General features: G+C 44.3%; 4 protein-coding genes across 9 annotated transcripts in view; 3 read left to right on the top strand and 1 right to left on the bottom strand.

Annotated features, from left to right (window-relative positions):
- Positions 1-784, top strand: part of LOC136551007 (auxin-responsive protein IAA24-like) — a 1,186-nt gene extending 402 nt beyond the window's left edge. The window contains exons 2-3 of the mRNA XM_066542608.1: positions 35-358; positions 452-784. Coding sequence (XP_066398705.1) covers positions 35-358; positions 452-509 — 382 coding nt within the window. The 3' untranslated portion in view covers positions 510-784. The remainder of the gene's footprint in view (positions 1-34; positions 359-451) is intronic.
- A 12,591-nt stretch (positions 785-13,375) lies between these two features.
- Positions 13,376-16,757, top strand: LOC136551006 (uncharacterized). Of its 6 annotated transcripts, none has more exons than XM_066542607.1 (8): positions 13,376-13,687; positions 14,136-14,232; positions 14,670-14,838; positions 14,978-15,307; positions 15,382-15,455; positions 15,545-15,928; positions 16,008-16,123; positions 16,202-16,757. In XM_066542607.1, the coding sequence occupies exons 1-8, from the start codon at positions 13,441-13,443 to the stop codon at positions 16,369-16,371; spliced, it is 1,587 nt and encodes a 528-aa protein (XP_066398704.1). In that variant the 5' UTR covers positions 13,376-13,440; the 3' UTR covers positions 16,372-16,757. The 6 variants fall into 6 exon arrangements, with proteins under 6 accessions (XP_066398704.1, XP_066398703.1, XP_066398701.1 ...); XM_066542606.1 differs by having other exon boundaries at positions 14,643-14,826; XM_066542604.1 differs by having other exon boundaries at positions 14,643-14,838.
- A 14,651-nt stretch (positions 16,758-31,408) lies between these two features.
- Positions 31,409-33,311, top strand: LOC136548103 (myosin type-2 heavy chain 1-like). The gene is made up of 6 exons (XM_066539740.1): positions 31,409-31,483; positions 31,577-31,659; positions 32,092-32,281; positions 32,356-32,396; positions 32,474-32,736; positions 32,821-33,311. Exons 1-6 carry the CDS (start codon positions 31,409-31,411, stop codon positions 33,309-33,311), a joined length of 1,143 nt encoding a protein of 380 aa, XP_066395837.1.
- Positions 33,312-33,970: 659 nt separating this feature from the next.
- LOC136548102 (xylanase inhibitor protein 1-like) lies at positions 33,971-34,294 on the bottom strand. Its single transcript, XM_066539739.1, has one exon. The coding sequence runs from the start codon at positions 34,292-34,294 to the stop codon at positions 33,971-33,973; it is 324 nt and encodes a 107-aa protein (XP_066395836.1).
- Positions 34,295-71,711: the final 37,417 nt, after the last annotated feature.

Genomic DNA, 71,711 nt, shown 5'->3' with positions numbered 1-71,711 from the left:
CATGGGCTGACCTCTGGCTTTTCGCTTCTATCAGGGCACAAGTGGTCGGGTGGCCGCCGGTGAGGGCGTACAGGAAGAACACGTTCCAGGCGGCGGCGACGGCCAAGAAGGCCGTGCAGCAGCAGCAGCAGCAGCAGGGAGGAGGCCTGTATGTGAAGGTGAGCATGGACGGGGCGCCGTACCTCAGGAAGGTGGACCTCCGGATGTACAAGGGGTACAGGGAGCTCAGGGACGCGCTGGATGCCCTCTTCACCAAGTCCATCTCTGCCGCCGCCGCGGAGGGCGGCGACCACCAGCACGCCATCGCCTACGAGGACAAGGACGGCGACCTCATGCTCGTCGGAGACGTGCCCTGGGAGTAAGTACCATCGGATCAGCATGTCACTTCTGTGGATCCGAAGATATTTGTGGTGAACAGAAGCCTAATTGTGATTATTTCACCTGTTTGCAGTATGTTCGTCTCTTCATGCAAGAAGCTCAGGATAATGAAGGGCTCTGAGGCCAGGTGATCGTCGATGCATAAGCAGAGGCTACAGACACATCACACATGGGAACGGATCGAAGAGCACAGGGCGTGCCTGAGGAAGGAGCCGTGTGGCTTGAGCTCTCCAGTGTTGTACAAAGAGTGTTTCTGAATCCAAGAGGGAGAAAGATCTATGAAGCGTGTATATAAATCTTAGCTAGCTGTTCTTTTTCAAGTTGTGTTTTGTATGAGCGACGAAGGCTGTAAACAAATGAAAAAGCAAATGAGAAATTTGACTAAAGCTGGTCATTTTCCTCTCCACAGACTCCCCTCTGTATGAGATAAATTACTTTCCTGTCAGTGCGATTTTGCATAATCCCTTTGGGTATACGCTTATAGATCAAATGAACATTTTTCCAATGCAGCAATTTTCTTTTCAGGACAAGCTTCTGCCTTATGTAATCCCATCTAGTTTTGGAATCCAAGAGCTCTCATCCTATCCTACTCTGGCTTGGTTATTTAGAACTCAGATCTGGAGGACTGAAAGGCATATGACGGCAATAGATCTGAATGGGCTAAAAACATGATTATTTTTGCAGATCTGTTTCTCGGAGACAAATTATGATAAGAAAATTATCTCCACAAGGTTCTTGACATTAAAAAAAATAGCAACAGAAAAAAAAACTAAGTAGGACCCCCTCCGTTCGGAAACAATACAATTCTCGTTTTCAATGAGTCAAGCCATAGGCCCCGTTCGCTGGTCTGAAATTTGACTGAAACTGGCTGAAAACACTGTTCCTGCTAAATTGTTGTGAGAGAAAAATACTGTTCCGGCTGAAAAAAGAAGCCGAACAAGCGGAATATGGGGTAAGCTGAACAATGAATCTATACAAACGTCGCTAACATTTTTATGCCAAATAAACATCATTAGATTAATTATAAAATTTATACTTGCATTCTTTTCTGGGACCGAGGGAGCAGGAGTAATAGACAACAACCTCTCGGCCATTGTTGAAGCTGTAAACAGCATGTTCGCTGGTTGGTTTCTGAGCTGATAAACTCGACTGGTGCTGGTTTGCTGTGAGAAAAAAATACTGTGGCTAAAACCAAAGCGAACGGGGGAAGATAAAGCACCATCCCTGCCTGCCGGCTGCCATGGATCAAGCAGAACCCCAGAGAAGAATCCAAACGCACAGAAAGCCACGCACGCTGTCTACGAGGAGCTGAGCATTTCGTGACAGGATACTCTAGGGAGTATGCAGCGCGGCAGGAGGAGAAACGGGCACGAATCTGTCAGCAAATACTGGCAGATGGTTCAGAGAACATGATGATATACGGTTGGTGCGCTGCACACCTTCCGGGAATCCCCCCTGCGGCCGGCCGAGCCATCGCGTGCAGCGGGAGACAGGGAGGAAGTATCCAGAGGGATAACGACAGCTGACCATCTGCGATCGTATGATATCATCAAATGCTGCGGTCAGGAACATGTGATGGCTGTCATATGCAGAGGGGGTACTGTGACTGCATCGACATCTCAAACAAGAAACATATGGTGGTAACGTGCATAGTCTTGAGCACAATGGAATTGTGTGGAGGCGGTGATCATGTTCCTATGGAAGTGAATAGTGCTGTGCCCGCCGTGTAGTGGCGACAAGATCACAGATCACAGCTTAGAATGTTGCAGCATAACAAAAGTGCCTTGAAGCAGTTCCAAGAAATGATTCCAGAGGGTAAAGCAGAATGCAATGCTTGTGGCCGCAACAGCTCAGTGGGAAATGATTCCAGATGGTAAAGCAGTATACTCCCTCCGTCCCAATTTTAACCGGAAGAGGAGCAGTGCTAGTACTCCGTACTCGGAACTGACGCAGCGTGGGGCCAACGAAATAAAAAATCAACTTGTCAAGATAAAACCTGTCACATCGAATATTTACGGTCCATGCATAAAGCATTAAATATAGAAAAAAAAAACTAATTGCACAGTTTGGTAGGAAATTACGAGACAAACGTTTTGAGTCTAATTAATCCATATTTAAATACTATTTGCCAAATAAAAACGAACATGCTACAATAACCCCAAATTCCAAACTTCCTGGAAAAACACAGCCTAAATGAAAAACAAACGGAGGCCTTATCCCTTCCGTCCAGACTCCAGAAGCTCCTCGTTCCGCACCGCCGCCGAGCACCTATGCAAGACCACTCCTTCCCCCTTCCCTTCCCCATCCTCTGGCAATGGCATACTACCGCACATCTGCAAGCCCGCTCCTTCCCCTTCCTTCTTTCTAAAGCAGTTCCTCTGCATGCATGGCTGGAGGCAGCAGGAGGGGATGCTCCAGGCGACAAGATGGCCGTGGCGGCGGCGCTCTTCTCAAACCCGCAACGGGATCAGAAGCCTCGTGAAGCCGGGCACAGGCGGCGTTGTCAACTCCCTCGGCCGCGGGATCTGAAGGCGCGGCTCTAATGGCTATGTCGTCGAGCCGCCTCGTCGTCACCTCACCCGACGTCGATGGTGGCAGGCCGGACTCGACACCCCGCGGTGGCCAAGGGGCCGGAGCCGACGCGCCGGCGGCGGCCAGGGAAAGATGGAGCCACACCCGGTGGTGGCGCCCGAGGGGACCTTGTGCTCAGCCTCCCGGCCCGCTCTGCCGTCCTCACCCTGTCCCGTACCGTGCGCGGGAGCAGCGTGGCTAGCCCAGCGGCGTCGTCGGAGGGCGGCGTAGTCAACATGGGGAGAAACAGAGCTGTGCGAGAGCGTGAGGGAGTGCTGTCTCTAGCACGGGGACCCATTGCGTGGAATCCAAATCTAAAATAAGTTTATAACACAGTAAACTATAGCTTCCAATAAAGTATCTACGTAGAAGACATAAGAAGAGACCTAACATAAATCTAAGTATCCTCTCTTCTATAGATTTATTTGTATAAATGGTTGTTTTTTTAGTCTGGTTGTTGGAGAAGACTAGAAATATGTATCGAATCTTTTGTCGGTAACGCTAATTTAGGTCGCGATTGCATGAGAGGAAGTATCTGGGCTGATATTTACGAGGGCATTTTCGTAATTTTGCTTACACCTTGGTTTGCGCGCTGGAGTATGTATGCAGTGTCAATCTGAAACCAAGTACAGTAATGTGCAGAAACTAGGTTACGAAGTGATGACCTGAAATGAAGTAAATCCATCGACAGGTACGGTTTCCTTCAGGCTCAGGGTCAGGGAACATTTGTGCCAGGCTTGAATTGCGACCCTGGAGGACAGCCTCAGTTTTTGGTCCCCAATAGCACTGGACATTTGTGCTTGTAAGACAGAGAAGTGGTACAGTGAGACTTCACATGTTGATCAATAACACATAAATGTCAGAAGACAAACGTACACCTAGCCTGACTCACATACTGCTAGAATTAATTTTCTTTATCGAGTAATACCGACAACTTGTGTAAGGCTTTGCTGTAAATTTGAGGATGGGTCGATGCATCGTCACCCTCATTGTTTATAAGCTAATAATTAGTACTCCATCATCTAGAATGGCTTGATTCTTCAAAACAAACACGCTATTGATTACTTAAACCAGCTTCTTCAAGACAAACAAAAAACATATCAATAGTTCTTTTTTAAAAAATCATCTTGATAAAAGCTGGAAAAAATGGAGCGATACCACAAGCTGAGAAACTAAGAAAGCTTACCATCCCACCAGCAAGATCACTGAATTCACACCAGACGCAGCTGAGATAAAATCACACCAAAACTTAAACATGGTTTACTGAGTGCACGCCCTAATGCATCCTGCAAAATAATTGCACAAACACAGTTGCACTTTGCACTCGAAAGTCGAAACCTTGTACCCAACCATCATCTCAAAATACCATGTCTCGTACAAAAAGACCAGGGGACAAAAACAGGCAATGTACACCGCAGAAAAAACAATGCATATTTCTTAAGATATTCAGTTGAAATGTAAATCAGGTAAACATTTTTTTCCTTTTCTCTCAACCACACTGCTTGTTGAATAGCCTCTTGGCTCTGACGGGTAACCCTGATATCATAATGAAGGTCCTACGGGCTATGGTAAGATAGATAAGCCTATTGCCTAAAATTCAATACAAGTGGCTAGAAGAATGAAAGGGCTTATACTTGCATATGATGAGTTACCTAAACACGCATGGGGAAAATATCAGATATTCTGTGATAATCTGAACAATCACACAGGAATTACTAAGAATTCACAAAGCCCATCCTTATGGATGAGCCCTTCGATTTTACTTCTCGTACGCTTAATTAGTCTCAAAGAGAAGGATAAAATTTTGCAAGTATACCAAATGCTAGCCTACATATTCAACAACATCATTACAGACACTAGGCCCTGCATAAGTGCTATATGAACTGATGATTTTGTCAGACAAAGACAACTCTAGCTGTAAAATATCCATGAGAGTCTGATCCCAGTTCCCAGCTGTTCATCGCAAGTCAGAAAGGATGCCTAATGGCCTTACAAAACTATGTCGCCACTGGTAGCACAGATGCTGATCTAGTTCACAAATTAGTCCTGTTGCATACTTTTATCACCGACAGTTCTAACTTTTCTTGATAAAGTCTCTATTTCTTCTTTGAATGAATCGAGGCACACACTGCCGTTACTGAGCATTCCAACTTCCATTTATAAATTCTAATGGACAGAAAGAACACAATCCATATTACTTACTTCCCACGCACTTAGTCTCAAAGAGAGGAATAAATTTTTGCACAAGTATATGAAATGCTACGGTGCTACATACATATTCAACAACAGCATAAAAAACACTGGGCCCTGCGTAAGCGTATCATGCATTATGTGCACTGATAACTTTGTCAGCCACAGACAGCTGTGGCAAATACCCGTGAGAGTTTTGGTCTGTTCGCTGGTTGGTTTCTATGCTGATAAGTTCGACTGGTGCTAGTTTATTATGAGAAAAAATACTATTAACTGACTAATAAGTCTGGACTGAAATCAACAAACGAACGTACTGTTTGATCCCACCTGTTCCTGGCATGTGAAAAAAGGACGCCTAATGGACTTACACAATTGCATCAGCACTGGTAGCGCGAAGCGCCAGATACGCTGACCTACTAGTACACAAATTAGTCTACTGTTGCGTACTATCAGCACTGACAGATCTGATGTCATTTGACAAACTCTCTGCTTCTTCAAATATCGAGCCACACGTTGCCTCTACCGATGAACAGTCTGACTTCCACTTCGAATGAACAGAAAAAACATTACAACATGCTACTTTCCACACACTTAGTATCAAGAGAGGATTTTTTTTGAAAAAGTATATGAAATGCTCGCCTACATGTTGAACAACAGCATCACAAACACTGGGCCCTGCATAAGCGCATGATACATGCGTGCACTGATGGCTTTTTCAGAGGCAGACAGCTCTGTCGAATACCCATGAGGCTCCGAGCCCAGCTGTTCCTCATCACAGGTCAGAAAAGGACGCCTGATGGCCTTCCGATCCAATTTTTTATAATTTGATTTTTTTAAGAAAATTTACGTTTGACTCCATGAAAGATGTAAACTTATCTTTGCATCCTAAGGGTCGACGTCAGGATTCATGGCTCTAAGATAACACGTTTCGGCGCCATATATTTTGGCTTCGAGGTGTCTGGCCGTGCACAGCAGGGCATCCTAGGTGACATTGACGTGGCTGGTACCTCGGAGACACAGATCTTGGCTCCGAGCTCGGAGCCACAGATCTTGGCTCCGAGCTCGGAGCCCAGATTTGTGGCTCCGAGCTCGAAATCGTGGATCTCGGCTCTGAGCTCGGAGCCATGGATCCTGGCGCTGGGCATGGATTCAAACCCACGGCCAAGTTTCCCTTGCCGAGGCTGCTTTCATTTCTTCCTCCCACCTCTTGGGTTCTTCCTCTCCCTAACCCGCCCAATCTCTTGAATCGACGAATTTGACCTTGGATACTTGGATTTGATCCATACATCTTCGCGAGCAAGGTATCCTCTCTCCCCTAATCATTTTTACGCATTGATTTGGTGTATATTACGTCTATTTTGCAACCCTAGATACGTTATTACCTAATATTTGAAGTGTTTTTTTATATTTTATATTATGTAACGGTAGGATGCCAAAACATGGTAAAGCTAGTAAGCCAAGGTAATATCTTATCATCGTTGAAAGGTCATAATATAGCTAGAGGAGGGGTGAATAGTCTATTTAAAAAATCTATAAACCAACTAGAGGAATTTGATTAGTATAACAAATAGCGAAATACAAACTTGCTCTAGCTCTACAAGGGTTGCAAGCCGCCTATCCAACAATTCTAGTTGCTATGATTACTAAACACACAATTTGCTATGTTACTACTCACTAAGAGCTCTCACACTTGCTATACTAAAGAGCTCCACTAGATGAACTTAAACTATAAAGCAAGCTCTCAATTCTAGGTACACTAAAGAGCTTGCTACAACTAGTTTGCAAGAATATAAATGAGTGAGTAGGGTGATTATACCGTCGTGTAGAGGAGTGAACCGATGATAAGATGAATACTAAATCAATCACCGGGAGAATACCAAAGGGCAAGAGACAACCAATTTTTCTCCCGAGGTTCACGTGCTTGTCGGCATGCTAGTCCCCGTTGTGTCGACCAACACTTGGTGGCTCGGCGGTTAAGAGGTGTTGCACGAACCTCGTCCACATAATTGGACACCGCAAGAACATACCCACAAGTGAGGTAACTCAATGACACGAGCAATCCACTAGAGTTACCTTTCGGCGCTCCGCCGAGGAAGGCACAAGACCCCTCACAATCACCACGATCGGAGCCGGAGACAATCACCAACCCCCGCTCGACGATCCTCGCTGCTTCAAGTCGTCTAGGTGGCGGCAACCACCAAGAGAAATAAGTGAATGCTGCAGTGAAACACGAATACCAAGTGCCTCTAGATGCAATCACTCAAGCAATGCACTTGGATTCTCTCCCAATCTCACAAAGATGATGAATCAATGATGGAGATGAGTGGGAGGACTTTGGCTAAGCTCACAAGGTTGTTATGTCAATGCAAATGGCCAAGAGAGTGAGCTTGAGCCGGCCATGGGGCTTAAATAGAGAGCCCCCCGAATAGAGCCGTTGGCTCTTTGTTCTCTGAAAAGTCGGGGCGACCGAACGCGCCGGTCAGATCGACCAGACGCAGGACCCCAATGTCCTGTCACGCGATACACGTCACGTGTCCCCTCCTTCAAACGCGGATCGCCCGATCTCAACGGTCATCAGTACATCTAAGTTATGACCAGATGCGCTGCTTGAAAGTGACCGGACACAGGACCCTAGCATCCGGTCGTTTCCAGTAAGGTACTAGTCGCTACCGGACGCGTCCGGTCACGCCCGATCTGACTCACTGAGCGTCCGGTCGTTCTCCCTCATCTCTGTGTGCCGCCACATCAGCATGACCGGATGCTGAACAGTGTTCAGCCAGAGTCCGGTCACTTTTGAACTCAGCGTCTGGTCAGGAGACCGAGGATGGACTTCACTGTGCGCCACTAACCGAACGTAGGACCCCAGCGTTCGGCGCACTCTGTAAAATCCTGTCTTTTCTGTACAGGGCGCTGGTGGCACCGTCGGACTGTCTGCACTCTATGGACAGACACTCCGCTGGTGGAGTTTCAAACCCTTGCTCCCAAGTGCTAAACACAATGTGTATCACCTTCGTGTATGTGTGTTAGCATATTTTCACAAATATTTTCAAGGGTGTTAGCACTCCACTAGATCCTAAATGCATATGCAATGAGTTAGAGCATCTAGTGGCACTTTAATAAATACGAGTTTTATCTCTCTTAATAGTACGGCTATCGAACATAAATATGATCACACTCGCTAAGTGTCTTGATCACCGAAACGAAAAAGGCTCCTACCACTTATACCTTTGCCTTGAGCCTTTTGTTTTCCTTTCTCCTTTTTCAAGTCCAAACACTTGATCATCACCATGGAATCACCATCATCATGTCATGATCTTTATTTGCTTCACCACTTAAAATAGTGCTACCTATCTCATAGTCACTTTGATAAACTAGGTTAGGACTTAGCGTTTTATCAATTAACCAAAACTAAACTAGGGCTTTCAATCGTGTTATTTTATGTTTTCATTTATGTGCAACAAATAGAAAAACCCTAGGCTTAGGGTTTAATATTCATTGCTTTCGGTTCTTATAACAAATTTGGTTCAATTGTGGTTATGGTCGGATGACCGAAAATGCCTTCGACCCATTGCCTTTGCCTAGTGGTGTTCCAGTGCCCATGTGCTGGTGCGGTGATCCTTGCAAGGTAGCCAAGTCTGATGAAGAGGACACGTATAGACAGAGGTATTGGATGCGTACCAATTTTGTGTTTGAGCCTATACTTCGTCAGCGCCGCATTAACAAGATGGTGAGAAATTGACGCTGTATAATAATTATTTTGTGTCAAATGAAGTCTTGCATGATTTATTTGTTTTGTAACAATTGCATTTGTTGCAGACCCCTCCATCGCTCTGTGATTTTGAGCAGTGGATCGACACTAAGATCAAGCCGAAAGACAAGGAGTGGATGTAGAACTATTACGGTGGGAGGCAGAGGACAAGGAGATGATGGAGAAGAGATGCAGAGAGGAGACTCTAGAAAAGGAGCACAAGGAAGAGAAGGAAAGGAGGTGTGTTGCAAGGACGATGAATAGGACAACAACAATAATTTTGCTGGTTCACAGGAGGCACTCTGCAATGATCCATATTGCACCTGCCCTAATCATAGAAACAAGAGGCCTCCGCCGCCACCCCGCTGCCACCACCACCAACAATGGGAGGATACTGTAGAGAAGGTGCAACATAATTTTCTATGTGGCCACACTATTAGGACAAACCAATCTTTTTAACGGGCCACATCCATATGTTTGTTTTTTTGGTTTAATCACCTAAGGCATGTTAGGGTTAGTCGAAGGAACTATGTACCCTTGTTTGGTACATGTTCTCACATGCTATTTCATGTGCTTATTGTTTTCTTCAATTACCTAAGGCATGTTAGGTTTAGTCGAGAACCTTTGTACCCTAGTTTGATACATTTTATCACATGCCATTTCATATGTTATGAGTGTTGAATTAGGTAATGCACTACTTCGTTACATTTTATTTGCATTACGTGAGCTCGTTTCACTACCTATGTAATATTAAATTCAATATTATGACAACAAATAATGAAACCAACAACACTATGAAAGGTCTAATAATAGAGCATATTAATCAACATAACAATATTTGAAGTACATGATGACAAACTAAATAACGCAGAACATGCCCTAGGTACGTCCATACTTAAAGTGCATTACATGACAACACAATGCAAAGTCCAAGATTAGACAACATTGTTCATGAATAAATCATACAACTAGCAAGTCATAAAGACTACTGAGTGTAACAAGACCACTTTCCCTTCCTCTGGGCATTGGGATTCTCCTCCATCGCTGTCTTCGCTCGGAGCGCACGCTCAAGCTTCCTCTCCCTCTTCTCCCTGTACGCAGCAACACGTCTCCTTTCCTCCTCTTCCTAGCGCTCCTTTTCTAGAGCCTCCTCTCTGCGTCCCTTCTCTATCATCTCCTTGTCCTCTGCCTCCCACCATAACAGTTCTGTATCCATTTCTTGTCTTCCGGCTTGATCTCAGTGTCGATCCACTGCTCAAAATCACAGAGCGGTGAAGGGGTCTGCAACAAATGCAATTGTTACAAAACAAATAAATCATGTAAGACTTCATTTGACATAAAATAATTATTACACAACATCAATTTCTCACCATCTTGTTTATGCGGCGCTGATGAAGTGTAGGCTCAAACGCAAAATTGGCACACATCCAATACGTCTATCTATACGTGTCCTCTTCATCGGACTTGGCTACCTTGCAAGGATCACCGCACCAGCACATGGGCATTGTAACACCACTAGGCAAAGGAAATGGGTCGAAGGCATTTCCGGTCATCCGACCATAACTACAATTGAACCAAATTTGTTCTAAGAACCGAAAGCAATGAACATTAAACCCTAAACCTAGGGTTTTTCCATTTGTTGCACATAAATAAAAACATAATATAACACGATGATAAGAGATTACCTTGGCTTACTAGCTTTACCACACTTTGGCATCCTACCGTTACATAATACAAAAAATAAAAAATAACTTCAAACATTAGGTAATAACGTATCTAAGGTTTCAAAATAGACGTAATATATATCAAATCAATGCGTAAAAAATGATAAGGGGAGAGAGGATACCTTGCTCGCGAAGATGTATGGATCAAATCCAAGTATCCAAGGTCAAATTCACCTATTCAAGAGATTGGGCGGGTTAGGAAGAGGAAGAACCCTAGAGGGAGGAGAAAGAAATGAAAGCAGCCTCGGCAAGAGAAACTTGGCCGTGGGTTTTGAATCCATGCTCGGCACTAGGATCCATGGCTCCGAGCTCGGAGTCGAGATCCACGGCTCCGAGGTCGGAGCCACAGATCTTGACGCCGAGCTCGGAGCCAAGATCTGTGCTCCGAGGTACCGGCTACGTTAACGCCACATAGGATGCCCTGCTGTGCACGGTCAGACACCTCGGAGCCAAGATCTGTAACGCCGAGACGTGTTACCTCGGAGCTTTGAGTCCTGACGTCGACCCCCAGTGTCTAAAGATTTGTTTACGTCCCTCAGAGGGTCAAACATATTTTTTTTAAAAAAAATCAAATTGTAAAAAATTGGGGCCTTACAACAACTACGTCACCACAGTAGCACAAAGCACAAGTTACGTTGACCTAGCGCTAGTAGTGCACAAATTCTTGTCGCGTACCAATATCACCGACAGATCTGGGTCACGCGGTAAATTATCCATGTCTTCTTCGAAGCAGTCGAGGCCGCACACTGTCATGACTGAATGAACATCTCGCGCTCAGCTGCTAGTGTACTGGGAGTCGGGGACAACGCAGGCCTGATTCTATTAGACTGACACTGGGTTCAGTCAGGACTACAATTTCGATCGATCTCAAATCTTCGGGGTGTTTGGCTGCTCATCCTTAAATTTTAGTCGTTGTCTCATCGAATGTTCGACACATGTATGAAGTATTAAATATAGACTAATTATAAAATTAATTACATAGTTTGCGACTAATTTACGAGACGAATTTTTTAAGCCTAATTAATCCATAATTTGACAACGTGGTGCTCCAATAAACATGTGCTAACGACGAATTAATTAGACTTAATAAATTTATTTTTATAGAATACTAACGAATTCTATAATTTATTTTTTTATTAGTATCTAAATACTTTGTACGACACCTCACGCGACACGTCCAAACAACGACAAGCGACTGACGCCCACCCCGAAAATTGAACGAAGAATCCCAACCCTACCCAACAACAAGCGACTGACGCCCAGAGACAAACGACCGAGGTGAGATTGGTGTGAGTGCGCAAGTTACCGTGCTCCGGAGCTGTGGGGGAGGTTTGGAGGCTTCCACTCCCGCCCTGCCCCCGCGCGTGAGGAGGCGGCGCCGGTGGCGGGCTGGCGGCCACGGGCCACTGTCGTGAAAAACAGAGTCGGCTGTGGAGGTGTTTCCCGCGCTCGCTACGGCTGCCGCCCCTGCCCGTTTGGGCGGAGGAGCCTAAGAGGCCCGCGGGCCCGCGGGCGGCTTTGTTGCCCTCGGAATTGAAACAGAAAGCAATTTGTTTGGGCCGATTGGTGCGACAGACTGCAGGCCCAAGCTTGGCTGTTGGTTGGGCCAAATGACGGAGGCCAACTGGGTCGGGACTCGGGGACAAGGCTCGATGAAACTAGGCCAACAAAAATCTATACCCGAGTTCAAAAAACAAAATAGCGACATAACTTTGCAATATCAAAACGCATTCTTTTTCCTTTAAAAAAACGTATTCTATTTGTCAGGTCCAAGCGCCACTATTTAACCAGACAAAGAAAAATGTACCGGTATTTAAATCCATCGTTTGAATTTTCGTAGAATGCATGATAAATCCATATACCACTTCATCATTTTCCTTTTTAAAAAAACCGCAACTATTTACATGGCGTTTGAATTGGTGCTAATTTGTAAATATCTTGATACTACGTCACTTCGGCCATTGATGCTTACTGAAGACAAGGGCAGGGCCAGTTGGGGAGGAGCGAGGCAAGTTACCCAGTACGTAGATGAAAGGGGAGCTTCAATGACCTTGGACTACGATATCGGATTTTGTAGTCATCTTCCCATTCTATTCCTGAAAAAATGGCTCCACGTCTCTATTTCCAAGCTGGCCTTTCAACGTAAAGGATTAAGCTCCTTTGGAACGAAGGAATTTCAAAAGAACCATATAGGAATTTCACATAAATCAATTCATCTTTCACATGAAAAATGTGGAAGCATAAGAAAAAAAATCTTATGTTCCAAAGAGCCTTGAACTACAAGGATAACGACATGCTCTAGCATATCGATATGATACACGCTACATGGTATGAACAGGAGAAGCATACCATATTGATATATAATGGGTGGTGCGAGTTCCACTAGAGAATTTATTCCACATGAGCAGCCGGAGTCGGAGCCCTTTTGAGAACCAAATCCAGTGCCTTTTTATAAGGAACCGAAGCCCTAAAAACGTCTCATATTCTTGCTCCCTGCACACATATATCAAGATTTAAATTTTATAGTCTTTATTAGTCAATAATTTAGCTACTAATTTTAAACAAATACGAATTTAATTTGGTTAGATTTATAATTAAATATACTATCTAAGAATCAAATAAATAATATATACCTAAAATAAATGAACAATTAGAGTATACTTGAGAGACCATGTCACGTTAAATTTTTTTTGGGAACCGTGTCACCTTAAATTAAGAGGGAGATTCTACTTGTGTGGCTACGATGGGGCGTTGCCACCTAGGCCTTCAGTCAGCGACTCCGCAAAACCCCCTTTCTACCCCCCCGGGCCCTGAATCCACCCATCCGCCATGTTACAGGGAGCTCGGCAAGCCTCGGTGCCGTCGACCGCAGGCCCGCGCCCCAACACCGCCAACAGCGCTGCCATCCTGCAGTCTGATCAGCCACCTCGCGACGCCGCCGCGCGGGAGGGGAGCCACGGCGGCACGGGTGCGGAGTCGCTTGTGCGCGGCTCGGTGGTCGCGCCGCGCGTCAGCTGCGGGATCTGCGGCGGACTCCTCCACGACGCCACCGCCTTCACCGAGTGCCTCCACGCCTGTAAGCTCCAAATGCGACTCCTTTCGATGTGGGCGTCCTGGCCGCCGGGGATGGGCATGGCCCTCCCTTTCCCTGTCGCAGCTTGCCTATCCCGATTGGGTTCCGTTCGATTTTGATATTGCAATCGGTGTTCTGCTCAATGGTAGTGCTTAGTGCTGTCAAAAAAGAAAGAAAGAAAGAAAGAAAGAAGCTTGCATTGTTGCTCTCCATGCGCGCATGTTTTGTCGCCTAAATCAACCTGCTCAATGGCAGTGCTTTGTGCTGTAAAAAAAAAAAAAATCATTGTTGCTCTCCATGCGCGCATATTTTGTCGCCAGGATCAAGCTGCTCAATGGCAGTGCTTAGTGCCTTAAAAAAAAAAAAACAAAATCGCATTGCTGCTAGCAATTCGTAAACATCCTGAACTTGCATTGCTTCAGCCATTGATATGACGACGTGGTTTGATCAGTTTGCAGGAAATGCATATATGACAAGGTTGCGAAAGACAACATAAAGTGCTGCCCAAAGTGTGGCATTTTTCTGGGAAATCCATTGGAGAAGCTCAGGTCTTGTCTGCTTCTTTTTTTTGGGAAAAGGTCTTGTCTGCTTCTATCCCTATTTGTTGTTTGTCTGCAGTTTTGCTTAACCAGCTGGTTGATAAGTGGTAGCTACTTATTAGCGTTTAATGGGTTTCTGTATCAGTCAAAATAACTTGGCTTAATTACATTTTCTCTACCAATATTAACTTTATCAGAAATCCTCTGTAAAATAGGTAACTATTGTTTGTGATGCACATCATGAAAAATCATGATATACTGATGTCAATATTTTGTTGCCATCAGTCTGTGGTAATAGCCAAGGCTCTACTTGTCCGCTTCGAACTATGATTAACATATAGCACTTAGCTTGAAATTCCCTTATTTTAACTTTTCCTGGTAAGAGCACAGACTTACATGTTGCTCTTAATAATTTATAGACCTGATCATAGCCTGCAACACATCAGGTCACTGATATTTCCCCCTAAGAGGCGCAAGGTTGTCACCATGAAGAAGAGGAAGGAAAGGGTGTCCCCTGAATCGACCCTTTCTTCAGTGGTGGGTATCACTGCAGAAGGAAGCACTGCACTGACACTTGCTGCTTCAGAAAGTAAGGCACAGAAGGTAGTGATTGAGGTGATCGATGAAGCCGATGAGGGTTTGGGAGATTAGGAATTAGTTTACTATCTTTTACCATTTATCCATAATTGTCCGAGGTAGGATAGTTTTTCTTTTTTTTTTGTAGTCCTTGAAAAACTGCAACTTCTCTTTTCAGGATCTTGCTCTTGTCAAAAGAGATGCTTTATCAGGAATTAAGGGTCGAGACTTTGACTCAGCATGTGGTCTTACTGAGGAGACCGGAGCCTTGATTGTGTGGCAAGCATCACCTATCCTAGAGGAGATGGTTGCCCACAATCAGTTAGACTCCAAGCAGGACCCAGAGAGTTTCAGGCTTCCGGCGACCTCTGATATTGAGAACCAGCGACAAGGACCAACTGCACAAATGAACAATATTTCGTTTATGGTTGAGAGCTCATCCAGTGCAAGGCCGACTGTCCAGGATGATGAAAACTTGAGGGGAGATTTTCTCACATTGATCAATGAGGTAAACACATTTCTTACAGAAGTTATAATTGAAGCAGCAAGTATGGCTTTCTTATTTTCTAACATGAATACCAGAGTAATGCAAGAATCATGGGAAGGTATGATGCCCACATAAGCAAATTGAAGGCAGAGAACACAAAATTAATAGAGTGAGCTTCCTTAAGATTTTCTTTAACAAGTTTTTCCCCTTTGAACAATATGTGTAATTGTCTATGCTTGTTACTTGACCACAACTTAGGGAGTTGGAAAATGAAGGGGAGATGACAAGAATTCTTGAAGAGAGGCTCCAACGAGAATTGGAAAATGAAAGGACAGCAGCTGCTGAGAGAACTAGACTTCTTGAAAAGAAGCTCCGAGAATTTGAACATGAACGAGAAGCTGCTATTGAGAGAACAAGAATTCTTGAAGAGAGGCTCCAACGAGAATTGGAAAATGAAAGGGCAGCAGCTGCTGAGAGAACTAGACTTCTTGAAAAGAAGCTCCAAAGAGTGGAACATGAACGAGAAGATGCTATTGAGAGAACAAGAGTTCTTGACGAGAGACTCCAAAGAGAATCTGAAATTGTACATACTACTGCAAGCCAGAATGATGCCTTAAAAGAGGAGATTTTCAAACTTCATGAGTTTGTTCTCTAAAAAATTCTCAGCTAGTTTGGCCCCCCTAAGAACAATAATTTACTTATTACTTGATCTCAATTTCAGGGAACGGGAACATGGAAGAGCAGACAACCAGGCTCTGATGTCAGATATTTTGGAGAAAAGTGAGGAGCTTGCTACACTCAAATATTATTCCAATATGCTTGAGTCAGAGAAGACATGTAAAAGTTCTAACTCTCTTTAAACCCTTCATATTTCTGTCATGAGTTAAATCTTACACCACCTATCAATTTTTCTAGGTCTAGAAAATCAAGTTGACCATCTTGACAAGGAATTGAAGTATACTAGGAAAGAGCACAGAAGATATGTCAGTAAGGTCTTGGATGCAGCAAGAGCCATTCCTAACGACATAGAGCCGATCAACTCTGATGCTCTGCCTGGATCCAGGCGCCCGGAGGGGATCTGTTAGCCACAGGCTGGTCATGGCTAACGACCAGCCCCCACAGGCAGCTGATCCTTAGAGTTTGGACCTAATCTTTTTTCTGATGGCCCATTTGGACTTCTTTGACTGAAGCAGTGGGTGGTGTTGGGCGACTTCCCAACCCAGTGGTCCGGCGGTGGTAATTGGCGTGTCCATCAGACCTTGGTTTTATTTTGTCTAGCTTCAGGTGATGGTTTAGACTGTTTCTTCCCCAGGTTGCCTGTTATTAGCTTTGTATAGTGTCGTTTCCTTCTGTTCAGTTGTAGCTTGCTTCTTAGAAGGTGTTTGGTTGGTTCGTTCTGTTCTGTAATATGATATTCTGATTACTGCGTTGGGCGTATCAGGATAATGTAAATTCCATTATGCTTGAAACTGATGCAATGCAAAGCAAGGTCCGATGTGGAATCAGGATCTGTATATGGGACAAGTGGCATCCAACAGTAGCAATGCTGCACTGAAGTGGATTTGCAGCACCGCTGCATATAACATTTTCTATAAAATCTCTATTTCCGATCTATTATTATTATTATTAGGAAACTCAGGCTGCAAGAGGCTTGACAGCCAAGCCAGAGCTTTGCTGGAGTTGTTGCCATGGGGATTGAGATATGTACAAATTGGTCACTACTATACTAATGTTTACTTTATTAATGATACACAAGGAAACATCAGTAATTATTTCAACAATCGTGCAGACGATCAGACTTGTTATGGCCCCACTGTTAGGATTTTATTAAAATAAAAGCACAACAACTGTACAAAGACACACAAGAAGGGGAAACTGTACAAGCAAGAAAAAGGAGGCCAGAAAGCTAAAAAAAAAACAACAGCAGACAGTGGGGAAGATCCACCAACATCATCCCGGGGATGATAAAATGGACAAAACAAAGTTTCAACATGCTTGAGAAAGAGTAGATAGGTAGCATATTTAATTTCTCATTACACCCTTCAAACATTTTTTTTGACGGTCAACCGGGGGGTGGGGGGGGGGGAGGCGTTTCCCACCTGATTTATTTGATTAGAATTGCTCTGAACGTCCTCATAATGTACAAATATAGTTTATAGAAGCACCTCGGCTGTTACAATTTGTCTAAGCGATTAAAGCAGCGTAAGGTCCAACGTTTCATCCCTGGCCTGTTCTAGCCATTTCTAAGCTATGACACCATACGTCGGCGACTTGCTTTTTCTTTCTCGGAAGTCTGAACCTCCATTGTTCTGCAGCAATCTTGCATTTCGTTATCAGCTGATCAATCGAAGTTGATTCTTGTCTGAAGACCTTTGCGTTCCTGGCCTTCCACAGGTGCTAGCAACCCAGCGCTATGAAGGCCGAGAACTCTTCAGTAGGTATTCCTCTAGTCGTTGAGATGGTATGTAAGGATTGAGTTGTGAGTTGCATCATCTGTGGTAGATGAAGCCTCTGCCAGAACACAGTCGCAATGGGGCAGCCGTTGATGATGTGCTCCGGTGTTTCGTCGGCCTCGTTACATACCTCACAGGTTTTATCATCCAGTATTCTCTTTTTTTGTAGCACCGATCTTGCATGGATTCTTCCTTGAAGTAGAAGCCACATGAAAAGCTGCACTCTAGGTGGTGCATGGTTGTCCCAGACGAAACTGGCCCTTGGGTCATCCGGTTGTCCCTTGGCCTTCAGTAGTTTGTAAATAGCAGCACTGTCTAGCCCTGAATCTCCCTTGCTAAATAATAATGTCCGTTGGTCCGGTGTTTGCGAAAGTGTGGTTGCCCGGATGATCTGTAGTAGGTGATGCAGTTCCAAGCATGTCCTTTGAGACAGGCGCGGCACCAGAGTCCGCTGCAGGCCGGTGTGCAACATCTGGGATACCGTAGCCTCCTTGAACGTACAATGACTGAAGAGTGCCGGGTAAGTGTCAGCAAGTGCCTCATCTCCATTCCAAACGTCAGACCAAAAGGAGCAGCTGTTTCCATCTCCGAGGGCAACCGATGTGATAGCTTGATAGAGAGGTAGAATTTGTCGAAGCACCCTCCAGTGGTCACCATGGATATCACCACTGAGCGTTGCAATTGAGGCCCGTCCCTGTACCCATTGTGCCCATGCTGAAACTTCGGGGTGATGAAGCTTATGTATGAGTTTGAGCAGCAGGCATATGTTCTGTGTGCCCATGTCCTTGATCCCCAGACCACCCAGGTCTCTTGGCTTGCACACATTGATCCATGCAACGAGGCAGTTTGCTGGGTTTGATTTTCCTATTTTTTCTGCACTCCACAGAAAGGCACGTCTTCTTCTATCCAGTTGATCGATCACTGATGGAGGCAGCTACAGTGAGCTCATGAAGTAGACCAGTTGAGAGTCCAGAACCGAGTTAACCATCACAGCTCTACCCATAGTGTTCAATAAGCTTGCTTGCCATGTACTAAGATATCTATCAGTCTTCTAGATATAAGGCGTGTATGCTGACAGTGGTAGCTTGTACACCGACAGTGGCAGCCCCAGGTAAGGCTGTGGGAAGGATTCTTGCCTGCAACCCAGAAGCTGAACACATTCCTGGGTTATATTGTCATTCATGTGAATTGGCACCAACGTGCTCTTGCAATAATTTATATGCAATCCAGAGAAAGATGCAAAATCATCAAGAATGGTCTTCAGAGCAGCAACCCCAGTGGTGTTGCCTTGAAGGACGATTAACGTGTCATCCGCATATTGGAGTACTGCACATGGTAAGCCGTCTTCCAATGGGTGTTTTATCTCAGAGCATCTAGCAATCATACCCTGAAGAGTCTCAACAACCAGCAAGAACAGGTAAGGCGAAATCGGGTCACCCTGACGAAGGCCTCTCTTGCAATTGATCCAAGGTCCCGGGCATCCATTGACTAGTACTGCTGATTTCGAGGAGGTTAGGAGAGAGCTGATCCACTGAATCCATTTGTCAGTGAAACCCCTCGCGGATAGAATACTGAATAAACCATCCCAGTTCACTGTGTCAAAGGCCTTGGCAAAGTCCAGTTTCAGAATTATTGCAGGTTTCTTTCTCTTGTGACACACTTGCACCAGTTCCAAAGCATATACGAAGGTATCTGAGATTGATCTCCCCTTGATGAAACTTGTCTGGTTGATGTTTATTAGCTTCGGAATCTCACCCTGCAGTCTCATGGTTAGCACTTTTGAGAGTATTTTGAGGCTGCAGTTCTGTAAGCATATTGGCCTAAATGAGTCAACATCCACCGCTGCCGGCTTCTTGGGTATCAACACCATATGTGATCTGTTAATCGGATCCAGGCTGATCTGTCCCCCATGAAAAGCAGACATGAAGTTCATAACCTGCACCTTTACTGTCTGCCATGCTGCTCTGTAAAAGGCCGGTCCAAAACCATCAGGTCCCGGAGCACTATTCACGTTCATTGATAACATAGCTGACTTTGTTTCTTGCTCAGTGAAGGGTGCTGTTATTGATCTGCTTGGTGTGCTCGTGTCTCCGTAGATGTGCAGCAGATTCGAGGGCACCGAGACACCGGGTACCCCGATAATTAACTTGAAGAAATCTGTCAGAGCCGTTGTCTTGCCCTCATGACTGACAACCTCCTGACCATCAACCCTCACCATTTTGATGTAGTTGCTCCGCAGTCGTTGGGTTGCCTGTGCATGATGAAAGGCAGTGTTGGAGTCACATTCTTTGATTGCCCTTCAAACATTTTAGCATGGATTACTTCTTACACCACGCTTCAACTTTCTAGTGACAGAGAATCAATTCGATAATCTGAAAAGAGATCCTAGCTGAAGAGAAGCGTAATGCAAGAGCTATATATGAACTAATTAAGGGCAAGGCTGTTGAAGAGAACGATCAACTTAACAATAAGCTCTGTGCATCCAGCAGTTCCGGGTCCGTTGGAGAGATTTGGAGCATCCGCTCCTTAGAGCATCTCCAAAAACTTTCTAAATCATTATTTGTAGAACTATTTTTTCATAAAAGAATCATCTTCTATATCTTTCTACCCTCTAACAACTTTTCTAGAGAGTTAATCCCGCCATCAACCATGTTTGGCCTCCTTGATTAGCTGTAGCAAATGAACAGGAATGATAGCCGACCTATCAAAGACCCATCCAATTGCATTCCTTCCAGATCATCTAGGAGTTCACATACATAATGATATATAGTTTCTTAGCATTTAGTTGTGCTTTCTCCAGAGATCCTACTTTTGTAAACTTATTTTGTTTTTAATTTGAAGTACTAGAATTTGTGCCATCAAGCTTTATGAAGTTCGACGATCTTTATGTTTGAGTATCAAAATTCACTATATGAAAGTTATATTACTAGAGTTGTCTCTAAAATTCTTTCAACAAAATATAACCTTGTACAATTGATATAAAGTTCTACAAAGTAGTGGCCAAAGTGTTAAATTATTTCTGATCGGTAAACACATAATCTACAGTTGTATAAGTGTCTTCAGTCATTTATATTATTTTCTCGAACACCAGTTATTTACATTATTGTATGCCTGGAATAGTTTGCAGGGAATGCATATTTGAGCATTTCACGCACGTGAATATTAACAGCTGTCCTAAGTGCAACATTGATTTGGGCTTTAATCCAATGAAGAAGCTCAGGTATTGTCTGTTTCCCTCATTGTTTAGCTGTTACTCTGCAATCCTGCTTAACCAGTTGGTTGGGCACAGTTGTTGATGCATTAATGTGGCCTCCTTTCATGTTTGTGTTGAAGTTTCAACTTTCCGTATATAGCAGTGCCACTGTGCCAGGTGAAAAATATTTGGACAAATATTGGAACGTGCTTCTTTACATGGGAAAAGCATGATTGACGATCTTGCCTGCATAAGAAATATATCTACCTTGTCTGCTGACTGTGCTAGTGAATGAGCATTTTTTTTTCAGGTTGCAGTAGTAGCTAAAGTATCTTGACTTAATCATTATTTTGGTACTGATATGTCCTTTCTGTGCCTAATCTTCTTTTTGTCAGGCTTTATTATTACATGCTCATTTTGACTGCTTTATGAATCATGGTGTAGTGGAGTCAACACTAGCTAGTTTATATCATCATTTGTAGCAATCGCCAATATTTTTGCGGGTTCCTTTGTCAACTAGTTGATCAACACGAACTACAATACTGCAATTCACTATACGCCCATAGTAGTTTCCTTGACAGGATCATTTTACGTGTTGCTTTGAATCATTGACAGAGCTGATCATAGCCTTCAACACATAATCTCACCCAAGCATCCAGCATTTGTTCCACTGCCATCACCTTCTCCCCAAGGTCATGCGGTTGATCATTCAGCCAAGAAAACAGATGCATATTTGATGGGTGAGCCCAGGAACGTGGAAACTGAAACTAAGTCTGGTGACTGGCTTGAGAGGGAACCCTTTATGCCTTTAGCAAAACCTATGGCTTCAATCCTATGTACTGCAGGGGCAGCAGGAGCTGCACCTTCATGGCCAGCGCCAGCTGCCGACAGTGGAAACCAACAAGGAGATGCACAGGGGGAACACACACCAATGTCCCTGAGCAAGGGAGAGCAGTGTGTAAAGGAGCTACAAGGAATGGAGGGCTATAGGATTGAGGCAAGTGAATGAGAAAATAACATTCCCGCTAGTCTTCGGTCACACTACTAAGTTTCGCCTCACCTTTTCTTTCTCTTTCTTAAATAGCTCTGTGTTCTCATTTCCAAACTTGCTGTTCAGTTTGAGGAATCAAAATGTGAGCACCATGGCCTAATCGATAAGGAAGTTACTACACAAGAAATGTGGACAAAAATGGTTCCCTTCATTTTTCCCTACCTCCAAACTTGCAGGAATGAACATGCTGATGGGGCAGTAGCTGTCGTTGAGGAGAGGAAGGCAAGGGTTTGCGCTGAATCTACCCTTTCTTTAGCGGCAGAATTTTCTGTGGGTGGAAGTGCTGCACTGCCTCCTGTCACTTCACAGATCAAGGCACATAAGGTAGTTGTTGAGATGACTGATGATTGATAAGCTGATGTGAGGCTTTGGTACTTAGCATTTTGCAATTTATGGTTCAAAGCAAGAACTATCAATTACTAAATATCTATCATGTGCTTTAGAATACTGCAAAGCATCTACTGAAGAATAAGTGTGGCCCAAAGACTGGAATTTCCTATATGGCCATAGCTGTTTCCTTTTTTTTTTCTGATTCTTTTTTTGTTTCAGGTTCCTTATCATTGGTCAGTGATGAATACCGAAGGTCAGCTATTGAAGTCTCCAACTGATGCTCTAAATGAGCTTAATGTGATTCGATCATCGCCTCTTCTTCAATACTCGCGTAGGAAACATAAGCGCCCTAGGGGTGTTGATGATGCAGAAGCTGATGCTGGTTCTAGAAATTCAAGTTCTAAACAAACCGAAGCAGAATGTCCTCCAAAGAAGTTATGTGCTTCCAAAGCACAAGTTGAGGTAAATATAAAATTGTTGTTTGTAATTCACTATATATATACTTCAGATTGTGTTTTTGTTTTTGGTATGTTTCATAATTTCATATACTTTAGTTGTTATTATGGTGGAGTTGCTGGTGTGGTCATTTTTCAGCTGTAGTTGTTTATGTGCATGATAAATTTTGCAATGGCGCCTTACTGGATTTCCAGTAGTGTTTCTATTAGATTTGCAATTTTGCACGATTAATTCCATAAATGATGTTTTTAGTTCAGTTGTAGTAGTTTCTAACATGTGTATCAGAATACTGCAAGATTAGTAGAGAGGGTTGAGACCTGCATTGGCCGAACCCATGCCTTAGAGCCAGAGACTTCTAGATCAAAGGAGTGAGTTCTCTAAAAGTTTCCTTGAGTAAGCTTTTCCTAAGAACAACAATTTACTTGTTACACGATAACAATTGCAGAAAATTTGATATTGAAAGAGAAGAAAGGGCTATTGTTTTCGAGAGAACAAGAATTATTGAAGAGAGAAGTGCAAGAATATTGGAAATGATTGACGCTTACATAGGTCGAAGCCAAGCCTTAGAGGTAGAGATTGCCATACTAAGAGGGTGAGTTTTCTCAAAGATTCTGCAGCAAAGTCTCCCTACCCCCATAAATCAGCACTGCACCTGTTTTACTCGTCCTCAATTTTAGAGAACTTGAAAATGAAAGAGCAGAAAAGGCTGCTGCTCTTGAGAGGGCAAGAGTTCTCTAAGGGAGGCTGCAGACAAAGTCCGAGAGAGCCCACAGAGAGTCTGAATTAGTCCATCAGGCAGATGCTGCTTGGAGGCAACTATTCCAGAACTACCAGGCGAAAAGTGAAGAGCATGTTACACTGCAATATAATTTCGACATGGTTAAAGAAGAGAAGATATATAGGTAAACATCTAATCTATGATTACCTCCAATTTTTTTTGGCAATAATTAAACTCACACCACTTTCAATTTTCTAGCACTGGAAAATCAAGTTGATCATCTCATGAGATCCTTAGCTGAAGAAAAGCAACATAATGCGGAAGTCATAGATGAATTAAGGTCAAAGAGTGCTGAAGAAAAGATCAGCTTGAAAAAAATTTGGAACATGCTATGGAAAAACTTACGGAGGCCCAATGATCTATCCATGACGCATTGTTTGCATTATCTGCACAGAAGGGAGATGGTCACTTTGCAGCTGCAACCTCCACTGTGGACGCAACATTGTTTGCAATATTTACACAAGAGATATAGGGATCAGCTTCGGAGCAGGTGTGATCGAGATTGGAGTAGCCGATCCTCCAATTGATATGCTCATCGCATCAACTGACTGTCAGATTAGAAAGTTACTTGAAGAACTGAACCAAGGAGGTGCAGGTCGAGTACTGCGATCCAGGGGTAGGGAGAGCATGCAAGTACGTGACAAGGATCGAAGGTTGGAAATAGCTGCAGTTAGCAGCAAAGGTTCTGCTTATTGTTTTCTTTTGCCGCGCCGTGTATCAAGCTAACGGGCATGTAATCAGCCACTCTCACAACTCAATCGTTTTCTGGGATCACGATGTATATTGGCTGAAATGAATTCAGCAAACTAACTGAAGTGGTTTCTATGGTGGATCGTCTAAGATCCCCAGTTTAAGCTATGGGCGTTGACCCTAATTGTTTTGAAAAGTGAGGAGCTATTTCTTCCCTTGTCCCGATGTTGGATTGGAAATCCCTCGATGGTTTTCAACAGCATCTGGATATGATTTTTTTGGTCGTCTTTCATTTTGCTCCAAATGACCTTTGCTTTTGTCCATCGCATGCAACCCGCAACCAACCTTAAGTATTTTCCTTTCAGACTTGCCTTGATTTTTTTTCTTGGACAAAAAATTGTGTTCTTTCTTTGGCAAAATCTAGTCTCAACACAACCTGTTTTGCAGATGCTGGATCTAGCTAATGTTTCCTGCAGGTGTACTGTATTTTTCGCTTCACCGTAGTGCCTTCGCTGTTCTGTAGGACCTTTACCAAGGACACGGAAGACATCTGGCAATCCACATTCATCAAACGACGCAGATGGCCACATGCCTATATAAACATTGTTGGGCTCATTTCGTTTTCGACAAGGCGTCTGTTCCGTGACTCCCGTCCGGACGTGCCTCATCCACTCATTCATAGACCCATCCTCGTCCACTCATCCGCATTACGCGATGCCACGTCTCCTCGCCTGCCTCTCTCATCGCGTACCCCGCCCACTCTACGCTGCACGCCCCCCGCTCGGACTCCGCTCGCCCCGCGCCGCCCTCACTCGGACGCACCCCACCTGCTCCGCTTGCTGGCGCCGCCCGCCGTTCAGACTCGCGGGCCTCCCGTTGTAGCCGCGCTCCATCCGCCTACCGCGGCCACTGGAGTCTGTGCCGCCGACGAGCTCCACACCGATGACCTCCGCGCACTCCGTGGCATCGAGCTCCCTTCGACATCAAGCTCCACAAGGATGAGCTCCATTCGTCCAAGCAGAAGGTGACATTGCTCTGAAAGCACATGTTGCGAGCATATGTTTCGAGTGTTTCAGTTGTTTTAGAGGTATGTTGCAAGAGTTTCGTATGGATGTTGCAAAAGTAGATCGGGATGTTGCATATGTTGCAATGGTTGTACATTTATGTTGCAAACGTCTGTTCCCAATGTTTCACCTGTTTTTTCAGACCTATGTTGCAAGTGTGTTTATCTAGATGTTGCATATGTTTCACATATATGTTGCAAGTGTTTTATCTGGATGTTGCATACATGTTGCAATGGTTTTTAAGTGTTTCATGTGTTTTTTGCAAGTGTTTCAGACGCATGTTTTAAATATTTCATCTATCATCAGACGTATGTTGTAAATGTTTTATTTGGATATTTCAAAAGTAGATCGGGTGTTGCACATGTTGCAATGGCGCCGGTGGCTAGGGGACAGCGGCCTACCGCAGGGCTTTGGCTCCTACCTCGCGCCTTCCTTGTGCGGTGCACCTCGCTTCCTCCTTTCCCTCATCTCCCTTCTCTTCCCCCCATCTCACCACGCAGTTTGAGCTCGATCGGTGGGAAAACCTACCCGACGAGCACGCAGACACCCCCTAGAGGTGGTGGCCCTGGGTGGGCCGATGGCAGCGTGATGCTCGTGTGGTGGCTGGAGAGCAAGCTAAGGTCCACACCATAAACAAGTAGCCACGAGTGTCCGTCTGGACCGGGGGCTAGCAAGGCCCGTTGGTTTTTGACGTGCTGAGCCAAATTTTGGTATTGCCCTGGTAATTTGGCCGGCGCTTGTATCGCCACCAAAATTTGGCACAGCCAAGGAAATTTTGGCTGGCCCATCTACAGCTTTTTTTTGAGCAATGGCCTATCTACAGCAAAGTGACTAAGTCCATGCTCGGGCGGCAAATTTGGCTTCCAAATTACAAAACGTTTTGTCTTTATAGATACATATTTTTTATTGTGCACTTAGATATACGCTACGTCAAGATGTATAGTAAAAATAATGAATCTAACAAAATCAAAACGTCTTATAATTTGAAATAAAATAGTATAATATTACTAATATTTGCTATAAAGTATGCATCTCATTATAAATAATACTTTTGTACTTTTATATGTTCCTCACGGTTACATCTACAAATTATGGTTCATATTAACTATATTTTGATTCTTTTGAATAATAATACATGGGTCTTAGCTGTTATACTCACAATAACTATAATATATATATTTTTAGCGTATTTTAGAATTTTTATTAGCTTTTGGTCATGCTCTAGTTTGGCCATGGCTAAAGTTTAGCTTGGCTAGGTAGCGTCAAAATCCAAACACGTAGAGTTACAATAAAAAAACAAGTGGAACACACGTACGGCTAGTGATGGCATACATGCACAAATTACTCGCATGCCCACGATTAGAAACCCTCAAGGATATATGGACCTAACTTTGTGTCCACAGGTGTGGATATGGGTTTGTACGTAGATAATGATCCAACGTGAAAAATATCACGGGTATAGAAAATTGGTACCCTTGCTCGCTTCACCCATAAACCCGCTCCAGCCCCACAATGTGGCCCTTGAATACCATTGTACCAATATATAAAACAAAAGCAATCCTACTCATATGGTTTTATGCTCTCAGTCATCTTCTATCGCATCATAATGTGCGATTTGTGGATAATATCATGTGTAATATGAAGTTCCAGTGTTTCAAACCTATATTAGAAAAAGTTTTTTTTAACTATTTATACACATGTTTAATGTCTTGATGGGTTTGTGGGTATACCCGTGGTTAACGGGTGTGGCTAGTTTTCTACCCATGGCGGATTGTAGGTGTGGGTGTGGGTTTGAGATTTAGCTCACTAGTGCAGGCCTATATATATATATGGCAGCGTATGCTACGGAAATCAAGGAGCTGTGCAAACTATGCAAACTCTAATCTAGACCACTGGACTCTAATCCGATGGTTAGAAGTAAAGGTGGGTTATTTTAGCACTTAAACCCCCCTCCCACTCATCCCATCTAATCCAAGATTTTGCAAATCACCCCAGCCTCAGCCCCAGCGCCTGTACGGTTCCCTTCCGTCTCCTCGCGATCCCCGTACGGCGCGATACAGCGCCGCGACGACGCCCGCGACGAGGCCTGGCCGCGCCGTTTCGTTTACGGCGATTGTTTACGGCGCCGCCGTCCCTCGCGTTAGTATACAGCGCGGTTGACTCGAGGAGGCGGGCCTCCGGCTAGCCGGCGGGCCTCCCCAGCGATCCTCCTCCTGACCGGGACGACGACCTCCCCAGCGGGCGCGCAGGATGTGCTGGCTGCGGCCGGGCCTCGACGCGGGCGTCGTCGCGGCGTTGTATCGCGCCGTACGGGGATCGCGAGGAGACGGAAGGGAACCGTACAGGCGCTGGGGCTGAGGCTGGGGTGATTTGCAAAATCTTGGATTAGATGGGATGAGTGGGAGGGGGGTTTAAGTGCTAAAATAACCCACCTTTACTTCTAACCATCGGATTAGAGTCCAGTGGTCTAGATTAGAGTTTGCATAGTTTGCACAGCTCCTTGGTTTCCATAGCATACGCTGCCTATATATATACACCCTCTACCCGTGAGTAACGTGCCAATTGCTATCTCTAGATATGATATGCTCGCATCGATCGTCAACACAAATGACCATCTAGTTGTAAGTTTTTAGGAGTAGGAGGTAGCTAGTATATGCTTCACGTGCGGGGAAGAGACGATGCTGGCGAAGGTATCAATTTTAGATGTCATTTTATCTTGTAAGGGCACCTGGAATAATAAGTGTGAAGGTATAAATTTTAGATGTCATTTTATCTTGTATGTGAGTATATCCCATATAATTTTTATATATTCTCTCTTGTGTCAAGAGATAGATGTGTTATGTCTCTTGTGAAGAGTTTAACTCTTCTCTTCTTGCTAGTTGTTAAATTTATCACAACCGAATAGAGATTTAAAGAGTATTCAAATCGCTATTGTGTTTGGAAATGGAGAGAGTATAACAAATTTTGATTAGTTGTATGCCTAAGTTTATCCATGAATATATTTAATATTGATATAACATATGATTCTAGCCTATTTTGTGAGCAAAACAACTAGCTCGTTATAATGGCCCCAGACGAATCTAAAGTGACCACATAACAATGTACGTCCCACTGTAATAACATACTCTCTCGTGTGCAATACAGTGCATTCAATTATTAAAAAAATGTACCCAAATATAAGATACTTTAGGGGACATAATTTTTTTGTAGTAAATAGTAACATAAATTTAGTATGCATTATATTGTTATTTGCCATTTATCAACAATCTCCATTAACCAAAGTTGACGATAGCATTTGATTGAGAAATAAAGTAAAGGGTATGCGTTTTTTAATTCTAATTTCTCCAAAAATCTTGAGAATACACTATAAGTATTCACTGGTCAGCAAAAAATAAAGAAAATAAAAACCCTTGAATACTAGCGAAGTATCTTAAGTTAAAGTAACTAGGTGAATTCCCTGCACATTGCTGAGGAGATTTGAGAAATGATTTAAGAAAGATGTTGGATGAATTAATGAAGCAAAAATGTTAAAGTAATTATAGAATTGAACACAGCTAATGCTTAGATATATGAAATTGTTAACGATACATATAACATGTATAAGAAAATCGGTGCATGATAGCTGGTCAAATAAAGTGTTTCGATCCAATTGTCACGTTGGGCGAACTATTGTGAAACAAAACAATTGTGAAAGAATGAAACCTAAAATTCTTAAATAGTGGATATTTTGTTGTGGTTCTAAAAAGGAACAGGAACTTTTACACTGCCAGAGCAAAATTTAATTTGCCCATTCCACAATGTGCAATACGATGAAACATCTTCACGAGACAGTACGAAATAAAAATTGTACCAACTTGCATGTGCAGGCTGGCCTGCTCTAAGTCTGATGATTAGAAGAAATAGGATGTGATTGTGCCTATGCAGATTGGCCTGCTTAAAGATTGATTAACCACAGCGATAGTAATGGATCCACAACTCCATGGAGTAGTAGATAAACCTAAAATACAGGCAATTTAGGCATCATCACACTCAGTTGTTCTATCAACCTGGCAGGGAATCATATAAACAAAAAGAAAGGGAAATATCAAATGGAAGGTTCCATACAGGGGCGACCGACAGCAGCAGTACATTGGTGATGGGGCAAATTAAAAGGCACAACTGCGATTAGCAACAACCGGAGGCTGCAGCAATATGTTGAAGCAGAAGGACGCACAGGGACCCTCGGTCGTCCAGTGATGCCTCTCCAAATTGCACGGATGGTGACTGACTGGAGTCTTGGCCCTTATGGGAACGAAGAACCATGGACGGCTGCTGCAGCTATCAAGCCACTTCATGTCCTCCTTCCTTCTCCCTAAGACTGCCAATGCTGTGCTGTTATTTCCACTGAAGATGACAAGTGCTATGGGTCCCAATGTCTTATCGCCTGGGAGCGTGTCTGCCTCCTGAAATTTTTGGGCAGATTTGGGTTAAGTGCCTGGAGAGACAGAACCATTGTCTCCTACCAAAATTTGTGCACAAACTCTACTGCCCTGGCGATTTCCCTTTGAAGGCATGGTTCCTTCACTTCCTCTGTCAGGTCCTAGATGACCGCCTCCATGACTCTTTCGTTGGCCAGCTGATGTTGGAAGAATTCTCTTTCTAGCGCCACCTCACGACTGTCAAGTTCGGAGATGGCAAGACTCCTGGCTCACCTTCTCTCCCCTTTCAGAGACCTTTCCTACACTCTTCCCCCACTACACTCGTGCTTGGGCCTCTGCTTACTCGATCATATGGAGCTCCCTTCACCTCAACCTTCGCCTTCGTCTCACCAGTGCTACCTCTCATGATGTCCACGACCTTGAAGCTTTGCTTGTGCCGGTTTCTCTCTCTGACCACCGTGACTCTCATTTGCTGATTGGCAGCAGCTCAGACATTTTCACCAGTACAGATGCATATGCTTACCTGCACCATACCTAGGTAATTGACCAGGTGGCGAAGTATATCTGGGCCACATGTCTTCTGAACGAGTTCAAGTTCTTCAGCTGGCTCCTGTGCAACTGGAGCTTAAACACTAGTGCGGCCCTCCACCACAAGAATATCAGATCTTTGTAGGACTCTTACTGAGAACACTGCCCCAGTGATTGAGAAACCGACGTCCACCTCTTTGTGGAATATCCTGCTGTGGTGGCTGTTTGGTGCAGCATTGCTGTTCAAATCAGCAGAAGTGAGCTGCATACTCCATGGGCCGTGCTTCAGGGATTTCTAGCGAGGTTTGGCCCTCATCGTGATTTGTTCCCTTTGGCGTATGTGGACTTCCAGGAATGGTCTGATTTTTGACAAGAGGGATGACAATACTCGTGACACTATCTGTGCTATGGCCCATGATTTGTCACTCGGGCTGCAGGTACAAAGATAAGTGTGGGAGTATCCTCATTTGGAGTCAACACTGTACGATCTTAGTCCGGTGATATGTAATTTTCCGGTTGTCCCTCCTCTAACTGTGCGCTGCCAAGCATCTCTTTCATTTAATATATAAGTAGGTGTGCAACCCCTCCCCCATCCCCACACTGAAATAGTTTGGAAAAAATAGTTTTCAGTTCAATCATCAGGTTATGGTAATAGCCATAGCTAAGGCTTCCCTAGTATGTTCCTTGTTGTCTCAACTAGTTTATTGGCATATACTACCCAGCTTTGTTTGACGTTTTATGTCAAAGCTATGTATTTCTTCTTTGAGTTTTTTCTTTGTCTAAAAAAATTTTATGTGCTTTGTGTTTTGTTTTTTTGAAAAAAATATATATATCAAGCAGGGGTGAGCCCCTACTGTTCTCTATCTAAACAAACCTACTCAGCTTGAATTCCATTAGTGACTACAAATGTTTCCTAATAGGCTTCCCTATATGATACTCCTTTTTTTATGGAAGTACACAATATTATGTCTTGATTTGAATAATTTACAGAGCTGATCGTAGCCTGCAATGCATAAGCTCAGTTATATTTCCTGCTAAGCGCAAGATGGCGGAATTTTCATCCCTGCATCCAGAATTGGTTTGCTGCCATCACTTACATCCCGAGCTAATGAGGCTTATCATTCAGGCTACAAAATGGATGCACATTTAGTGCGTGATCCCATGAACACCGTGGACACCACTGCAGAAGGAAGGACTGCACTATCTCCTGCTGCTTCACAAAGCGAGGCAGAAAAGGTAGGGTTGAGGTGATGATGAAGGCAATGAGGGTGTGCTAACTTAACAATTTTTTATTGGAATAAATTTCTAATTATTTAACATGTTCATCAGAATACTGCAAGGATTTTGGAGATGATTGAGGTCTACATTGGTCAAACCCAGGCCTCAGAGGCGAAGACTGCCAGAAGAAGGGAGTGAGTTATTATCTGGCTACTTTTCATCTTCATGTCATCCATGTCACCCTAATTTTACCAATTCAGCATTTACATATATTACTATTGTCTCTAACATGAATCAATAAACAAATAAAAATTCTGGTTAGACCAACTGCACAGAGATGAGGGAGGCTGGGAGGGAGAGAGATGACCCACTCACTTATGGATCCCACGTTTAATGTTAAAGATGGGACATAGGCACATGCCACATAAGCGATAACATGTTTAGGGACATGAAACTTCAGATTAATAATTGAGGGGCCTAGATGGCACCCTCTAACAAGTTTAGGGATCACAGTGAACTTTACTCTGACTATATTATTTGAGCTTTGTCTTTCTGGCACTTCTTCAATGAGGTCCTTGTACTTTCTATCCCTATTCTTCTTACATGTTTCTTTCAATAATTTACAGGGTTGATCATAGCCAACAATTAAGGTCAGCTATGTTTCCAGATGTATGTTTGGTGGCTGAATCAATGGACGGTGAAACTGAAACCAAGGCAAATGAGGGGCTTGGAATGGAATCCTTTGCATCTCCAGAGGCCCTTGGGCATTGCCAGTTGACCACTGCCTCCCCAATAGTCTTCAGCATGTGCAACGAAGTAAGAAATATACTCGCCATTTTGTTTTATCAGATTATAGCTGCTGTTTTCTGAACCCTATACCTTTTTACTAGAATTCAGAAAGAGTTATGCAGCATTTTGCCAGATTAAATGAGTAAGATTTCTTGTACCATTACAAATTATTTGCCTAATATAACAAAACTTGCTCTAATATATTAATCTAAATCACAGAGAGTTGGAAAATGCAATATCAGAGAAAACTGTAGCTTTTGAGAGGGCCAAAGTTCTCGAAGAGAGACTTAAAGAGCAGGCTGAGCGACTTCAAATTGAATCCAAGCGGTCACAAGAAACTGAGGCTGCTCAGAAAGAAGCGCTCCGAGAAAATAGAGCCCTGAAACAGGAGATGGCCGAGAAGAAAGAGGAGCTTAGCAGTCTGAAGAATAATTTCACTATGATGTTGAAAAGGGACACACAGGTCGAACAGAGAAATGCAGGTATAAAGTTTGAACCATTATCCTAAGTCTGCATGTTTCGTCAAAATAGAATGTTTCTTACAATGTATCTTTTTATTCCTTTAGTTCTAGAGGACGAGATTGACCATGTCAACAGGTTATTAGAAGCAGAAAAGTCAAATATAAGAGAATTAAGTGAACAGCTAGGTAAAGCTGTCAATGAGAAAAACAAGCTAATGACAGAGTTGGAGACAAATAATGATGGTCTCGCCAAAATCCAAGGATGCATCCATCAATCATTAACTGCACCAATATCTCGACTAAAAGGCGTTGCAGCCACGACAAACCTTGGTCATTATCAACATTTGTTGGCTCGTATGGATGCTCTGGGACAGGTAAAAGAGCAGTTGCCTAAGATGTTGGAAACCATTGAAATAGCCACAAGCCTCTCTGCGTACAGCCTGGCTGCTGCCATGCTCATAAGGCTTCGTGCCTATCATGGAGATGACTTCGATCTTCAAAGGCTTGTTATGCCCCTGCATCTCAATAGGGAAGACTATGCTAGGATTCGAAATGCAGTTGACCCCCTGGCGGCAAAAGTTGCACAGAAATATTGAGTCTGTGAACATTGATGTTCAGAAGATTTCTCATGACCTTCAGGCCTGTTTGGTTGGAACCTATGCCTTGTCAGCTGTCACAACTCTCTTAGACATTTACCTTTTTAGGAGTCTTGGGCAGTCGTTCTGCCATTCAATTATATGGTATGAAGAAAAGTTTTGTGCAAGTGAGCGGTTGTGGCTCTAGTGCTTGGCTTAAAGAAAGCTGTAGTCTAGCATAGCCGGTAAAACTGAAGGAGTGATGAGGGTTATTGTTCACTGCTTATTCCTCCAGAACAGAACACCCGAGCTGTAGCATTTTGGCATTTTGTTGCATATGATGTGATAACTGCTGCAACATGAGGATTATGTGGCAGCTGTAGTTTGCCTTTATTCCTGAAATTTCTCTGTTCTGTTCCAGAAGAACAATTCCATGTGCTACCAGAACAGAGGCGTAGCCGATTCGTTCTGGGTTCTGCAGATTGGTCATGTTCTATTTGGCTGTCCGGCCCTCTTCAGAAAAATGCCAGACGCTGATTATTTCCAGAGGATTGTTTATTGACGCACAAGCCTCACTTTATTCTTGCACAAGCACGCTAGTGAGGAGATGGACAACACTACAGTAGATACACACAGAGCACACGGCATGGATGGAGATGGAGCTCCGATCATCGAATCGATCAAGCCCATTGAATGGCGTAGCTGCTGTAGTTGGTCTGCTTGTCGGCGAATCGGTCCCAGATCATGATCCCGCCGTAGTTGGCCGCCTTCTGCACCACGGGGACGCCGCCGTAGTAGAGGTTCTTGGGGTGGACGTACCCGACCGTCTGCTCCGACGCCGGCAGGCCGACGAAGATCATGGCGTCCGGGAACGCCGCCGTCCACTTGTCCCACTCCTGCTGCCAGTGCGCGTCGCCGTAGAACCTGACGTTGATGCGGGTGACGAGCCCCGTGGCGAGCACCCGCTGCACACCCGGCGGTCCGGGAACGCGCATATTCGGCATATCCGGCATACCAGCAGCCTGATATGTGATATGCCGAATCGAAAGCGACGTGCATCAACGAAGGGAAAACAGAACAGACATCGTTCGTTCACGCATTGCGGCGGCTTGTTAATTTTGATCTTGTGTTGATTGATGCATGTGGTGCTCATCAAGCAACCGATCGGCAGTGTCGGTGCCTCATGCGCGAGTCTGCTGGTGGCCTCTCGGCGCACAGCCGCACACGGTTTATATACTTTATTATCATATATCCACTGATACGGTTGACCGTTGTGTGGTTTATATATATTCTTCGTTTCTTTACCTTATCCGCCGGTTGAGCAGCCGGAGAGTACGGAGCAGGCACGCTGCTTCGTTTGTGAGTTAATGTTAGTGTACCATGTTCGCTTTGAACTACTTTTCAACCGACAAACAGTATTTTCCTCTCACAACAAATTAGCATAAGCATCAATATAAGTTAAATTTCAGCATAAGCGAACAGGGTAGCACCTTGTGCTAATAGTTCCTGTGCTAATCCAAATATGGACGAAACTAAGGATACAGGGTCACTTGAATTTCTACTCCCTCTGTTTTTTAACATATCGTTTTAGTTTTATCCTAAGTCCAAACATTTCTACTTTGATCATCATTTTTTTAAAATTTATAGGTTAACAACATGCAATTTATATTTTTAGATTCACTATGAGAAATACTTTCATAATTTATAGTTTGCATGCTGCGAAACTACGTAGATTTTTTAAAATTGATAGTTAAGTTATGAATATTTGACTCATGACAATATGACATGTTAAAAAAATGGAAGGGGTGTATCTCAAATTTGTGACATCATTTAAGCTTCTATAAACTCCCTCCATCCCTGAATAAGTTAATTCCTAAAGTTAAGTCAATTTTTTTAAGTTTAACTGAACTTATTATAGAAAAAAGGGCCTTGTTCCCTTGGTACAACGTCGGCAGTCTCTCCACACATCGAAGGGTCTTGCAATGCCAAAGCCCCTAATGTACATGCAATGGTGCACACAAACACTAGGTGACAAGAGGTATGCAAACCTCACTAAACACTAAACCTAAGGCCAGAACAAAGCGCCAAATGCTAGGTCTAACTAGCTTAAGCAATTCGCGATGCACAAAAGCTTAATCACCTAAATGTTCCTTAAGCACTTTGATGGCTAGAGGAACTAGAGATGAGCCTCAACTCAATATTCTCAGCTCATACACACCTCAAATGTATTTATAGTCTTCCCCACCAAATATAGCTGTGGGTGGCAAACTGCAGTATCACCGGAAAGGTCCGGTGACCCCACCAGAGAATTATGGTGGTCGCCACGTCAGCTAGCCATCGGAAAACTAGCCGATGCACCTTTTCTTCGGTGCCACTCGAGAAATCTAGTGACCTCCGGAACCTTCTACGGAGTGTCGAGAACACAACCAATTCTTTGGTGCTCTGTGGTATCACCGGAGGGTTCTGGTGGTCGATGAAAACTTCTGCAGAACCGTCTACTCTGAGCCTAAGCTCCGGTGCCCTATTCCTCTGCACCACCAAACATTTCCCGTGAGTGACTGGACGCTGCCTGTCTAATGCTGAACACCACCTTTTTTTGGTTTCTTTCTCTGTGAAACACTGGCTCTTTCTGATGGTGCCTGATAGTGCTCATTTTACTTAATTTGTTCGCGTCTTTTCATCCAGGCTTCTTTGATTTGATGTCTTTGACCTAATGCATGACTTCTATGATCTTCAACAGTATTACTTGGTCTTTCTTGAGGTGTTGATCTCGCTTGATCTTCATACTATCTTTGTACAAGTCATCCTTGCATCCAAACAGGGGTGGATTCAGGGCCCGGGCTGCCAGGGCTGCAGCCTAGGGCGTAGCCCAAAATCTTCAGTAACAGCACTGTTATGCAGTGCAAAACACTGTTCACCTAAACGGTCGTTTAGCCCGTTTAAATACCGTGTAAACGCTACACGGTGGTGCGCCGTTTCTGTTTAATCACCCGTTTACCCCGTTTAATTGGCCGTTTAGCCCGTTTAATGGGACGTTTTGCCCGAATAATGGCTAAACGGTAGGTGACCGACTGTTTACCGTTTAGGAAAACACTGGTGCAAAAGGAGTCCAAGCTAATAGCCTTTAGCCCCACTCGACGGTGCCGAAACGTACGCCTCCTAACAGCTCTGCAATTGAATTCTAGCAAAATTTCTAGCCTTCTAAAGGGTGTATGTTAGTAAAATTTCTAGCCTTTAACAATTTAGCCCCCCTCCTAACCCATTTCTGAATCCGTCACTGCATCCAAATGAACTAAAAGCTTTGTATACTACCAAACCACCTTAGTTCAATTGATCATATTGTCAATCAACCACTAAAATAATATATGGATCATGATAGATATCATTTTCCTTACAACGTGCTTAGCCATGGTCACGAAAAAAACCCACATGAGCCAGTTCAACTCCTTTTTCCCGGCCAATGCTGACAATGGTTTTTAATTATAAACCACATAAAAATAATTAATTTCTAAGGGGAGACCAACACGAATGAAACTAGCCGGTGTAGATTTTTTTCCCAGCAAAGCCCTAAACTCGTAGAGTTGTAGGTGTTTTGGTTTTCCTTTTGCAATCTTTTGTGACCCAAATTTTGAATCATGTCTATGGGTTCTATGTGCAAATATGGTTACATTAGTATCTTCTCAGTCCATATGAACTTTTGTGCTCATGTGCACTCATTTTAAGGTGCAAACGCACACAAGAACAACCAAATGTACACATAAATCCTTGGACCTACTTCCTCCGGTCCACTTTATAAAGAGTCTTCTCACATTGTCTGGTCTTCTAAATTATATTTTGATCATTATTTTTTTATATTATAGCAGTACATTTGATTATTGCATAGTCATTTGAATATTGGATAGTACATTTGATTAGAAACTTATGACTATTTGGGGTAGTACATTTGATTACAAATCTAATAGTATCAAATTTGTACTACAATAGTTCACTACAGGAATCTTAACCGTGGCGGGCATTTTGGCTTAATCGAGGTGGGCAAGCCAACCGCCTCGGTACAAAGGTCACGGTTAATCGTGGCCTTAACCGAGGCGGGCAAGCCAACCGCCTTGGTACAAAGATCACGGTTAATCGTGGCCTTAACCGAGGCAGGCATTATAAACCAATGGCCTCGGTTAATACATATTAACCGAGGCGGTTGCGCTATAGAGCCCGCCTCGGTTAATGTTTTAACGGAGACGGTTGCATAAAGGCGTCCGCCTCCATTAAACTTTTAACAGAGGCAGCTGTTATTAATTGCCCGCCTCGGTTAATGGTTTCTAGATTTAAAAAATGCCTTTTCAAATTAGAATTAGAATTAGAATTATAATTTCGCTAATGAAAATAGAGATAAAGCGGAAAATAGATGACAAATATATATTACATTCATTCTTGTTCGATGAACCAACATTTAAGTTATTACATTAGAGATGTCTTCATCATTGTTTCACAAACACACATCATTCATACATGAGCAACTAAGGACAGTCATACATATCAACCTTTCTTGGGAAAGAGGTCCGGTAAAATGTAATCCGAGATTCGTAACTGGTTGCTCTAGTTTCTAATGCTCTGGAACTTCGGATCCCGTGCTAAGTCGCCTTCCTTGTTGAAGAACGTATTCCCTTCATGCGCGCTCTCTGTGACAAACTTACATATGTCTACTACTGTTTGTCTGAAGTTTTGGTCGACCTTCTCCCTTCGCCACCATCCTTGTGCTTTCTTAAGCTGCCGTCGGCTGCTGCTGAATCTGTTGAGAACACTCGCAAACGTAGAATCCACATAATACTGAGCCATAAGATTGTTTGGCGCACTGCACGATATATAATACACAATCATTAGAGCATATATAGAGAGCAGGAGGAGGAGGACAATATAGTATAGGAGTAGTAGTAAGAGTAGAAGTAGTTATAGGAGTAGAGCAGAATAGAGTAGTGTAGAGTAGTAGTTGTAGTAGTAGTAGTTAGGAGGAGTATTAGTAGTAGTATTGGTATAGGAGTAGAGTAGAGTAGAGGAGGAGGAGGAGGAGTAGGAGGTGGAGTAGTAGTAGGAGTAGTACTAGTAGTCAAAGTAGTAGGAGTAGTAGTAGTAGGAGTAGTAAAGTAGTATAGCGGCAGTAGTAGTAGAGAGCATGCTCGATATAATAGCACAAACGACTTTTAATATACTTACAGGGAACTCACGCCTGAGTTTCAGTTTCGTGCCATTCTTGATTTTTTTTCTCCTCAGATCTTCGGTCATAGGATTCCGGTGCACGTAGTTTTTGGGGGCAATCAACTATCCGGGGCACCTGGAGCGTGCAGGTCGTTGGTTCCTCGATGTCATCGACTGGGTACCTTAGGAGTTGTCCGGTCCCTGTCACCATATGCCCTTGTATGGTGGCTTGACCCTGTGGCGGCAGCATGCCAGCCTAGCGAAACATCTGTGTCCTCAGCTCCACCATCTTGGGGTCGGTGCTCGCGAAAACATCTTGTATCTTCCCCATGATCATGTCCTTGACTCTCTCATCACGGCCTTTCTAGATGAGCCCTTCCTTGTACCTCTGCCTCGTGTGGTAAGAGTTGGCGTCGGATTGCTAGGCCTCCATGTCCTTCTAGCTCTGCCTCAAGGAAACCCCACGGATGTGGCCACGGTGCTCGGGGTTTCCCAGCGCCTCTGCTAGTACATCCCTCTCTCGGCTAGGTTTGAATGACTTGCTCTTCTTGGCCGCAAAGACCTCCAAGATCCTCTTCTCCACCTCCTCAACCTTCAGTGCGTTGCACTTGGTCCTTCCCTTCTTCAGCTTTTTTGGCTTGTGGGCATAGAGGTAGTTATGTGACCTCTCATCGACGCACTATAATGGATTCGGCTGCCCGGCCTCAGCTGCCTCCCTTTCTTCCTACTGCCACTTCTTTGTCTTAGCGGCGTACCCTGTCATGCCTAGGTGGTGGTGGAGCTCGTTCGTCTTTGCGAGCTCAAAGAACTTCTCGCCCTTGGCCTTTGCTTCTTCGGTTGATTGTTTCACGACGAACTCTTCCCAAACGTCACGCGTGATGAAGTTGTAGTCTTCGAATGGTGTCCTCCCTATTTGCACATACTCCCTATTGAGCATGGACCTAAAGTTGCGAAGCACTTTGCCTGCAACAAACAACGCATGCCCCATGCACTTGTCTTCATCATAGCCCTCCGCTGGATACGTGAACCGCCTCTTCACCTCTCCCCACACATTTCCCTTGATGTCCTTGGGGACTTTCCTCCAATCATCATATGTTATAGGCACCTTCTCCCTGACTATATAGGAACACTGGTTGCTGAAGGTGTCGATGATGATAGTTGGCTCTAAGGGCTCTCCTTTCGGCCCTATCTTGTGTATCAAACGCATGTGCTCAATTCAAAATATGAGAGGAGAGGAGAGGAGAGCAGCATAGAGTAGCAGAGTAGCAGCATAATCTCAATTCCACCAAAACAGATAATAATTAAGTAGAGGAGATATGCATTTGCTCAGATAATAATTAAGTATTTGCCAACGGATAATAATTTGGCATTCAAAATAGGAGAGGAGATAATTTGCCACCAAAGTACCATTAGTAGTAAGGATCAAAGCCACCAAAGTGACTAAATCAGCAATAGAACACACCAGTAGTAGTAGTATATAGGACGAGGAGTAGTATATAGGAGGTATATAGGCAGCAGTAGTTAGGTAGTAGTAGTAGTAGTAGTATAGAGTAGTATAGAGTAGTAGAGCAGTAGTCAAAAATAGGAGCAGCAGCCAACACACCAGTAGAGTAGTAAGAGTAGTAGAGTTGTAGTAAGAGCACTCTTGTAGTAAGTAGTATGTAGTAGTAGTAGTTGTAGTAAGTAGTATAGAGTATTAGTAGTTGTTGTAGGAGTATAAGGAGGAGGAGGAGTAGTTGTTGTGGGAGTAGTAGTAGTAGTTGTAGGAGTAGAGAAGGATAGCCAAACTCAGTGAGGGCATCACAACCAGAGGAGGGCAGCAAAATTTGGGGAGGGCGACAGTGAGGGCATCACAACCAAATAATCAGCCAACAGTAAGCAACAAAAATAGGTAGCGTGTGCTCATTCAAAAATAGGCAGCATGTGCTCAATTCAAAATAGGCCGGCCAAGTAAACATGTGCTCAATTCAAGAATAGACAGCATGTGCTCAATTCAAAATAGGCATGTGCTTAGATAATAAGCCAACAGTAAGCATCACATGCAGCATAATTTCGCATCACAGGCAGTGGCATTTGTTCAGTATAATCAATAATTTGGCATCACAGGCAACATAATTTGGCATCATAGGCAGTAAATGGGATGAACCTCGGATGGCGTCAGACGGAGTCGGGGAAGACAGACGCGCTAGGGTTCCCGGGGTACGACGGACGGAGCCGGGGAGACGGATGGAGCCGGGGAAAAGGGATGGAGCCGGGGAAGATGACCGCTAGGGTTCCCGGCGTATGGCGAATGGAGCATGGAGGTCGAGGGTGGCGGTAGATCTCCTCGCCAACCAAGGGTCCCACAGTAGGGTCTGACGGTGGACAGAGTCGGGGAGGGAAGACGGCGGACACCGCGCTCTAGGGTTCCCGCTAGATCTCGGTGCACTGAGGAAGGAGGGCGTGAGGTTGTGGGACGGGTGGGGAAGATGCCGAGGCAGAGCTCTGAGTGCGCGAGGTTGAGGGTGGGGGTAGAGGAGCTCAGCACCGACGATGGCGGTGGCGTGAGCAAAAATTTTGGCAGCCCTTCGGGGTCAAATTGAACGCACCGAAGAACTTAGAATAATTTGGGGAGGGGAGGGAGCATATATAGGCGAGCCTTAATCGAGGCGGGCGGCTTATATTGCCCGCCACGTAAATATTAATCGAGGCGGGCAGCTTAGGGTGCCCGCCTCGGTTAAGATTTTCTATTTTAATATATTTGATATGCCTCGATTATTTTTGTTTTACAACATTTTAAAATTGATATTTAATTTATAATGCTTTTTAAAATTCATAGGAGTAGTAGTGTAGGAGTAATAGAGTAGTGGTAGTAGTGTAGGAAGTGGTACTAGTGTAGGAGTAGAAGTAGAGTAGTAGACTTGTAGTAGTAGGAGTAGTAGTGTTCAAGGAGTACTAGTAGTAGTAGAGTTGTATGAGTGGTAGTAGTAGTATTGTTGTTGTAGTAGGAGGAGGAGTATGTAGTAGTAGGAGTAGTACTAGGAGGAGTAGTAGTAGTAGGAGTATGTAGTAGTAGGAAGAGTAGTAGTATAGTTGTAGGAGTAGTAGTAGTAGAGTTCTAGGAGGAGGAGTAGTAGTGTTGTATGAGTAGTAGAGTAGGACTTGTTAATGAAATACTTGTTTCATTTCTTTCAACAAATATCAAATTATTTTTAAAAATCAAACACTTAACATGTACATATTACAATCTCCCACGGTCATACATATATATATATACATATATACATATATATATATATATATATATATATATATATATATATATATATATATATATATATATATATATATATATATATATATATATATGATTCCATTACAATAATAATCAGTTACATAAAAGTTTTTGTTAATCAATAAGTGACTACATTATTACATATATGTGTGGCACACATATCATTTTGCAGCAAGTGTTCCCACTACGGTCTTCTTCTCACCGTCGGGGCAGAACCAGAGCATCATCTTGGTCTTGTTGACGCGGGTCTCGACCAACTTGATCTTCTTTGGATGATTGGTAAAGAGCGAGAGCTTAGTGTAGTTGTTGTATTCTTCGGGGCTCTGGACTCCATCAACTCCCACAATCCTCTGCTTTTCAGACACAACCACGTGTTTTTTGCTGTATTTGGGCATCGACCAATAGGCTACTTGCGCACAACAGCTTGCTAGTACCCATTGATCATCTTTGTAGCCGACACTTTGGAGCTCCACGGTGGTTAGCCCAAAGTCATCCATGACAACCCCCTTTGGTTTGACCCACTGGCACTAGAAGACAGCTAACTCTAGGTCACCGCCATAGTCAAGTTCTCATATCTCTTCAATCTGTCCAAAGTATGTCTTGGTCTGCCCCATTGACTCATCGATGCCCTCATATCGAACACCACTATTCTATGCCACGCTCTTCTTGTCCTTCTCCTTTGTGTGGAACCTATATCCATTGATGTCATACCCTTGTCACATGGTGATTTAGGTGGATGGGCCGGACGCAAGCCTCGCTTCATCGGACTCTCCATGGGGTATGTCTTGTAGCTCTTTGATCCACGTCGTGAAACTGATCTTATGCTATTTCTAGACCCATGCCTCCGTGTGTTGTCCGTCATGAGTGGCGCGGATCTCCTCCAGGTGCTTGTCAACATGTGGTTCCATAGCCACTAGCTGATTGAGAACACTATGATGAGCTTCTTGCACCGTTTTTGTACTGTACATCGGTGCGTACTTTCCTCCCCATGCAACCCATTCCTGTGGTTCTACCTTCGTGCTAAGGAATGGGCAGGCCAATTGCCCTTCCATCTCGGATGTACCTGGTGCAGCAGTTAACGACCTCCTTGGTTGTGTATGCCTCGATCATAGAGCCCTCTGGGTAGGCATGGTTAAGGACGTATCTATTGAGGGTCGACATGAACCGCTCATACGTCCACATCTGGTGTAGGTACAAGGGGCCCAGTTCCTGTATCTGATCAACCATGTGCATCATGAGGTGTGGCATAATATAAAAAAAGATAGTGGGAAGCACATCTCGAGCTGGCAAAGAATCTTTGTGATGAACTGTTTTAGGCTAGGCAGCTCAGCTTCATCGACGACCTTCTGTGTGATGTAGTTGAAGAAGTAGGACATGCATGTGATGACCATCTTCACATACTCTAGACCGATAGCCCTGATCACAACTAGGAGGAACACCATGAGCATGATGTGGCATCATGTGCGTTGAAGCTGGTTAGTGTGAGGTCCTTCATTGAGACTAGGCTCTTGATGTTGGAAGAGAAACTAGTCAGCACCTTGACACCCCTAAGCCACTGGCACATGACCCTCTTCTCATCTCTCGTTAGGTTGTAGCTCGCACCCAGAAGGTCGACTTTCCTGCTCTACGTCACTGGTGTCGGGTGAATTTCGGTCCTAATGTCCTGGTTGACAAGATCCATCCGTGACTTCAGACCATCCTTCGTCTTAGTCTTGATGTCTAGCAGTATACCAATGGTGCTTTCAAAGACATTCTTCTTAAGGTGCATGCAGTCGATGGCATGGGGCGTATCTAGCTCCTTCTAGTATGATAGGTACTTGAAGAAACACGGCTGCTTCTTGAAAGGAATGGGGGTGATAGGTGGTTCCTCCATCTTATCCCTCTTCCTCTTCTTTCTTGTCGTGGTCCCATCTTCCTCTTTCTTCTTTTCCCAAACTCAACGTCTATGCCCTTCACCATGTCAAACACCTTTTGCCCATACCTCATCCTTTCTGGCTCATCAAGTTGAGGCTCCTCTTGGTTGTCAAAGTACTTATTCATCGTAGCTACCCGGTACCTGTGCTTTTTGACAAGGAATCGCCTATGCCTCATGTACACCATCTTCTTGGATGCACTAAGGTAAGTGTAGCAAGTACTGTTAATGCAAACTACATAACCTGACTTACCTTTGATCTGCCCCAACAGTGAAAAAAGACCAGGGTAATCGGTGATGGTGACAAAGATGATGGCTTTTAGAATGAACTCCTTCTTTAGGAACGCATCCTTCATCTTGACCCCATCTCCCCATAGTATCTTCATGTTCTCCATGAGCGGCTACAGGAACACATCTATATCATTGCCTGGCTGCCTAGGTCTAGAAATAATCATGGTTAGTAAAAGATACCTATGCTTCTAACATAGCCAAGGAGGTAGGTTTTAGATGGTGAGGATGATCAGCCAAGTGCTATGCGAGCTGCTAAGGTCACCGAACGGATTCAACCCATCCGTACTCAGCGCGAACCTTACATTCCTCGCCTCATCACCAAACACCGGGAACTTGGCGTTGAAACGCTTCCACTACTTGCCATCGGAAGGGTGCCACAGCTTGCCATCATCCTTCATGCGCTCATCAGATTAGGCCAAGACATCAGCTTGGCATCCTCGGGGTTCTCGAATATAGCACGCAGGCGATCGATCATGGGCAGGTACCATATCGATAGGGCCTGACTTTTCCTCTATGTGTAACCCTCTTTTTCCTCGTCCTCGGGAGACGGGATGTGCTTCTTTGCGATACTCTTCTTGGTCGTCTTCTTCTTCTTTGGCTCTCTCTCGTCGTCCGCATCCGCACGACAACCAGCATTCCTCTTGTACCGACTCGTGCCACAGTTTGCACAGCTCTGCAAGTTCTCATACTTGCCCCGATATAGGATACAGTGGTTAGGGAAGGCGTGGAAGTTTTTAAGCTTCATCGCCACTATCTGGATCAACTTCTTCGCCTGGTAGGTATTGGCGGGCACCTTGTTACCCTATGGGTATGTGTCAGCAAGGATACGTAACTAGTCATTGAAGCAAGTGTCAGACCAGCCATGGCGAGCCTTCAGCATCAGCATCTAGAGGTTAAAACACAGCGTTGTCCAGTGCTTCAAACAGTCCTTATAAAGGGGATCAATTGCCGCCTGCTTTATCTCTCTGAAATTCTCTAGCCACCTTAGGCTCCCAAATAGAACGTCATCGTTGTCAATATGGTTAGTGATTGACTCAAAAAGATCTGTGGTCTCAGGATCCCTCATAGGCTCACCACCATCCCCATCATCGCCACCCCTACCGCCGTCGTTGTCAACCATGTCTTGGAGCAGATCATCCATCATGATGTAATCACGATCTGCATTATTGTCGCCAGTAGTAGCATTATCGTGCCCGCCGGCCGCTGCTGATGAGGTTTGTTGTTCTGCATTCACCGTTGTTGTCATTGTTGTCGATGAGTTTCCACCAGATGCACCGGCACTCGGATCCTCTGCTTCCCCATGAAACTTCCAGACGATGTAATCCTTGACGAAACCATACCAGACCAAGTGAGATTTCACCACGTTATCATCGTGTAGTAGAAGGTTCTTGTAGCTTTTACACGGACAGACGGTGTGTTCCCGCTTTAGACCCAGACAACGCCTTTTCGCAGCGGCAATAAACTTTGTCACATGTTCTAGGTACGAAGGATCCAACCTCGATTTATTGTACATCGATTCCCTATCCATGGCCGTGAAACCTTGCACACACAAACAGTGAAAATGGCGCATATAAGCAGAGCAGTATGGAAAAAAGCAGTTGGGTAGCTCTAGATATGATTTTCTCTCTCCTTCAAATGGATCTAGATCTAGATCTTGAGAAAAAGCACACAAATCATGGAAAAGAGAGAGGATTGAGGGTTTGAGAGCAAGAATCAACCTCTTGTGGTGCCCCCTTCACCAAATCCAAGGGCAAAACCTCTTCCCCTAGTGAAAGGATCAAGATGCCCAAGAGGGGGGGGGGGTGAATTGGGCTAATTCTAAATTCTCTTGCAATAATCAAATCCTACGGATAGCCCAATTAACCCCTTGTGCCTAGAAAAGTGTTTCTATCAAATTAACGCACAAAAGACTTGCAACCTATGTTCCAAACTTACTCAAGCATAGCAATTCTATGAATGTAAAGACAAGTATTGAATTGCTCAAAGTAAATACTTAAAGTAAATGCTCAAAGTAAATGGAGAGAGGAACACGGCGATGTTTTGCCGAGGTATTGGAGAGTCGCCACTCTCCACTAGTCCTCGTTGGAGCACCCGCGCAAGGGTGTAGCTCCCCCTTGATCCGCGCAAGGATCAAGTGCTCTCTACGGGTTGATTCTTCGACACTCCGTTGCGGCGAATCACCCAAAGCTGCTCACAACTTGAGTTGGGTCACCCACAAGCTCCGCCGGGTGATCACCAAGCTCCCAATCACCACCAAGCCGTCTAGGTGATGGCGATCACCAAGAGTAACAAGCACGAACTCTCACTTGACCACGCGAAGCCTAATGAGAAGATGGATGCACACTTGTCTACTCTTGAATCACTAATGAGGTTTCACTCTTGGATTCTCAAATCACAAACACCTCACTAGGACCTTGCTCTTCTTGGCACTCACAAACGTGTTTCTCAGCTGTTGAAATGAGCAAGAGTGACTCCACTCACGAGTGGACCTTCTATTTATAAGGCAGCCTAAAAAACGAACCGTTATGAGCTTCTACGGGGTGATCGGACGCTCCGATCATTTTGACCGGACGCTCTGGTCAGTTCAACCTGCGCAACAGTTTTCAAGTGATGACCGGACGCTGTCAGGGTCCGGTCTATACTGACCGGATGCGTCCGGTCGCTCTTGGATGCTTACTGTAATCGACCGGATGCTGGATACTCAGGGTCCGGTCAGCACTGACCGGACGCGTCCGGTCACACTTTCTCAAGTCTGGACCCTTACTGGAGTCGACCGGACGCTGGCCCTCAGCGTCCAGTCACATTGACCTCCTAGTGTCCGGTCACACCAGACTTGTTCTCCTCGGTCAAATGAACTGACCGGACCCTGCGGCCAGCGTTCGGTCAGTATTTGACCCTCCATTCACTTCCAACTCTCGATCATATGTGAATGAAGTTTGCTCCAAAGGATCTTAGGCATTCATAGGAGCTACCTAGAGCTAGTTTTAAACAAGTGTGCACCATACCTAACTCACTAGACTCAACTAGGTCAAGCTACCCGTTCATACCCCCTTTAATAGTACGGCCAAAGGAAAAACAAAGTCCTAAACTATTCTAAGTGTCTCTCCAACTCCAATCGACACTTAGAACTAGTCATCCTTAACCTTGTCGTCAATCCTTTGAAAACCGAAATGATTTCCATTGTAGGGGCATGACAACCTCGATTGCCCAATCGATCTTCATTACCATGACCTAACTTTATTTGCCTCTGCAAAACACACGTTAGTCATAGTAATCTTGTATTGTCATTAATCACCAAAATCCAACTAGGGGCCTAGATGCTTTCAATCTCCCTCTTTTTGGTGATTGATGACAATACCACCTTGAGTATGTGAAAGAGTGAGGTTTTTGACGGGCTTGGTTCATATAAGCTTTTGTCGATAAGAACAAAAGTGTTAGTCAAGCTTATATGACCCAAGCCAACACAATGTACTCAAAGGATATTAATTAAGCATGAGTACAAATAACAAACCTCATTTGCTTCGAAGTTTAAACACGGAAGCAAAAGCAAATGAGCATAACACAAGTGATATGACATTTAAATAATGCAAAGTAGAAAGCACACATGTCATATATCATAGTCACGTAGATAGCACTACCACATATATATAATAGTATGCATGAAAGTAAACACATGAATGCATAAGTAATAGTGTATCACACAAATAAAACTCCAAATGTATATAATAAGCTAACACTAGATAACTAGCTCCCCCTAAATGTTGCTCCCCCTGAGACTACATACTCGAACTCCCTCTCCCCCTTTGGCGTCAAACACCAAAACCTAGGGGTCGGTCGGCGGGGCTACAGCGGACGAGCCGGGCGCTGAAGAACGTGGGGCAAGCTGGAACTGGGCACCATCATCATCTGACCCTGAGCTCTGAACTGACTGACCCTCTGTGGCAGGAAGTGTCGCTGAAGCGGTCTGGGTCTGAGCTAGGGCTGGTGCTGCCTGTGAAGCTGCTAGTATATCTATCATAGGATCTGACGAGGCGACAGACGAGGGGAGCCTCTGAGTAGTCACAGTGACTGGGGCTACTATAGACGGACCGGCAGTATGCATATGAGGCAGAGTAGGCATGTCGGTCAACTCGCTAAAGGATGCTCCAAGACTCCTGGAGACTGACGTGTCAGGCACGAATAGCGAGGAAGACTGCTCTGGTGTGAAGCCCATCTGAAGTGGAGTGAACTATGGGGCTACCACGGTTGAGGCTAACCACTGGGACACCTGTACAAGAGGTGAAGCAAACTGAGCTGGAGGCTGTCCCTGACCTTGAAGCCCGTTGGGCTGTATAGCTGGAGTCGTCGTGGTGGAAGTAGGCTGAGCAAGCTAGGGCAAAGTCTGTGGCTGTGGGGCCCCAAGAGCTATCACTACGTGCTGCATGAAACCCATTAGCTGCTGCTGCAAGAGTATCTGCTGCTGATGCATCTGTTGCTGCATGGCCTGCTGCTGCCTCTGGAACTCGTCCTGTCGAGTCTGAAACTAGGCAAAAGTAGCAGCTGTCTCCTATGCCTGTCTATCCTGTGTCTGCTGCATCCGCTCAAGAATAGCAATGAGAGCGGGGTCTGTCTACGAAGCAGGTGGAGCAGAACTAGAGCTACCGGCCTCTGCATCGTGTCTACGTGGAGGCATCTGAGGAATAGGCAGATAGTCATCGTCAGAGCTGTCACTGTACTCACTCACCTCCTGCTGCGCCTCTAGCTCCTCCTCCTCAGTGGCTGCAATCCCTCTAATGATCTCATCCTGCTGAGCTACGGACTCTGGCACGTCAGGACGACGGCTAGGCTATCTGGGTGCCTGAGGAGTGGTGTGTCTGATCCTCTATGACAGGTTGTAAGCTGGGAACTCTATGGTGGCACCTGTATACTCATCCATCATACCGGGGGGCTTATCAAGCACTACTCTATGGATGAGGAGCGTGATCTAGTGAGCATAGGGAAGCTGCCTATGACCCTTGAATCCCTCAGCTATAGTATCCTCCATCTCTGAAAGAAGGAGGTCCCAGATATCAAATATTGTCTGCTGCATTAGGGCATTGAGAAGCCAGAGCTATAAGCGAGTTAGGCCCTCCCTATATCCCAATCTGGGAAGCAGTGTCCTCCTGATGATGGCCTCTAGCACTCTCGCTGTAGGAGTCAAGTCACTAGGTTCCTGCTCGACCCCTCTCCAAAAGGCTCCTTGAAACAATGTCGCACTAAATCTATAGGAGGCACCAACCCTCCATGAGGATGCCTGGGAGGCTCCTGCTGTCCATAACAGACCTCATGCATCTTGACAGGCTGCTCTTGTAGCCTTAGTATCTCTCTAGCCCTGCCACTCGTCACTCTGTAGTCTTTGCCTCTGAAAGCAAAGTGAATAAATCTGTGATGTGGATCAATGAAGAGTGAAGCATAAAACTGCCGGACCCAAGATGGTACATATATTCCTATCCGTCCAATCAAATCTATCAGTCCTAGCAAATATGATAAGTAAGGCCGAATGTGCTCTCTAGCAGCTGCCACAATAGACTCTATCCGATAGACTCTCTGAGATCTGAACACTACCCCACTATTGAGATAAGCATTGTAGAAATCTTCCTGCAGTGGCGTGTAGAAACCCTCAGCTGCTCTCTCATCCCTCCTCGTAGGAAACCAAACCTCAAACTCAACAAAACGCAGCTGCTGAACCTGCCTAGCTATAGCGGCCCTCAAGTTGAGGTGTACCACTAGAGGTGGACCCTGTGGTCTAGGTGGAGGACGTGATCCCCTCCGCTATGTCGGTGGCCTCGATGAGACTGGTACACGGGTCCGTCCAGAGCGGCGAAGCTAGGGTGCCAGCTCTGTCTCCTCGCCCTCCTGAGTCTGTTGTGTCGGCTCGCCCTCCTGAGTCTGCTGAACTGGTCCTGCTCTGCTGACAGGCCTTCCTCAATGGCAACCCGTCGTCCTGCAAACATGGCAGTCCCAGCTGGACTACCGTGACGATGCTCAACCTCCTCAATCACAGCTCTAACTACTGGTGAAACCGGCTGATCTGCAATGACAACTCTGCTGTGGGCACCACCTCTCTCGGCACGCTCTGCGGCCTCTGCAACAGCTGCTGCTCTTGATGTCTCTGCGTTAGGGTACTTCCGCTTCTTAGATGTCACCTGCTTGGTTGACTTGCCCTTAGATCCGGCTGGCTGGCGAGGCGGGGGCCTCTGATCCTCATCACCTGGGCCACCACCAACGTTCTTGGTGCGAGCCATCTGAACTGATAAGATGATGAACTACCGCTGATGAAGATCAACTGTCAAACTGCCGCTTTCGAGGCTTGGCCTCGATCCTTACTCGCGAGCTTGGCTCCGAGTTGACTGCCAACTGCCACAAGAACCACAACGGAACCGACTCGCTGACGATCAGCGATCCGAGAAGAGATAAGATGTCGCGCGGGGAGAATCTCGGAACCGGCTAGGGTTAGGTGAAAAAGCCCAATCAAGGAGGTGGTAGGGCTAGGGCACACGGCGAGAGATGACCAGCAGGCTCAGCAACGGCGCCAAAGATTTCAGCGGGCTCGGCTTGGGCGGCGTGGTGGCGAGAGGGCCGGGTGAGCGCGGTGGTGCGCGAGCTGCGGTGGCATGGGCTATGCTGGCGCGGTGGCGCGGCGAGGCAGGAGCACGACGGCGTGCTATTGGTGAGCTATGGAGGCGGTGGCTCGGGCTAGGGCAGAGGCGAGGTGAGGGGTGAACAAGGGTATGGCTACGGTTAAATAGTTCCCCACACGCGATGGATAAGGAAACGGAGAAAGGAGTCCTAAAGCCGCGTGAGATCCACTGACCGGACACTCCGGTGGTAGTGACCGGATGCTACCACCCAGCGTCTAGTCAATTCCAGAGGGGTCCAAATCCTCTGGAATCGAGACCGGACATGTCCGGTGGTCCATGACCGGATGCAGGCAGGGTCCGGTCAGTACACTTGGTCTTCCTTCAATCGACCGAATGCTGAAGGTCCTCCTGGCTAGACGCACAGACGCAGCGTTCGGTCACTCCTTCGGCAGTAGTTCACCTCCTGTGAATTGACCGGACGCTGGACAGCAGCGTCCGGTGCAGCGTCTGGTGCACTTTTCCAGCAAATTTTCAAACTTCCTTCGCGCTGCCTGTTCCCAATCAAGTCCCAACTTGAATAAGATCCAAATAAACACCAATTGGGACTGATGTGAGTGACCTCTCTCAAACCCTCATATTTTTCAAAATATTTTGCCTTAGGCTATAATTCTTTTTAAGAAAATAGGCAACAAGAGGGCAAAAGGAATAAAACGACAAAACAACATTCATGCATATGCAATACTTGTAAGTAAACCTAGTTGCTTGTCAAGTTTGATCCAAGGTTAAGCTTCTTCATACGCCTTTCGGCGGTTATCTTAACCATGTTAGACAAGCCCTATATGCATTGCCACAAATTAAGCATGTTGTATATTACAATGAATGCAAGGGACAACACAAGCTCAATTTTTAGTGAAGTTACCAAAATCAAGTACATTGAGCTCATTCCGCAATCTACAAAATGTAGCCTCATCTAGCAGTTTCGTGAAGATATCCACTAATCGATCTTTGGATCTTACACCTTCTAGTGATATATCATTTTTAGCCACATGATCTCTTAGAAAGTGATGGCGGATATCTATATGCTTGGTGCGAGAGTGTTGAACTGGATTATTTGCAAGTTTTACCGCACTTTCATTGTCGCACAAAAGAGGTACTTTCTCTAGAACTACTCCATAGTCTAGCAAAGTTTGTTTCATGTATAATATTTGTGCACAACAAGCACCCGTGGCAATGTATTCTGCTTCGGCGGTGGATAAAGCCACACTATTTTGTTTCTTGGAGGACCAAGACACAAGTGATCTACCAAGCAAGTGGCACCCTCCAGATGTGCTCTTTCTATCAACTTTGCATCCGGCGTAATCCAAATCGGAATAGCCAATTAATTCAAATAAAGCTCCTTTGGGATACCAAAGGCCAATGCTTGATGTGTGCTTAAGATACCTAAGAATTCTTTTTACGGCAATTAAATAAGTTTCCTTAGGACTAGCTTGAAATCTAGCACACATACACACACTAAACATGATGTCGGGCCTAGATGCGGTTAAATATAACAAGCTACCAATCATAGAACGGTAGAGAGTTTGATCAACCGGGTTACCTCCCTCATCTAGGTCGAGATGTCCATTGGTAGGCATTGGTGTCTTGATTGACTTACATTCATCCATCTTGAATCTCTTGAGAAGATCTTTTGTGTATTTCTCTTGAGAGATGAAGATGCCTTCTTTCATTTGCTTGACTTGAAAACCAAGAAAGAATGTAAGATCACCAATCATTGATATCTCGAACTCCTTCGACATCAATTCACCAAATTCTTTGCATGAGTCTTTATTTGATGATCCAAAGATGATATCATCAACATATACTTGACAAATGAAGATATGCCCATCAAGCTTCTTGGTGAATAGTGTAGTGTCGACCTTCCCAATGGTGAAGCCCTTCTCAATGAGGAAGTCCCGAAGGCGCTCATACCAAGCTCTTGGGGCTTGCTTAAGCCCATATAGTGCCTTGGACAACCTATAAACATGATTAGGATATCTAGGGTCTTTAAACCTAGGAGGTTGATCAACATAGACTAGTTCATTAATAAAGCCATTTAAGAATGCACTTTTCACATCCATTTGATATAGTTTCATTTCATGATGTGATGCATATGCAAGTAGGATACAAATGGCTTCTAATCTTGCAACCGGTGCAAAGGTCTCTCCAAAGTCCAAGCCTTCAACTTGAGAGAACCCCTTTGCAACTAGTCTTGCCTTGTTCCTCACAACAACATCTTGATCATCTTGCTTGTTGCGGAACACCCACTTCGTTCCAATGACTCTTGCACCTTTTGGTCGCTCTTCAAGAGTCCAAACTTTATTGTGAGTGAAATTGTTCAACTCTTCATGCATGTCATTGATCCAATCCGAGTCTTTAAGAGCTTCTTCTACCTTGGTAGGCTCATAGCAAGAGACAAAAGAGTGATGATCAATAAATGAAGTGAGTTTTTGAGATCGAGTCATTACACCCTTTGATGGACTCCCTATGATGAGATCTTGTAGGAGAGGTGTGTTTCTTCTATTGACCACTTGAGGAGGAGGTTGTGAAGCATCAACATCTTGTGCTTATACCACCATTTGCTCATGAGAGATATGAGTATCTTCATTTTTCACTCTCCCATCTTTTTCACCATCTTGTGGTACATTTGATGAAGGAGGTTGGTTAATGACTTGTACATCATCTTCATCATCTTTTGGCTTGATGTCTCCCACTGGAATATTCTTCATAGCCTCCCTCAATGGTTCATCACCTACATCATCAAGATTCTCATGTGCTCCTTGGGAGCCGTTAGATTCATCAAATTCCACATCATATGTTTCTTTAACCAAGCCGGTGGCATGATTAAATACTCTATTTGCTTTGGACTTCAATGAGTAACCAACAAGAAAACCTATATCACAACGTCTTTGAAACTTCCCTAGGTGTTGTCGCTTCTTGTAGATGTAGCACTTGCAACCAAACACCCTAAAGAAGGAGACGTCCGGCTTCTTCCCATTGAGCAACTCATACGGTGTCTTGATAAGGAACTTTTGAAGAAATAGGCAGTTGGATGCATAACATGCGGTGTTGATTGCTTCTGCCCATAGAGCTTCGGGGATGTTGTACTCATCTAGCATTGTCCTTGCAAGAGTGATCAAAGTCTGATTCTTCCTCTCAACTACACCATTTTATTGAGGAGTATAGGTTGCGGAGACTTCATGTTTGATTCCAACTTCATCACAATAAGCTTCTATGTTTGTGTTGTCAAACTCTTTGCTATTGTCACTTCTTATCTTCTTAAGCTTCACTTCAAATTCATTTTGAGCTCTCTTGGCAAACTTCTTGAAACAAGATGCAACTTCAGATTTGTCATGAAGGAAGAACACCCATGTATACCTTGAATAGTCATCCACAATCACAAGACAATAGAGTTTTCCTCCCAAACTCTTGTATGTTGTTAGTCCAAATAAATCCATGTGTAGGAGTTCAAGCACTCTTGTGGTTGACATGAAAGCTTTGGTTGGATGAGTGTTTGCAACTTGCTTGCCGGCTTGACATGCACTACAAAGCTTGTCCTTCTCAAACTTCACATCCTTCAACCCTCTCACCAAATTATTCTTCATAAGCTTCTTGAGTGAGCTCATCCCAACATGAGCAAGTCTTCTATGCCATAGCCACCCAAGTGTTGTTTTGGTGAATAGGCAAGTCTTCAAGTTTGCATCTTTGGAGGTGAAGTCAACTAGATATAAGTTGTTGTATCTAAATCCATTGAATATCACTTGATTGTCATCTACCTTGGATACAACAACCTCCTTCTCGGTGAATAAGCATTGAAAGCCAAGATCACACAATTGCCCAACAGATAGTAAGTTGAAGCTCAATGATGCAACATAGAGTACATTGGAGATGGAATGATCATTTGATATTGCCACTTTGCCCAATCCTTTAACCTTGCCCTTTGAATTATCTCCAAATATTATTTTTTCTTGTCCATCTACCTCTTCATCTAGTGAGGTGAACATACGAGGATCACCGGTCATATGTTGAGTGCAACCACTATCAATAACCCAATGACTTCCACCGGTCTTGTAGTTCACCTACACACAAGAGATTCAAGCTTTAGGGATCCAAACTTGTTGAGGGCCCTTCACCTTCTCAAAAAGTGACTTAGCCACCCAAATCTTCTTAGGCCTACTCTTGTTGGGGGTCCTAAGAACATGACTTTCATCTTTCCACTAGAATCTTTTCTAAGCATGTAGTGAGCATTGAAAGCAAAGGGTCTAGCATGCTTGGGCAAGGGTTGTGGTGGTGGAGTTTGACACTCATGAGCAAAGTGGCCTTCTTGTCCACACTCAAAACATCTCTTTGGCTTTAGCTTTGGCTTTGGCTTTGATTGTTGGTGTTGAGCTTGAGCCTTCTTCTTCTCTACACTTGCCATATATCCAATGCCACTTCTATCCATCTTCATGACGGTATTCATGAGTAGCTCACTTTGGAGATGCTTACCTCTAGCGAACTTGCTCAATCCCACCTTGAGATGCTCTTTCTCCATCTTGAGCTTCTTGTTCTCTTCCTTGAGAATATCATTGTTCTTCTTTTCCTTGAGTTTCTTGTTTTCTTCTTTGAGCTTCTCATTCTCAAGGATCAACTCTTTGTCATGATCAAGAGTTTCTAGCACAATGGTGTTGTGACTTTTCATCTCTTCAAGATCTTTCATGAGCTTCTCATTGTCACTCTTGAGCTTGACATACTCATCATAGTCATTGCACTCAACCACTTGCTTGCCTTTGCTACTAGATCCTTGCTCAATTCTCTAATCAATTAAATCATCATACGATGTAGCTATATCAATCTTGACAACATGGTTAGTAGCATCATGTGGCTCATTTGGTAGAAATTCTTGAGCAATAACAAGAGTATCATGATTAATCTTAAGAGTAGTGTATTCATCTTTTAGCTTGTTGTGACTAGTGATAAGCTCATTGTGCACCCACTCAAGTTTATCATGTTTATCTTTAAGCTCTGTTGACACCATTTTTTGCACGTGCTAAAATGATCAGAGTGGACTAATCGGCAAGGGGAAAGTTACTGTATACTTTGATAGCCGATGAAAGCCAGCTTGTAAAGATGGTTGCCGATAGCTGGTGATGCTGATGAAGGGAGGCTTGAAGACTACTGCCGATGAAACAGGGAGTATGCCGATGAAGGAAGACTTGAGGACTACTACCGATGAAACAGGGAGTATGCCGATGAAGGAAGACTTGAGGACTACTGCCGATGAAACAAGGAGTATGCTGATGAGGGAAGACTTGAAGACTATTGCCGATGAAACAGGGGGTATGTCGATGGGAAGGAGGACGGTGAGATTTCCATCACAATTGAGGCGGACAGGGAAATAGATAGGAGTTGATTTCCTTTTCTATATTTGTTAGAGTGTGATTCATGTAAGAGTCACGTGTTTCCTTAGATATGGGCTTGGTGTCCTAGTTGTGTTTGGTTGTGTCTCTTTAGATCAGGGTATAAATATGGAGTGAGGGGCAATGTAATTAGATATATCAATCAATATCAAAACCAATTTTTACTCCCATTTGCATCTACTTACTTTTCGGCGACTTCGTCAATTTGCATTATTTTCTCTTTACGAGTTCTCATTGATTCGGCGAGCTGCATCGCTTCAGTGCGACCTTCGGCGATCCTCGAGTTCCGCGTGAGTACCTCTTGGCCGTGACTTCCGGGCGTATCGCTGTTGTCAGGACCAAAGTGCTCGTATCTTCATCCTTGTCGATTAACAGGTCAAATCGACTGGCACGCCTTGGATATCGATTCAGGTATTAGCCCTTTGTGTTTGCAGATCCACTTTTGCATCAACACATCTTTTGGCATGCTCGGTGGGACCAATCAATCCGATCAATATGTTCAATTCCGAGATCGATGCGGGGAATATTATCGCGGTATCAGAAGAAGATCTTAAGGAAGAACAGAGGCAGGCTATGGAAAAGGCCATAGAAGAATACAGGCAGCTTTGTCTGAAATCGTTTAGCCTGAACAAGAGTGGATAAGTCATCCAGAAGCAAGATTTGTCGTTGCCTCGGCAGGTTACCTTTGACTCCAATCCTGGTAAACTTCAAGAGATGGTTAATTCTGCAGTAAATCATGCTTTGATTAATCATTCCAATGTGTTGTCCAATACTGTTCATAATGCTATGGTTCGAACTCTCAAGGAAGGACAAGCGTCACCGCATTATGTTGGGCCTGCCTATCACCAACCAGAGCCAACATCTGTCAATACTTCATCGGCTCCCTCGGCCGTTGTGGGTACAGAAGTTACTTCTTCTCCAGTATCGGCAGGCTTATCTAATATTCAATCTACACCGATACGATCAGATCTGGTACTACCAGGAGGGCGAATTCAGCTTAGTACAGATCTATCGGCATCAGCTATGTCAGGCCCTGTGTCTCAAAATAGCCAGATTCCTACTAATTGGTGGGGATATGGTATGCCTCCGGAGTCATCTGCTTTCAATCCTAGATTACCTCAAGTGTTTGATGCAGTAGGAAAAGCTCCTATACCATCGGCTGTTTCGCCGATGGCCCAAGTGCCTCAATATGCCACAGCAACTACTGTGCAACCAACTCCAGGGGGTTTCCAGATGCCTTTGGTTCAAACGCCCAGTTCAAATCCATCGGCAAGCTTACTGCCGATGCAGCAGAAAGCCCCTGTTATGAGTCAAACTGGGGTTCAGTTTATGCCTCAAGCTGGTTATAATTATCCAACAATGTCAGCGAATTACCAGCCATCGGTAAGTTTTGTACCGATGGGTTCTAATAATGGTTGGTCAGGACAGTTACCTGTTCAACATACAGTTCAGCAAAATCAACAGATTGCAGGGATTCAACAAGGTTATATGCAAGCTAGTGTCCAGAATCAAGCATCGGTAGCTCAGCCGATGAATCCTTTCCAACAGGTTAATGGACCACAAGTAACGGCAAATATGCCGATTGCTGGAGATCGTGGGCCACAAAGATATGTGGAAGGATATCAGCAGGTACCTCCTGTAGAAATTCAGCCAGTTCGTCAGCAGGGAGCTGAGGCTTTTTGGGCCGATAGGATAGCAGAAATTATGAAGGATCAGTTTGGGATAAAGCCCAAGGTCAATACTTATTCTTATCGGACTCCATATCCTCCTGCATATGATTTAATACCTCTCCCAAATCGGTACAAGGTACCAGATTTCACTAAATTCTCCGGGCAGGATGATACATCAACAATGGAACACGTCAATCGCTTCATTATTCAATGTGGAGAGGCAGCTAGCAGAGATGAATTAAGAGTTCGATTATTTTCATCATCTTTGTCTGGATCGGCGTTTACGTGGTTCATTTCATTACCACCAAATTCTATTATTACCTGGGCTGATCTAGAAAAACAATTTCATAAGTATTTCTTTGCTGGAATCCATGAAAAGAAGCTTACCGATTTAGTAAGATTGAGACAGCGCAATGATGAATCGGTAGAGAGCTTTGTGCAAAGACTACGAGATGTAAAAAATAAGTGCTACAGTCTGGTGCTGGATGATCGGCAGCTTGCCGATCTGGCTTTCCAAGGGCTATTGCCACATCTTAAAGACAGATATGCTTCTCAGGAGTTTGAAAGCCTCAGTCATCTTGTGCAAAGGATCTCTGATCAAGATACTAGGGTTTTTGAACCTAAAAAGATTTGGAGTAAAAAGGTATCATTTGTTGAAGTAGGAGATTCTGATTCTGATGAAGAACCAGTTATCGGCTTAGTTGAGTGGGTTAAGAATAAAAAGCCGATATCTTGTCGCTTTGGTCAAAAAGAGCCAGAAAAGTTTACCTTTGATATCACCAAGGCTGACAAAATATTTGATCTTCTGCTTCAAGAGGGCCAAATTAAGCTGTCACCTAATCATGTGATCCCATCAGCAGAAGAGTTGAAGAAGATCTTGTACTGCAAATGGCATAATGCAACTTCACACAGTACAAATGAGTACAAGGTGTTCAGGCAACAGTTACAATCGGCTATTGAATCTGGGAGAATTAAGTTTGGTACTTCCAATGCCCAAAGGCCGATAAAAATTGATCAACACCCTTTTCCAGCAAATACGTTGGAGGCCAAAGGGAAGACCAAGGTATTGACATCCGAGGCTGCTGAGAAAAACGCATCAGTGGATCCCCAACATTGGATAACTACCGATAATGCAAAAAGTAAGGGTTTGCTGGGAGAAAGCAGTAGTTCCAAAAAACCTCCTCGACCTGGCATTGTGATTACTCATCGAAGGTAGCAGGAGGGTTGGCGTCAGCGTAATGATCGATATCGACAACAGCAAGAAGAAAGACGTCGGGAAGAGTGGCATCGGCATAAAGATCATTGGAGGTGCCCGTTTTTTATCCATTGCTGGGAAGAAGGTATTAAATTGCCAACTGTTGAAAATTGCCCTGAGTGCAATGGTTATTATGGGGTCAATCGGTCAGAAAGAAGATTTCAACCTGGCAATCAGGGTTTATTTATCAATGAGCCGATCAGAAGTAGAGCATCAGTGCATGATCGGCTGGGGGGCAGACTTAGTGTACATGAAAGGCTTGGTAAACGCGCTGGATATTTTCCAAGGAATCAAGAGGAGCTTGAGGAAATGGCAAATGCAAGAGTTCCCGATGAGGAAATATTCTACAGGGACCCTAATATACGCCGTGTAGAATCGACTAGGACCTGTTATCAGCCGGTTTGGAAAACCAAGTTTCCTCGATGGTGCCCGGAGGGTCTAACAAAGACACAGAGAAGGAGGATGCAACATGAGCGTCAGGAGGATTTATACCAAGAGGAAAATTCCTCCAATGAGAGGTCCGGTCATCAACAGTGGCAGGTAAAACACAAAAATAAGGGTCCATCGGTAGATGTTAATATAGTATTCATGTTGCCGATGGAATTTTTGGCACTATCTGATAATGAGGAGGAAGTTGTTCTCTCTGATCAAGTAGCTCAGTTGACACTAGATCCAATGATGGCTGTTTTTGAGAAACCTACTGATGACGAGAGACAGCATCTTAAGGCTTTGTTTGTAAAGGGCAGAGTTGATGGGCAGCCTGTGTCTAAGGTACTTATTGATGGAGGGGCTGCGATTAATATTATGCCTTATGTGATGTATTGGAAACTTGGTAAGGGAGATCAAGACTTGACCAAAACCGATATGATGCTGAAAGATTTTAAAGGCAATGTGTCACCGGCTAAAGGGGCAGTATGCGTTGAATTGACCATCGGCAGCAAAACCTTGCCGACGATGTTCTTTGTTATTAACGGCAAGGGTGCATATAATCTGCTTCTAGGGAGGGATTGGATTCATGCTAATTGTTGTGTTCCTTCTACAATGCATCAATGCCTCGTACAGTGGATTGGGGATAAGATTGAGGTTGTCCCTGGTGATTCTTCTTATATCATCGCAATGGCAGAATCAGATAGTTATGAGCGAACTAAATGCATATCAGGAGAAGCTTGGGAAAAAGAGTTCCTTAGAGTTGCTGATTATGAAATTCCACCGATCCAAGCAGTCGGTTCTGAAGAAGAATTTTAATGGATAGGTTTGCCGATGATGGAAAATTAGGTCAAGGGTTCACATCGGCAGATGATTTAGTAGAAGTAGATATCGGTGATGGTGATAGGCCAAGACCTACTTTTATTAGTGCTAAGTTAGATTCCAAGTGTAAGCAGCAAATAATTGATGTGTTAAAGGAGTATAAAGATTGTTTTGCTTGGGATTATACTGAGATGCCTGGATTAGACCGATCGGTAGTTGAACATTGGTTACCTATCAAATCTGGATTTCGGCCACATCAGCAGCCAGCGCGCCGATGCAACCCTAATATACTTCCTGATATTAAGGCCAAAATAACTAAATTAATTGAGGCAAAGTTTATTCGGTAGTGTCGATATGCAGAGTGGATCTCTAATGTGGTTCCTGTTTATAAGAAAAATGGAAAACTTCGTGTTTGTATTGATTTCAGGAATCTCAACAAAGCCACACCGATGGATGGCTATCCAATGCCGATTGCTGATTTATTGATTGATGCTACAGCCGGACATCAAATTATCAGCTTTATGGATGGTAATGCAGGCTACAATCAAATATTCATGGCTGAAGAAGATATTCCCAAGACTGCTTTTAGATGTCCAGGTCATGTAGGGTTGTTTGAGTGGGTAGTCATGACGTTTGGCTTGAAAAATGCCGGTGCTACTTATCAGAGAGCTATGAACTTTATTTTTCATGAATACATCGGCACATTAGTGGAGATCTACATTGATGATGTGGTGATTAAGTCTAGAGATATCACAAAACATCTAGCCGATCTACGAAAGATACTGGAGTGTACAAGGAAGCATGGATTAAAGATGAATCCTAATAAATGTGCATTTGGTGTATCGGCAGGTCAATTCTTGGGTTTTATGGTGCATCAGCGGGGCATCGAAATCAGTAGGAAGTCTATTGATGCAATTAATAAGGTGGTTGCTCCTGCCAATAAGACTGAATTGCAATCTTTGATCGGTAAGATTAATTTCATTAGAAGATTCATATCTAATCTGTCGGGTAAGATCAAGGCTTTCAGTCCATTACTTAAATTGAAGGCCGATCAGGAATTTGTATGGGGAGCTGAGCAGCAGTTAGCCCTCGATGAAATTAAGAAATATTTAACAAATCCTCCAGTGCTAGTTTCACCTCAACACGGGAAGCCTTTCAGGTTGTATCTGTCAGCTGATGATACTGTTATTAGTTCAGCTCTTATTCAAGAATTTGAAGGGAAAGAACGTGTTATTTATTATCTGAGCAGAAGATTAGTGGATGCTGAGACAAGGTATTCGGCCGTCGAAAAATTATGTCTATGTTTATACTTTTCTTGTGTCAAATTAAGACATTATTTGTTATCTGCCAAATGTACGGTCATATGCAAAGATGACGTAGTCAAGTACATGCTGTCAATGCCGATATTAAGTGGTAGAATCGGCAAGTGGATTTTAGCATTATCAGAATTTAAACTACGTTACGAATCGACCAAGGCAGTTAAGGGGCAAGTTATGGCTGATTTCGTTACTCAGCATTGTAATACAGTGGACTCTCTGGAGATTGCCCCTTGGACACTTTTCTTCGATGGTTCCACATGTGGTGAAGGAGCAGGTATCGGCATTGTGTTGATTTCACCTCAAGGAAGGAAATATGAGTTTTCATTGCCGATTGTTGCTACATCGACAAACAATCAGGCTGAATACCAAGCCTTGATAAAAGGGTTAGAATTACTGAAGGAGATACGTGCCGATGCTGTTGAAATCTTTGGTGATTCTATGCTAGTTATAAATCAATTGGCTGGAATTTATGAATGCCGAAGTGAAGCTTTGATTTTGTATTATGAAAGATGTTTACAATTGTTGAAAGGATTTAGAGATTTTCGTCTTGAACATATCTCTCGGTTGCATAATGAGGAAGCTAATCGACTAGCTCAGCATGCTTTAGGGTATCAGCCTATTCAGGAAGTGCTAACATCGGCAGTTGATACCGATGACTGGAGGAAGGAGGTTGTCGATTATTTAAAGGATCCATATAGAAAGGTTGAGAGACGTATAAGGTTCCAAGCTACTAAGTATGTGCTCCTCGATGATGAATTATATTATCGAACTATAGATGGAGTTTTACTCAGATGTGTTGGCAGTGATGAATCGAAAACTTTGATGGGTGAAATTCATGAAGGAGTGTGTGGTGCGCATCAATCGGCTTTCAAGATGAAGTGGATGATCAGAAGGAATGGATACTATTGGCCGACTATTCTTGAAGATTGTTTTAAATATTTTAAAGGATGTCAGGGATGTCAAAAGTTTGGTAATATTCAAAGAGCGCCTGCATCGGCTATGAACCCTATAATCAAACCGTGGCCGTTCCGGGGATGGGCTATTGATCTCATTGGTCAGATTTATCCGCTATCGAGTAAGGGACATAAATTTATTCTGGTTGCTACCGATTATTTCACAAAATGGGTTGAGGCAATTCCTTTGAAAAAGGTGACATTGGTTAATATGATTGATTTTTTGAAAGAGCATATTGTTTACCGATTTGGTATTCCTCAGACTATCACTACCGATCAGGGCACTATGTTTACATCAGGAGAATTTGATGAGTTTGCTGTAGGTATGGGAATTAAAGTTTTAAATTCTTCTCCATATTATGCTCAAGCTAATGGTCAAGCTGAGGCTTCTAACAAAGGGATCATCAAACTCATTAAGCGCAAAATTGAAGAAAACCCTAGGAGGTGGCATACAGTATTAAATGAAGCCTTGTGGTCATATCGGATGTCATGTCATGGTGCAACCAAAGTAACACCTTATCAGTTAGTATATGGACACGATGCAGTATTGCCTTGGGAAATTAAAGTTGGCTCTAGGCGAATACGTTCTCAAGATCAGCTGACAGCCGATGATTATAATATTCTTATGAAGGATGAGTTGGAAGATGTGGCGGGTCATCGGTTAAGGGCTTTAGTTAGCATCGAAGAAAATAAGAAAAGAGTAGCCAGATGGTATGACAAGAAGGTGAAGATAAAGGAGTTTGCCGATGGAGATCTGGTCTGGAAATTGGTTTTACCGATTGGGACTAAAAGTTCAAAGTTTGGAAAGTGGTCTCCTAATTAGGAAGGTCCATATCGGATAAATCAGTCTGTTCCTGGTAACGCATATATTCTAGAAACCCTCGAAGGGGTTGTGTTTCCTAGAGCATTAAATGGAAAATATTTAAAGAAATATTACCCTAGTATTTGGATGGATGCATAAAAGTATAAGTGCCGATAACAGCCCTATCGGCTAGAATTATGCAAGGATGTCAATGTCTCATAAAGTGCCGATACAATAAACAAGATTACAAGTTCAACAAGGATTGGATAGCTAATATCGCACGTAGGTGAATCTGCTCGGCTTCCTCCATTTCTTTGATATCGTCATCGGTAGTACCCTCCACAGGCTTGAGTTTTTTCTTCATGGCCAAAGCTTTGCGAGCCTGGATATCTCTTTCTTGCTGAAGGGTTTTGATGGCATTGGGTAGCTGGCTTTCTTCTTGTTGAGCATGAGTTAAGGCTGCCTCGATTTCCTTTAATTCAGCCAATAGAGCCATCTTCCTTGCTGATAAATCCAAGATTTTCTGCTTAAGTTCAGCACCCGAAGTCTGCAAGTTGCCGATGCCCTTGTGCTTCTCATCGGCAATTTGTTTCAGTTGTAGCATCTCTTCTTTGAGTTGAGCCTGAGCTGCTCTATCGGCAATACGTTGAGCAGCCCGTTGATATTGTAGTTGGCGACTCTCTAAATGGGCTGCTGGGAAGAGTACTTCTTCAACATCGGCAGGGACCTGGCCACGGATTGTTTTGAAAATTGCCTTTGCGGGGTCCGAGTCATCTACCAGTTGGGCGGTATCCTGCTGTAGCAAGTTCAGGAGAGCTTCCAACCTGGACTTAGTTTCTGCCGATATTGTTCCCAGTGCAAGGGAAGAACTTGTTTCCTCTCCATCATCGTCAGAGATGTCAATAGCGAAGGAGAATAGGCTGTTTGGGGAGTCTTGTTCCTGAGAGAAAGAAAAGGAAGTCAGTTAAGGATAAGTATGAATATTGTAAATCAGCTAGGTTAATCGGTTTACCTGTTTCAAGGCAATTTCCTGTGCTTGACTGGAAGAAACAACCTGGAGTGTGCCGTGTGAGGGATCGGCTGAGCTTGCCGATGGGATGTCCTCTGTGACTTCATCAGTGGTTGGCTCTTGAGGTATGATGACCGATGACATTGGGGCAGATATAGGGATCGGCATGGACCTTTGTCGTTTTGGCTGTGCCTCGGCATCTGTTAAAGCTTTGCGCTTTGCTTGGGCATCGGCAATGATTGGCTGGGGGGCATCGGCACTTGTTGGTTGTGACGCTTGGACGTCTGGTACGCTTGCCGATGTACCCAATTGTTGCTGCAAAATAAGTGTAAGGTATGATATTTAACGGATAAAATGAGAAGTCAAGAGAATACCTCTGAAGGTTTGTCAAAAGAAGTGGTGCTTGATATCGGAGGAATTGCCGATGACGATCCAGTGGCAGCTCTTACCCCCTGATGATTAATGTTAACACAGTTTGTAATTGGTATAAGTAGAAATAAACAAGGTTGTTACCTTGAATGCCTTGACCAAGGTTGTAGCAGCAGCCGATGGAGTGGCCCTAGCTGTAGCCAATTTGGACTTAGATGTGATGGTCTTGGTACGAATCTTCTGGTGGGTCAAAGCAGTTAAGGTGGGGGCGTTGTAGCCGATCGGTGATATCGGGGAAACAGGCTGAAGATCGAAGGGTTTCCCACTTTTGCTCACCGATGGTGCTGGGTTGTTAACCTATCATAAGAGAGTCAGTTACTGATATATGTAGGGAAAAAGCAAAAAGGAGTTAAAAGAAACTTACTGCGTCGTCAGGGATGGCATATTCAGGGTCGATCATGTGCCGATATGTGTGAGTAGAAGTTGCAAACAGTTGTTCCTTCCACTCTCGCCACCATTGCTTGTATGACTCGGTGATGAAGGATACTGGTGTCCAGGTGGATATATCAACATCTGTGGTATCGGCATCGGGGGAGAGTTGTACTACCTTGTTCCAATCTGTTCCACAGGAGATTGTTTCCCTGGGTTTGATCACATCGGCGAAGCAAAGTTTGATTGGCAGTTGCCCAAAAGCCAATTGACGAGATACTGCCGATGGGTTGTAAAATTCATATGAAATGTTGGTGTTTTTCCCGCTACCAAATGTATTTACTGGAATTGCCCTGGGAGTAATGATGGCCATCATGAGTTCCTTATCCTGATTCAGGGTGTCATCGGCAAAGTTGAAAAGAAGGGGAAATCTGTTTTCCTCGTCAATATAAGGTACCCAGGCCCTATGATCACGAGAAAGACCATTGTAGAAGTTTTGGAAGAATCTGCCGATCTGGTCTTCATTGACCTCTGTTCCAGGAAGGACAATTATGGCTTCACCAAAATTGAGGGGTGAGCATGTTGCCGATTCATCATCCCCAAGTACATGGTCTTCAGCAATTTCTCGTGGGAATTGTTGGGCAAAAAAGTCCCATTGCAAACGTTTGTGCATATGGGCATTCAGCCACATGTTGATAAACCACCATGGGCCTCCTAGGTTGCCGATGGATTCGCCAAGCAGAAGTTTCTGAGACACTTGATGAAGAAGATGATAAGTGGAGCTCAGAAGGTATCGGCCAAGAGGAAACCTTACACCATTAGCCAAAAGTTCAGCTGCGGGGAGGAAGGCGTTGGTTGGTCCTACTGATCGACCACAGAAGATAAATTTTTCTAACCACATATTCAAGAATGTGGCATGTTCCCTCTGGTTAAGTGTCCCAGTCTTCTGGTATTCTTGAATATATCCCGTCCAACCACCGATGTTGCGGATATTCACCCTATATTCAGATTTTCTACCATAAACGGAGCCTTCATTGGTAGTTGAAATATCCAAGCCAGTGAGCATGTGGACATCGGCAAGTGTAGGAGTAGCTAGGCCATGTCCAAACATAAAAGTGTTTGTTGTGTCTGACCAGAAGTAAGCAGCTGCAATCATCATCGATTCATTCTTCTGCATATCGGCAATAGATAACCTAATGCATTGGTCTAACTTCCGTTCTGCCCAGTATACTTGCATCGATCTATTAACCCTCAAGTACCAATCTTTCTACCCTTTGGTGGTTTTGGGCCAAGATCGGAATGTGTCTTTCCATAAATTCAGAGAGAAATTTTGGGCTCTAAAGAGGATTCTATTAACCTCTGCATTAATCAGATCGGTTGGATCTGGGTTGCCCATTGGTCCTAGGCATTGGACATGCGGCTGATCGGTTGGAATAACTAATTTGTTGCGCAGTTCCTAAGTTTGAAGGATCCGGAGAACAAAAGAAAGGAAAAATCACCAACTGTATGGATTTGCAAAAACTAGGGGAATCAAAGTAAAGGTAATGGAAGTGGAGCGAACCGCGGGGACGTCGAAGTTGATTGCCATTATCTTGAGGAAGATGAGGGCACGAGCCGGAGACTTGAGGTAATGCTGGAGAAGGGTTCTTGTTGGTTGAAGTCGTGCAGTGGTTCGTCGGAGTCGCCGCCGAAAAGAGAAAATGTCAAAGATTGGAGCCTGAGGGTAGAAGACGAGTGTTCCGGAGGAATCTATTTATAAGCTACTTGGAGTAGGGGTATTTTGGACTTATCTCTATGCTGCGCGCATGTAGGTCGAAGTGGTTCAGATGGATATGGTAACTGTTCGCACGATAATCAGGGGATTGTACAGGTGGGTTGATGGCAAGTAATCATGACTTGGAAGAGATATCAGTACAGGATATTTTAATTCTAAAAATGACAGCATTATCATGTTAAGATCTTGCCGATGGGTTATTGTTTTGGTATCTTAACCATAATCAAGGCAAGAGTGGTTGGCGATTGTGCGATATTTACTGAAGTGCGTGAATTAGGATTAGATTTGATTGGATTTGATAACAGATCAGGTTTTGGCTTGGAGAATGAGTTATGGTAATCTGGAGTAAATTTCGGAGCATTGATGGTTTTATACTCCGAAATTGGGGGGCATGTGTTGACACCGTTTTTTGCATGTGCTAAAATGATCGGAGTGGACTAATCAGCAAGGGGAAAGTTACTGTATACTTTGATAGCCGATGAAAGCCAGCTTGTAAAGATGGTTGCCGATAGCTGGTGATGCTGATGAAGGGAGGCTTGAAGACTACTGCCGATGAAACAGGGAGTATGCCGATGAAGGAAGACTTGAGGACTACTGCCGATGAAACAGGGAGTATGCCAATGAAGGAAGACTTGAGGACTACTGCCGATGAAACAAGGAGTATGCTGATGAGGGAAGACTTGAAGATTATTGCTGATGAAACAGGGGGTATGCCGATAGGAAGGAGGACGGTGAGATTTCCATCGTAATTGAGGCGGACAGGGAAATAGATAGGAGTTGATTTTCTTTTCTATATTTGTTAGAGTGTGATTCATGTAAGAGTCACGTGTTTCCTTAGATATGGGCTTGGTGTCCTAGTTGTGTTTGGTTGTGTCTCTTTAGATCAGGGTATAAATATGGAGTGAGGGGCAATGTAATTAGATATATCAATCAATATCAAAACCAATTTTTACTCCCATTTGCATCTACTTACTTTTCGGCGACTTCGTCAATTTGCATTATTTTCTCTTTACGAGTTCTCATTGATTCGGCGAGCTGCATCGCTTCAGTGCGACCTTCGGCGATCCTCGAGTTCCGCGTGAGTACCTCTTGGCCGTGACTTCCGGGCATATCGCTGTTGTCAGGACCAAAGTGCTCGTATCTTCATCCTTGTCGATTAACAGGTCAAATCGACTGGCACGCCTTGGATATCGATTCAGGTATTAGCCCTTTGTGTTTGCAGATCCACTTTTGCATCAACAAGCTCTTTCTTAGAAGATTTAAGCTCCTTGAGTTTGGATGATATAGAATCATTTGTTTCTTTGAGCTCATCATTAGCCTTTTCCAATGTATCACACTTAGCTAAGAGTGAATCATTTTTAGCATCAAGTTTTTCATTTGTAGCTCTACTCTTTCTAATGATCTTAGTGTATTTTCTTAGTATTTTGACAAGATCATCATATGTAGGTGAATCATCATCGCTATCGCTATCATCATCACTAGCTTACTCATCATCACTACTATCATCACTCTTAGTTACCTTGCGTTCACCCTTGGCCATAAGACATAGGTGTGTAGAGGATGATGGCGATGGTGGCGGTGAGGATGCAAGATCAACAGCAATGGCGGCCACCTTCTCATTGTCACTCTCATCATCGAATGATCCACTTGATGAATCAATGTCCGTGAGCCAATCACCGACAATGTAGGCCTTGCCACTCTTCTTCTTCTTGTAGAAGTCTCTCTTTTTGCCATCTCTCTTCTTGTATGGCTTGTTCTTTTTCTTTTCATCTTCATCACTTGAATCATCTTTCTTGCCCTTGTTCTTGAACTTGTCTTTCTTGGGCTTTGTGCATTGATGAGCTAGGTGGCCAAGTTCGCCACAATTGTAGCAATCCATCTCGGAGATTGGCTTTCTTCTTGAGCTAGTGAAGAACTTCTTCTTCTTGCCGTCAAACTTGATGCCACTCTTGTTTAGCTTCTTTAGCATCTTGGCGGTCTTCTTCACCATGAGAGCAAGACTTTCTTCATCATCTTCATCACTTGAGCTCTCATACTCAAGTCTTGCCTTGCCCTTATCTTGGCTAGCTTTGAATGCTAAGTCTTTCTCTTTCTTCTTTGTAGAGGATGAGCCATCTTGTGGTGTGATGTGCATATACATCTCATGAGCATTGATCTTTCCCAAGATTTGTGTCGGTGTAGCAGCGGAAAGATCACCTTGATGTAGCACGGTCACAATGTGCCCATATTTGTCAAAGGGGAGGACACTCAAGATCTTTCTCACAACGTCGGATGGTGACATTTGAGTAAGTCCAAGCCCATTGACTTCCTCTACAAGAACATTTAAATGAGAATACATTTCATTAGCACTTTCTTTGGGAAGCATCTCAAAAGAATTTAGCTTTTTAATTACAAGATGATAGCGTTCCTCACGCTCACTCTTGGTTCCCTGATGGAGCGCATAAACGTCCGACCATAGTGCATGGGCGTCTTTGTGGTTCCTTACACGATTGAACACATCTTTGCAAAGGCCTCTAAAGATGGTGTTGCGAGCCTTTGCATTCCATTTTTCATAGTTTACTTCATCGCCTTGAAGTTGTGCGGCATTCTTAGGTGTTGGGAACCCTTGAGAGGCGGCTCTAAGTATTCCAACATCTAGAGCTTCTAGGTATGTCTCCATGCGAATTTTCCAATATGGAAAATCATCCCCCCTCGAAGATAGGAGGAGGTCCATCCCCGTGAGACATCTTGCTCTAAGTGGTTAAGCTTAAAAACGTGAGCACGAGGCTCTGATACCAATTGAAAGGATCAAGATGCCCAAAAGGGGGGGGGTGAATTGGGCTAATTCTAAATTCTCTTGCAATAATCAAATCCCACGGATAGCCCAATTAACCCCTGTGCCTAGAAAAGTGTTTCTATCAAATTAATGCACAAAAGACTTGCAACCTATGTTCCAAACTTACTCAAGCATAGCAATTCTATGAATGTAAAGACAAGTATTGAATTGCTCAAAGTAAATACTTAAAGTAAATGCTCAAAGTAAATGGAGAGAGGAACACGGCGATGTTTTGCCGAGGTATCGGAGAGTCGCCACTCTCCACTAGTCCTTGTTGGAGCATCCGCGCAAGGGTGTAGCTCCCCCTTGATCCGCGCAAGGATCAAGTGCTCTCTATGGGTTGATTCTTTGACACTCCGTCGCGGTGAATCACCCAAAGCCGCTCACAACTTGAGTTGGGTCAACCACAAGCTCCGTCGAGTGATCACCAAGCTCCCAATTACCACCAAGCCGTCTAGGTGATGGCGATCACCAAGAGTAATAAGCATGAACTCTCACTTAACCACGCGAAGCCTAATGAGAAGATGGATGCACACTTGTCTACTCTTGAATCACTAATGAGGTTTCACTCTTGGATTCTCAAATCACAAACACCTCACTAGGACCTTGCTCTTCTTGGCACTCACAAACGTGTTTCTCAGCTATTGAAATGAGCAAGAGTGACTCCACTCACGAGTGGAGCTTCTATTTATAAGGCAGCCTGAAAAACGAACCGTTATGAGCTTCTGCGGGGTGACCGGACGCTCCGATCGTTTTGACCGAACGCTCCGGTCAGTTCAACCCGCGCAACAGTTTTCAAGTGATGACCGGACGCTGTCAGGGTCCGGTCTATACTGACCGGACGCGTCCGGTCGCTCTTAGATGCTTACTGTAATCGACCGGACGCTGGATACTCAGGGTCCGGTCAGCACTGACCGGACGTGTCCGGTCACACTTTCTCAAGTCTGGACCCTTACTAGTGTCGACCGGACGCTGGCCCTCAGCGTCCGGTCACATTGACCTCCCAGCGTCCGGTCACACCAGACTTGTTCTCCTCGGTCAAATGAACTGACCGGACCCTGCGGCCAGCGTCCGGTCGCACCGGAGCCAGCGTCCGGTCAGTATTTGGCCCTCCATTCACTTCCAACTCTCGATCATATGTGAATGAAGTTTGCTCCAAAGGATCTTAGGCATTCATAGGAGCTACCTAGAGCTAGTTTTAAACAAGTGTGCACCACACCTAACTCACTAGACTCAACTAGGTCAAGCTACCCGTTCATACCCCCCTTAATAGTACGGCCAAAGGAAAAACAAAGTCCTAAACTATTCTAAGTGTCTCTCCAACTCCAATCGACACTTAGAACTAGTCATCCTTAACCTTGTCATCAATCCTTTGAAAACCGAAATGATTTCCATCGTAGGGGCATGACAACCTCGATTGCCCAATCGATCTCCATTACCATGACCTAACTTTATTTGCCTCTGCAAAACACACGTTAGTCATAGTAATCTTGTATTGTCATTAATCACTGAAATCCAACTAGGGGCCTAGATGCTTTCACCTAGAAATGGCCATTTTTAGGGTTTTGAGGTCAAAACCCCAAAAAATGGAGAAGCCGTGGGGAAGAAGGGTGGGTGCGGCTGCATTTATAGCCGAGACTTAATCGAGGCGGGGCACTATAAGGAAACCGCCTCGGTTAATCGCCTGTTAACCGAGGCAGTTGCATTGGACCAAACGCCTCGGTTATTGGATTAACCGAGGTGGTTACCCTAAGCCAACCATAACAACTGCCTCGATTAATGTATTAACCGAGGCAGTTGTGTTAGGGCAACTGCCTCGGTTAATCTACATTAACCATGGCGGTTTCTTAACAGCGCCCGCCTCTGTTAAGGATTAATCGAGGCGGTTGCTGGTCTGGCTGCCCTACCTCGAATAATCGAGGTGGGCAACCAGGCCAACTACCTCGGATCCCATTTGTGAAACGTTGTCTAAAAGATTTTTGTGTAGTAGTGGTTATAAGTTGTTAGCTAAATTATTGCTCAAAGATTAAAAAGTCTGAGTCTTGACCTATGCAAAATGCTTTATAGACCGGACCGG

This window comes from Miscanthus floridulus, chromosome 4 (assembly GCF_019320115.1).
Source record: "Miscanthus floridulus cultivar M001 chromosome 4, ASM1932011v1, whole genome shotgun sequence".
Lineage (NCBI taxonomy): Eukaryota > Viridiplantae > Streptophyta > Magnoliopsida > Poales > Poaceae > Miscanthus > Miscanthus floridulus.
This window is presented reverse-complemented; position numbering and strand designations above follow the sequence as displayed.

Bases quoted from the DNA above. Each gene is read 5' to 3' on its own strand.
- LOC136548102 (XM_066539739.1), bottom strand. From the start codon at position 34,294: ATGCCGAATATGCGCGTTCCCGGACCGCCGGGTGTGCAGCGGGTGCTC.
- LOC136551006 (XM_066542601.1), top strand. From the start codon at position 13,441: ATGTTACAGGGAGCTCGGCAAGCCTCGGTGCCGTCGACCGCAGGCCCG. The intron at 14,263-14,642 runs GTCTTGTCTGCT...AATAATTTATAG, and splicing joins CTTCTTTTTTTTGGGAAAAG to ACCTGATCATAGCCTGCAAC. The intron at 15,929-16,007 runs GTTTGTTCTCTA...TCTCAATTTCAG, and splicing joins GAGATTTTCAAACTTCATGA to GGAACGGGAACATGGAAGAG.
- LOC136548103 (XM_066539740.1), top strand. From the start codon at position 31,409: ATGAACACCGTGGACACCACTGCAGAAGGAAGGACTGCACTATCTCCT. The intron at 32,282-32,355 runs GTAAGAAATATA...CCTTTTTACTAG, and splicing joins TCTTCAGCATGTGCAACGAA to AATTCAGAAAGAGTTATGCA. The intron at 32,737-32,820 runs GTATAAAGTTTG...TTATTCCTTTAG, and splicing joins GGTCGAACAGAGAAATGCAG to TTCTAGAGGACGAGATTGAC.